Source organism: Strix aluco, chromosome 13, assembly GCF_031877795.1.
Source record: "Strix aluco isolate bStrAlu1 chromosome 13, bStrAlu1.hap1, whole genome shotgun sequence".
NCBI classification, from domain to species: Eukaryota; Metazoa; Chordata; class Aves; order Strigiformes; family Strigidae; genus Strix; species Strix aluco.
The window spans coordinates 7,849,603-7,915,525 of record NC_133943.1 but is presented as its reverse complement, the minus strand read 5'-3'; the positions used below and the strand labels follow the sequence as shown (position 1 = coordinate 7,915,525).

Sequence of the window (65,923 nt, the reverse complement as noted above, 5' to 3'; positions counted from 1 at the left end):
TGCAGAAGCAGCGCTGCCGAGGGGGGACGGGACTGAGTGAAGGGGCTGGACCCCAGCAGACAGCTCCCAGGTCCCTCCATCAAGGAGTTGGGAAAGCCCTTTGATAGTCAGGTCCTTGTGCCAGAGGAGAAGTTTTGGAGTGAGCCATGAGAAGGAGATGACCTTTCTCAGCACAGTATTACTTTGTCTCTATGGCCAAGTTCAGAGCGCAAAATGAAGCCACATTTTGGCCGTTCAGCCAAAAGCAGCAAGTGGTGGGCACCAAGGGGGACAGAGGCCGTGGGCACTGTGTGACAATTCAGGAGAACTCAGCTCCAGATCAGGCTGGGGGCTCTCTGGGGTGATTAGTGGCTTCAGAGCTCCAGGAAGGGTTGAGGATGGCATCGCAGGGGCTATGGTGTGGTGCCTGGCTCCGAGCTGCCGACTGCCAGGGGCATCCTCCTGGGAGGCACGGGGAGAGGTGAGGGTGCAGCACTCACAACACAAACATCTGCACCTTTCTGTGGCAGGGGTTTGCCAGCATTGCTGTCAGCTAAAGAGCAGTTTTGGTCTCTCTCCCATCAAAGAGAGATCCCTCCAGCAACGCTTGCAGCAAGCGGAGCCAGAGGGACACGTATTTTCAGCAGCTGCTGAGATGAGGAGTCTGCAGGATGCTCCCATCGTCTGCCGTGGTGAACCCGCCGGCTCCAAATGTCACCTGTGAGCTGGAGAGAGCAGCGGCTCCTTTGGCAGGCTGAGCCCATCCTCCCACCCTTAATTGTAGTGTTATAAACACGAAATCTCAGCAGGGCTGCCAAGGAAAAAGCTCCAAATCACAACTACCTGCCATTATAGTAAGATGGCCAAGCAAACAGCTTCTTGCATCAGTGCTGCCTTTTAAATATTCTCAGCTGGGGGCTGATGCAGCTTCTTTGGGTTTGTCTTTCAAGAGAGAAAACTAAACCATTTTTATCTTAAATAGCAAAATCTTGGTCACTGCCTAGCTTTACCACTTGCTTGTCAACTCAAACACCTTTGGCATGATGAATGCTTCAGCCAGGGAGTGAGAAAAGTGCTTATTTTCTGTGGGAAGGGTGGGCGGGTGCCTGGTTCCCATCCCAGCTCCCCACGTAGCCCTTCCCAGCGTGTGCTGGTGTGCACATCGCTCTCATCAGCTCGGCAGCGGCACAGTGGCGAGGTTCCCCGAACACTTTAGTGCATAATAGGACTGGTTCAATAATCCCATTACAGTCTGTCTTCAGGATGCCAGGACTAATTGGCAGACGCTGGGACCTTCATCCCCAGCTGGAATTTTATTGCTCATCACAATTAACTGTGATGCTAAAGTCTCTCGGCTGCACATGTGCCATTAGCTCAGTCTGGAGCTGTGTCCTCGCTGGGCACTTTCAGGGCCCCACTGCCCCCTGTCCCCAGCCTCTGGCAGGGAAAGTACATGGTTATTGCTGCAGCTTATTTGCCTTTACTTCATGCCGTTTGCAGCTTAATAGGATTTATTTTGCGCATGTCCAGTTGGAGCTGCTTGCTGCATGAAACGCTGGCTGGAAGCCACCGTGCTGGTGGCACTGGGGAAGCTGAGGACAGCCCCAGCCTGGCACTTGGCCATGGTGGTGGGATGGGGACGAGTGGCCTGAGCTGGCACTGCAGGTCTGAGGGGCCAGAGGAGGGGCTGTCATTAAGCTGAGCCTTTGCTGGTCTGGTCACATCTCTCTATCGCAACTCTTGGCTTCACCAAACTGCCCCTTCCCAACAGAGCTCTTGACACGTGCTTCACTTTGAATGCGGGCAGAGGCTCAGCTCACTCCAGTGCAATGGGTACATTTGTTTAAGTGTGAGCTTTGTTGGGGTTTTTTTTCTGATCTAAAGCTGTTAAACAGCAATTGCGGCTCATCCTGGTGGCTTGTTTTCAGCTGCTCTGGGATGTGCCATTTCCAGGGCCCCAGAGAGAGCAGAGGGCTGAGGACAGACTCTGATAATGCAGCTGGTGACAGTTTTATTTCCATTTAAGCAATTGAGACTTCAGAGACTCTGTTCCCACTGTGGCACTTTGTAGTGATGAGGAATAAACTCTTTACCTCTGCATTCATGTTTCCCATCCTCATATGTGACTTAGATCCCAGCACTGCAGACAGAGGCTTTGAAAGCATACAAACCTCCTCCCACAGCGCACCCTTCAGCCAGAGACTTATTACCAGAAGATACTGCAAATGCCAAAATTTTGCAAGGCTCCAGAAAGTGATTAGACAAATTCTAGGAAGAAAAAAATCCATCAAGAGCTATTAAGCACTGAGACAAGCTCTGGGACCCAGATGGGTGGATGCCAGGGAGGTGTCCCTCAAGTCTGCCTGATCCCTCCTGCTCTCTCCATCACACCTGCTCTTGGCCAGGACCAGTGCTGGGATTCTGAGCTGAAGGGGCCCTTGGTCTGTCCCAGACATGCTGATCTTGGGCCTCCTCCCCTCCCCTCCCCTCCCCTCCCCTCCCCTCCCCTCCCCTCCCCTCCCCTCCCCTCCCCTCCCCTCCCCTCCCCTCCCCTCCTCTCCCCTCCCCTCCCCTCCCCTCCCCTCCCCTCCCCTCCTCTCCTCTCCTCTCCTCTCCTCTCCTCTCCTCTCCTCTCCTCTCCTCTCCTCTCCTCTCCTCTCCTCTCCTCTCCTCTCCTCTCCTCTCCTCTCCTCTCCTCTCCTCTCCTCTCCTCTCCTCTCCTCTCCTCTCCTCTCCTCTTTCACAGGGGGTTATTGTAGGGTCTCCATGCTGTGCAGGGCTCTCTTTGCTATTAGCCTCTGGAGTTTTTAGAATGAAGAGCTGATATCTATCAGCATTGGAGCAGGATGGCAGGAGTATCTGGAGTGCTGCAAAGAAGCCTTTGGGATGAGGATCCATGATGTAGCCAAACATGGGAAAGCAAAGGGTGGCTCTTCAGAAAACAACTTGTTGAAAAGAGGAGCAAAGGGAGGCTGGAAGACGTTTGTTTTGGTTTTCACAGCTGAGACTGGCGTGTGGGATTGACAAAGCCTGAAAGCCCACAGGATGCAGCCAGGGAGAGCTGTGCCATCGGGCTGCACCAGCTGCACCAGTGGCTGGCTGGGGCTGGGCTTCAGCTGCCGCCAGAGAAATCTCACCACAGGAACGACGGCTTTTGTGTTAAAGGTGGGCTATAGAAGCAGGTATCCACCAAGCAGCAACCTAAAGTACATTTCAGTCCTCTCTTCACTGCTTTTTAGGTTGGATAAAATCCTGGTTTAGTCCTTTTCTCCCAGCTCTAGCTGTTAGTCAAAATAAAACCCTCCCCTGAATTAATTCTTTCTGGCTCCAGGTCATGTTCTCCTGGTTTCAAGCCCATCACCCTGCCCCGCTGGCACCTTGCAACCCAGCGAGATGCTGTGCCCAAACCCACGCCTGGGAGCACGCCATGGCCTGGTAGAGGCAGCGTGCCTGACCCCCTTTGGTAGCCAGCTCCTACAGCTCCCCTCTGTCTGCATCCACCCCCGGGCTGCCCACCAGCACACACGCCTGTATTACTTTTATCCAAATTAACTGTGCCAGCCTCGCTCTCCCACTCCTGTGTCCGTCATCTTTTGGAGGATGAGATCCCGGCTGTGCAGATGCCCGTCTGGATCATCGCCTCCTCCCTGTCCAGCTGGGTGATGCTGCTGGCTTTGAGCTGCCTGCCCCTGCCTGCATCCGGGGAGGGGACCTGGGAATGGGGAGAGGCGAGTCCTCTGCTCCTGCCTCCTTGGTTGGTTTTGAGCTTTGATTCCAGCACAGAGCTGTGCGTTGGGGCAGTATTTCATGCTTGCCGATGTCGGCTGATAAACCTTTGATTTTCACTTCTGGGAATAATAGCACAGTAATGAATTATATTCACAAGAATAACTGTAATAGTCATAAAACTGCAAATAGAAGAAAACTGTAAATCAGTCACCCCCTTGTAATGTGCTTACTTCATCTGAATCACCCTCCCTGGGCAGATTATCAATTTTATTTGGCTTTTCCATCCTAAACTTTTATTAAGTGGGGTGCCTCATGCGTAAAGATACTGAGCACAAGCCATATGTTCCAGGGATTTATCTGTTTATTTTGCCTTCTTTCCCTCCCTCTCCCCTCCTGCTCACAGCTCTCGGGACCTGCAGGCAGCTGACTTCGGACCATAAAAACACATGTCCCCGGTGTCACTTTACCTTTATTATGCAAAAAAATTAAGCTGCCAGGCTTCCTCTGTGCTGTGCAGAATTAGCCAGACCCTGCACCACATTTAGACTTCCATAGAATGAAAACAGAAAGCATTAGCATAGCTCCAGGGTAATCAAGGGGCCACATCCTGGACCCCAGCATGTCCTGGGCTGCAGCACAAAGATGTTGCTGCTCCCAGTCGATGGCACAATGCTCAGCCCAAGCCCCGTGGGTAAACTGGGGCATCCCCCGGGTATGGGGAGGGGTGCAAGGGCAACTGGGGCAGCATCGAGGGAAGGACGGTGACAATTTACTGCTGCACTGCTGAGACTGAGCACAGAGAAGGTGGTTTTGAAGGCAGAGCCACAGCACCAATTGCTACTGGGTGTCTCTGCCATGCTGCTTGCCATGCTTTCTCCTGGCCATGGAGGGAGGCAGCAGCAAAGATATTCTGGGCGCAAGCATCTTCTGTTGCTGGGTACAGCATGGTAACTTATAGCAAAGTCCCCGTCTTTTCTCTTTTTATTGGAGAATCATATAAAAAAAAGCCCTTTCTGCTTCTCTCACAGCTGCCTGCCCGTGCCCTTTTCCATGTTTCCTATCAGAAATCCCCTGGCTGCAGTTGTGTTCAAGGGGTGCAAGGCTGGCATGAGAACAACGCTGAATCAACACTGATGCGAAAGGCGTCAGAGCAGCCAAATGAGCTGGGGAAAGGTGCAAATTACAGTCAGCAAAATGCAGCTGTTTGGTTCGGTGACCTTTTCGAAGGTGAGGAGCAAGCTGGAGTGGAGTTTGCTTCAGCTGGACGTGAACTTGCCAGGGCCTGCATGGTATTTCATGGCTTTTGGAAACACTGGCTGCAATTTTCCATCATAACGCAGCAGGGAAAAAGGGAAAAACCACAGACTGTGTGATTTACGAGATGCTGCTCTTGGATATTTCCATCTGTGATCTGAAATTATCAAGTAATGTAGAAATCCCGAATTGTTGCTCCAACTACTCCCATTGAGTGTGCTTTCGCCATGATTTTTCATGCAACTCCAGCTTCTCCTTCCCTGTGCCCAGCAGCCTCCAGCGCTGAATCTGGCTGTGGCTGCCTCCTGCCCAGCAGCACGTTGGTTTTGTGCCTCATGATGGTCAGTGAATTTGCAAGAGGCAATGTAAGAAAGTGTTCAGGTGATTTTTGTGCCCATACAGCTCGTCTTTGAGTCCGAAATTCCGATTTCTTGAGTTAATGAACATAATTTTGTCTAGTTAATCACAGCTAATAAAGCTGAGCCCATCTGCACCCATTGAGGACTCTTGGCCAGTCTCTTTACAGCTTAGCAGGACCTAAAACACATCTGTTGAGCGAAGGATGTGCTGGAGATGAACCTTTTCTGCTCTGGCAAGTAGCTCCTTCCAAGTCTCAGGCTGTTTTCCTGAGCAACAGGGTCTTGGCAAGCGCTTTGGCTGTGCATGTGTGTGTTAGTGCAGGCACCATCCTTGTTGATTCGTCCTCCTGGCATTGTGCACATGGACATCGCCTGGGTTTTCATTAGTGTGGGCTCAGGGGTGACTAGAGAGGGGTCAGAGGGCTTTGTCCAGCTCCCCCATTCCTCCTTGCATTGCTTCTGCTGAGGGCCTGGGCCAGTCTTGTGACGTAGTTTTCCCAGTCTCTCTGGAGGAGATCACAGTTTGAACCTGGAGATGTCCCAGCTCACCCGCCTCCTCCGTCTGCCACTGGATTCAGTCGGGCTTTTCCAGAGCTCCCATTTGGCCTCATCTAAGGAAAACCAGAGCCTGCCAGGCGTGCACCGCCAGGAAGGCTCGAGCCCCGCTGTGCAGCTCAAACTGTTACTGGATTCAGCTGGAAAACAGACTGAAAAAACCCGAACTGCAGAGGTGACTGAGCTGGGGTGTGGGTGGAGGACAGGCTGAGAGCACAGTTATTGCTGTGACTCATGCAGGTGCTTCACCCAGCACCCAACACACAGCATTATCCCACACCTATGCGATCAAAGAGGCTTCCTGGGGAGAATGAACAGTCACTGCAGCAGGGAGAAGGGATACAGCGAGGCTGGAGTGGGAAAGGCTGGAGACACTGCAGCATCTGCTGAAAGTTCAGCCCAAGAGATGCTCCCCAGAGGGGGTCTTGCTTGCAGGTTCCGGGTGATGAGTTGGCATGGGCTCTCCTGTCCTCTATTACCAGAGGTCCCAGAGATTGGAGGAGCCCAGCACAACCAGCACAGGAGCAGAAAAGCCCTTGTGGGATCCCTGTGGGGTGTGTGAGCTGCCCTTGGTCCTCCAAGGAGGGCTGCAGGAGTGCGTTGCTGCTTGTGCTGCCTGGCAGCTCTGTGAGGCGGAGCAGAGCTGTGTTTGGAAGCGGGCGGGGGGAACCTTGTAGGAATTGGATTTTAAAGGCAAGTCCAAAGTTCAAAAGTAGCTGCAATTTGAACAGAAATCTGCTCTTTGCAGCCAATTAGCAAGGCTGTGAAAGCAGCAGGAGCGTCTCATGTTTTGACAGTGTTAAAAAGGCATGGAAACTAAACAGTGCTGGTTGAACACACCACCCATGCGAGCTGCTGCTCCGGCATCAGCAACCCAGTGCTGAGCCAATCTGCTGGTGGCCCCTGCAGCATGGCAGGTCCCGGGGACCAACAAGGTTCCAGTCTGCCCTGCCCTGCCTGCTGGGGTGGTGCCGGCAGGAGAAAACAACACATTTTTGGTTAACTCCAACCAGAGCAGTTTTGTATGAAAGGGTCTGTGTTTATAACTCATGGTTCCCTCCTTTTTACTTCTTGGGTTGAAGGTTTTCTTGGGTGGAAGGGTCTGGTTTCGGCTGTCTCTGCTGCAGGGGGACCAGCGTAATGGGGATGCTCTGGCTGCCTGGCTCTGCTCCCACGAACAGATGAGTTTGCTGCTGTTTCACTCTCCCAGCAGAGTAAATCAATGGGTCTGGCTCCAAATTAATTTAGCAGACCTGGTCTTCAGAGACTCAGACAGATCTGGCACAACGTCCAGAGTGCAGATGAGGGAGGGCAGAGGGTGAGGGGGACCCTTCCTGAGAGGGGATTTCCTGTGTGCAGGGTGAGGGATGCTCCATTGTCCTGAGGATGCAAGAAATGGGTCCTCAGGTGATTTCTCCAGGGCCTGCAAAACACTGAGGCTCCTAGAGAGACAGATTTTTCTTCTCTCTTGACTAACGAACAGTAAAAGACTCCATGTTTGGTGTCTGGAGCTCACGCACACGCAGAGTCCCTCTGGGACCTGCTCCTATCAAGAGCCTCTTGGTGCAATTCCCTCATGATTTCCTTGTCAAAAGAGGCTGATCTGATAATATGGTGCAGGTGTGGCCATTGGTATGGGGCTCCAGAGGCCCCTTGTCCCAACTAAGGCAAGAGGAGGGTCTCCAGACACGTGTCAGATGTGACATGGACAGAAGCAAGCAGGATCATACCCTTCTTCATTTTGATACCTGAGGAGAGTGGAGACCTCCTCCCTGGGTCACCTCCAGACCTTCCCACCCCACTGATGAGACGTGTGTCCCCTTCCTGGGATAATTCCTGGACAGCAGCCAATAACCAAGCCAGCAGCTTTGGGGATGGCACTGAACAGGCCCCTCCAGTCCCAGGCAGAGCCGGCATGGAGCCCCGCAGCCTCCACACCAGCCAACGCAGCCCTTGCTCCGGCCGCTGTGATTGTGTCTCTGCTCCCCACTCCACGATCAAATTAATGAGGAGCAGCAGCACAGGCAGATCGCGAGCAAACAGAGAGGGGGTGGCGGAAGAAGCTGGGGGGGTGGCGGGGGGGATGTTCTCCGTGACTCACTGCCCCACTCCCCGCTCGGGGAGAGGGTTTTCTGGTTTGGAGGTGAATGCTGGAAAGCAGCTCCCTCCTTCCCTCCCTCCCTCTCTCCCTCCTTCCCTCCCTCCCTCTCCCCCCCAAGCCAAAAAAAGCTGTCACAGCTTGATTTAGGGCTGGATAATGAGGCAATTGTGAGGAGGATGGGTACAGCGGGAGCCTGTGCTTGCCAAATCGTTCAGCTTAATTGATCAAATATCTTTATGCATCGTTTATTCCTTTAAGGCGACCGTAAGCCTCTTCCTCTTCTGCACTGAAATGAAAAGAGCAATGCTGGAAACCGCCCAGGCTGAACCCTGGTGCAACAGAGAGTGGTGGGTGGCTGCCGAGAACCTCCTCGGCCACCAAGGACTTGCCTGGCTGCCTGCGCTGCCCATGCTGCCTGTGCCAAGTGGAGGGTGGACGAGTGGATCCAGCCTCTCCAGGGCCCCCCAAGGCATGCAGCAGGCAGGAGCACAACTGCAGGCAGCATCCACCTGGCAGGGCTTGTCCTGAAGGCCTGGCCAGAGTGTGGGTGCAGCCATGTGTGCCACCCAGGCTGCTACCACCCTTCCCTGGAGCTGGCTGTGTCCCCGAGTGCGGGGTGGCGTGCCATGCAAGGGCTGTCCCTGTCATTCACAGTGCAAAGAGAAACACCTACCGAGCCAAGATGGAGACATAAGTAATTGCTAGGAAATGTTTCCCCCATGCAATTAAGTCGCTGTAATCACTAAATCCCTCAGTCAGAGCTGGATCTGTTAATTTACAAAGAAAGAAGGAGAAACCAAATCTATTCCTTGTTGGCTTTTATCTCCTGTCCTCCTGCCGCAAGATGCCAGTGGCAGGGAATTGCTCTCAGTGCGGGCAGGACCGGGGGGCACATGGCTCTCACTCCAGCCTCCTCCCTTGGACATTGCTGCTCCCAGGTGCCAGCTTGAGCCCCCTGAGCCTCCCATGTCCCCTACACCCCCTTCTTGCCTGGATTCAGGCTGGCTGCCGCAGTGCCCTTGTCCACCCAGGCTTTAACACACTGTATTGGCCACCATGCAGAAAAGCTGCTGCTGAATGGGCTGTTGGACCCCGGGTGCGTTGTGGTGAGGGGCTGCGGGTCATCAGCAGCGGGTCAGGGCAGGCAGGAGCAGGCAGGCAGGAGCAGCCCCATCCCTCCTGCCTGCAGCATAGTCCCTGGGCTGCAGCTCGGTGCCTGCGAGCGCCCGACTGCTTCCTCCATCCTCAAAACAAGAGCTGCCTCTAGCGGTACCGGAGACGCCTCGGGGCTTGTGCGGGGCTCCAGGCAAGATGCTCCTTCCCGGCCCTGCCTTGGGGCCTGCTGCCTGGCTGTGATGGGCACCCACCACCCAACAACCGGCTGGGGCTGCACAAGAGGGTCCCCACAGCTTCCCATCCCATCCACCACCAGCATCCCCCTTCTCTGTCCGCGTTGCCCTGGTCCCCGGCATGGTACTGCCCCTCCTGCCACTGCCACTGTCAGCCCAAATCCTGGCTCTGAGCTCACCTGCGTGTTCTTGCTGTTTGGATTCAGCCTGGCACATGAAAACCTTGACTTGGGCCCCTTTTCAGCTAAACAAACCAAAAGCATTGGGCTGCCGAGATGAGAGCAGCAGCCCAGCACTTTGCTGTGTCTCTTCAAGGACAGTTTGATGGGAAGCAAAGCGCGGGTGCTCACAGGCAAGGAGAGATCAGCAGGGGTGGCTGGCAAATGATAAGACATGTGGACCAGATGTGTGCTTCTTTCCAGGGGTGGCTTCACTGGTGCACAGAGAAATGTCAGGGACTGAAGAGAATCAGAGAATCGGTCTGCCCCATTAGCCCCATGCTGGTACATCCTCGGGGTCATGCTCAGCCCTCAGCACTGTCCCCTTCACACCCTGACTGTGTCCTGCCCTGCCTCTAAGGTCACCTCTCCATGCTGGGACATGGTCTGGATGAGAGCTAAGAGATGGGGTAGTTGATGGGTACCACATATCCAAAGATGCTATTTTGGACTCTTCCAACTGCTAAATTCTGTTTTCTGTTATTCAACCCCTCTCCATGACAAACCTTCACCAAATGTCCCCTCACTTCACTAAGAGAACTAGCAGATGGAAAACCTCATGATCCTTCTGGAGCTCCCTCCTGGAGCTCCAAAGCCAAGGCAAGGTGAGGTGCACCAGCATCCATGGGAAGCAGAGGTCTCTTCTCTCCCAGATGCAGCTGGTCCTCTGCACTTTCCCCTTTGTGCAGAGCGAGTCGAGTAACAGAAGATTTCCTCGATCACGCACCCAGGGATGCTCCTCTATACTCCTGTGCTCCAGGGATGAGCAACTAGACTGTGAAGCTTCAGAAGAAGGCTGGAAACCCTGGAGACATCTGAAATGAAGTGCAGGAAGGAAGACAATCAGATGGAGGTGGATTGACAGCCAGGGCTGAGACTCCCAGGCCAGACTCACAGGAGAAAGACGACTGGCCTGTGCTCCTTGCTGCCAGGAGGACACTGTGGTTGAGGCATGTCAGGAAGAACTGCCGTTCTTTATGACCACTAATGGTATTTGCAGTTCTGCATTTAAAGATGATGATAAAGGTAATCAAACTGTCAGGAGCAGAGACAGATGGGGAGCTTGCTGGAGCCAGTGAGGGATTCCCTGCTTTCAGTTAACAGCTGTGATTTATATTTAATTCACACCTACGGACTCAGAGCAAGGAGCAGGGCAGCAGTGCTTTACAAAAACACTGGAAGGAGGAGTACAACAGACCCTGAATTTATCTGCGCTTGAACTTCTAGACCTGTTTATACCTTCTTTAGACATCACCATGAAATATTGCAGGGGTTATAAACTCTTCCCAGAAAATATTCTGATGAACAGAATTCCCTGATAACAACCAGTAGCTTAACTTCCTGCAGCCGGATGTGTCCCGACAACCAGCGACCCCCCCTTTCCCTGCCTCTTCTGCCTGCACAAGGTTCTGACAAGATCCTGACAGCAGGCACTGAAGTCTTTATGATCTATCCGAGCTATGAAGTACATGGTTCTTTCAGAAGTACAGGCTGCAACAGCAGCTGCAGAGATGAAGGAAGGGGAGGGAGGTGCAAGGACTCCCCATCTGCACAGCCATTGACCTTGACCTGCCAGCAAAGTCCATAGCTCAGATCTTTGATGGCTGTGGATCCCTAGCTGTATATCGGACACCTAACTTGCTATTCTCCAAGCTCTCACTTTGTCATGATTCTGGTGTCCCTCCTTTCTTCTGTCTTCAGATGTTGTCTCTTTTCTCATCTTACCCTTGTACAGTGTCATGTCGCCAGCCGGCAGCCTTACTTCCTTTGTAACAGAAAGTCATTCACCATGGTGCTGTGTCTGCGCTGATACCGTATCCATGCAACCTGTGTTTCAAGGATCGTGTTTGCTTTATTTCTGTGGATTAAAAAAACCCCAACAGTAAGAAAACAGCTTTACTAAGAAGAGTTCTAGCAGTTAATTAGTTTCAACATTGGAAGGGCCACTGCCCAGAAGCTAAAAATCATCATGTTTGAATGGTGAATTAAGTCAGCCAAGCAATAAATCTGAGCAACAAAACAGTCCCTTTAGCTCAGAGGAGTTCTCTTTCCTCAAAACACTGATAAATGGCTTTTTTCTGAGAGCACACAAGGTCATCAAATTAATAAAGCATTTCAAGTAATGTATGGAAGTGAAGTGACACCCTGCTGCAAGAGATTTGCTGTTAAAGCCAACTCTCTATAACAGAGTGTGATGCATATAGGATTTCCAGTTAAACCCATCCTCTAATTTAGGACAGTTGTCCAAACTCCTTCATGTCTGTTCTGGTCCACTGTCCTCCTCCCTAGTCATTACTTAGGAGAACTGAGCTTGAGAAAAACTCACAGAAGAACAAAAAGAAAGAAAAATGAAAACTTTGGAGTCTCTCATTGACCAGGCAAGATACTCAGAGTATTTACCATGAAGGAAAGTGAAGAAAAGGCACCAAGGAGGGAAAGTAAGTGAAATGCTGAAAAGCTCTTGAGATAATGGTGGGACATGCTTGTATTCTTTGCAGTGGCTGCTTTCCATGCCCTACTACATACATGTACTAAGCTATCGGAAGAACACTGCACCCAAAATACTGGATTTACTCATTTGATGTGAATGGGGGAAAGGACCGTTGCCTGCCAGCACTAATGTCAGGGACATTTGCATTACCCAGCACAGTTGGACAGCAGTAAGGTCCAAAGCCCAAGAAGCAACACTCAGACATCCAGGCAATAAATAAACAAAAGGGGTTCAACTTTCAGTTAAATTCTGCAGGCTTAGCCTGGCACAGAATGACCTCTTCAGACCTGGCAGGCACATAAAGCCAAGTATGGCCCTGCTTTATGTCACCACCTGGATTCCTCTCCTGAGTGTTTGGGGTGGCCCTGATTTGGGCTGAGACGTAGCAGCAGTAGGCATGGATAGGATGAGATGGGTGATGAATTTAGAGATGCTTGAGGGCAGATATTAGGGAAAGCTTTCCAGTAGTCAGGATAGTTTAGCAGGTGAACAGATTGCCTGGGAGATGCGACATCTCTGCCAGTGGCTGTTTGTAAGATGGGACAGACACTGTGCCTGACAGCATGTCCTGGGTGGCCTCTCATGCTTGCTTCTAACCCAGAGCTGTTCTCAGTGCCCTGATCTTTAGAAGAAGAGAAAGTAGCACAGGACACAAGTTTCACTTTCAGCTCTTGCAGACGGCCTGTAGCAGGCCTTACACCAGCCACAGAGAAGGAAAGGCAAGGGGAGCTCCAGCTATCTCCAACTTCTTTACTGGAAGTTTGTGTGATGACAGCCTCTGCCTTAAATCTGAATACGTCCCCTCACTTTCCACTGAAATGGCTTTCTGCAAGCTCGTATTATTCTTGGAACAATTTAATATGAAATACATATTTAATAATATGGTGGCACAAAGAGGCACTGAACAGGATAAACATAAAAAGAGCTAGCAACAGCCTCTGCAATATCGTATCCACTGGGTACCCTGCATGAAATCCCAGCCCAGGTTTCATTTGCCTTCGAGTCCAAGCTTCCCGAGACAATCTCCGGTACATTTGCACGCCGCAGCGCTCTGCCCTCTGAGGGCTATCACAACGCAGTGCTCAGGATGACAGCGGCGCTGCCTTCGGCACACGCCCGTGCTGCGGGCAGCTGATCTCCAAGGGGATGGATGTGCTCATCGCTCTTCCCGCGTCTGACAACGGCTGTCGTCCAGACCCAGCAGCACACACGCCGCGGTGACTCCAGCCTCTTCGCAGGCTCATCGACATGCAGCAGAAACCCCAGATACCATATGGAATGTGGAGGCAGATGGATGGACATATGTATAATCTGTGTGCATCTCTGCTGATGTAAACGTCCCAGCGCAGGCATTAACACTCAAGTATATGGTTTGCATTTGGGGCGCGAGAGAATTTTTCTCCCATAAAATAAATAAAACGTGTTCTGAGCATCTTGGGATGAAGCCATTCTAATCCTTTTATTCTTTCCAAAGGAAAATGATTCCATATTCAGGGCACTGTGCAAACAATTAATTAGCCTAATGAAAATGAAAGGCCTAATTGCTCAGTATTATTATGATCATTGGCAGTCAGGCGTGACCAAAGAATAGGCACTGTCTTACCAGGGATAAAGCACAACTTCCCAGCTTTTGGGGCTTTTTTCATATTTGAACATCTAGCAAAACAATTTTTTTTGTTTGACTGATGGTGTAATTCTCCCTTCCACATGCAAAAAAGCTGGCAGTGTTTGGAGACATCTGAATGAGCTGCTATAAAATAAAAAAATGAAGAGGAGAGAGACCCAGCTGGTATGAAATGACCTGGCTGAATGGAAGTCGATAAAGCTGTAACTCGCCTGAGGTAAATGACATGGTGGTGTCTCCACTGCAAGTCTCCTGCAGGAGACTTGACTCACAAGATGAGAGTGCTGCAACATTAAGAAAAATTGTATTTTTTAAGGATCACACCTAAAATTAAAGTACAATCATCCTTAATGCAGCTCCCTTTTCAATGATCTGTTGTTATCCAAATGGAAAAGTGCTTTAAATTCATGCAGATTGATTTGTCACTGTGGATAGGATCATGCAGAGTCAGGTTACAGGAACTTTAAGAAAGTGAACCGTTATCATTCATGCATATCTCGTAACATGGAGATAGAAAGCAGATGTTGACTGAACATTGACCTAGCCTGAGGAGTATGGGTCCAATAATTCTTCCTTTAAGCAGCTGATTCTCATGGGAAAATCCCCAAGATTCAACTTTAATTCTACTATCTGCCTTGTGCAGAGACTGGCAACCAAAGACTATTCTTTAAAAACAACGTGGGTGAAGTCTGCTCTCATTCACACTTGCACAACCCCACTGACTGTATTATAGAGGGTTTCTCAGCAAGCTGCATTTTTGGTGTTTGGCATGGGGGTGGCTTGCAGTTTAAACTTAACTAGGGGCACTTTCACCCTGTGCTCCAGGCTGGCACCCAGAGCTGCAGGACATGCCTGTATAGAAGACATCCATTATGATGCAGGATCAGATGCTCACCTGGGAAATACAGCTTCCCCGTGTGACCGGTGGTGGTAAGTAAGAGCCTCGCTCAGGGGCTTGGGATCATCCCCTGGTAAGAGTTTAATACTCTGAATTGACTGCAAAGGGAGCAGGAACCCAAGTGTGGTCACCAGAATAAGGTGGGATGGCCCGCTCCTTCCCACTCGCAGTATGCTTAGCACAGCACTCCAGGGGACGTTATTCCCTCCTTGTGTAATTTAATAAACTGCTGGCTAGCAAAGAGCAAGGTGAAAGCCAGACCTACATCTCCTCCAGCTCTTAGGGATGCAGAGTGAAAGCAGCCCACATCCTTCCCTTGGCGCAGGAGTGGAAATTTATTTTTGCCACCTCAGCAACTCTCAAGAAAAACAGCAACGCTGACTTGGTCACTCAAAGGCTTTAGATATTCCACATTTGTTGCCTTTTAGGAGATAAGTTGTGTCATAATATACTGAGTTTTGAGAAGGATTTAAAAAAAAAGAGGTGATTACAATATAGAACAGTACAACCCTGTGAAAAAGGTAAGAACAGAAAATACAGGTTCATGGCTGATGGTCGCTGCACTTCACGATCACCCTTTTAGCTTGCAAAAGTGAAATTATGGGCCTTGCTGAAACCATTTCAGGTCTGTCACCATTTGTTTATGCAGCTGGTAAGAATTATTACAGATGCTACTGGGGACTTTGAGACATAAAAAAATGACAGACCCAAAGATACCACAGCAGGAACGGTCTATCAGATAACTGAATATCCCAGCAACCTTTGTCAGGCTGGCTAACAACACTCTGCTTAGTTGAATACAGCTGCCATGTAACCTCGGACAGACAGGCATTCATGATCCCTACTTGATAAAAAAGAAAACCCTAACAAAACGAGGCTTTTGTTTTTAATTTATTTTGCAAATCTACCAATTCATTTTATGAAAGTATGAAATCCTATGTGGTTACATTAAACAGTTACATTACAATCCAGGTAATACAAATAACCACTACAAAGTTAGTTTCAGGTACTCTTGGATAACAAGTAGATTTAACGTTATTTAAAATAAAAATAGGTCACAAAGAAGAGAAAAATAGCCTTGTGATTGTCAAAGAATTTAGTTTAAAGCAAGGAACCCACTGTAGACTCTCCTTGTCCTACAAAAAGTTAAGACAGGAACACTGACGTTCACATCATCTTTCAATGTTAATGCTCAATTAGACGCATCAAACAAATTTAAGTGCACACATCTACTCAGGATAACAAGAGTAATTCACAAGTTGTTTGGAAACCAGTGTCAGATTTCATTCTCTGGAAATTACATTTACAGTGTAACATCACCAACATCCTTGCTTTCAGATGCATAAAAATCCTGTAATATCATTTGTAAAACACACTAGAGCTTCAAATCTGTTCTAATTGAATTCAGTGGGAGAAGGATCAGTTCCTACATTTAATAAGTACTCTTGATTTACCAAAATCCTTACAAAACAGCCTCCTTCCCAGGAATGAAATTAATTTAGTGAACAAAATACTGCAATAATTCAGCAAAACTCTTAGCTTCACTATCCAGCAATTGACACTGCAACTGCATTTCTGAGGACCTTTATGCATTTCTCTCCACCAGCAAGAGGACACACAAAGACACCAAGTAACTGTACTTAGTAAGAACTTGGAGCTATGTAAATAAAGTATAAAAATCAAATAACAGATTGAATGAATCTAAAAACTGTTCTCCCGACACCCATCTGACACACCTCTAGTGTCATTCTGCTGCCTGTAAGCTGCCACTTCTGATGAGACATCTGTCAGTCACGACTGCATAACTGCTTCTTAGGAAGCAACTAAATGGGCTTTGATTTTGTAGCTGCATCTCCACATCGTGTATGTAGTTTGGGGCAAAATGTCCAAGATGCTACAGCCACATACAATGCAACAGTTTCACAGAGTAAGGAGAGCTGTTTATGGGGGAAAAAAGGCAGGTCAGGTACAATCCTGATGACCTGTGGCACAAAGGAGATTAAACCAGTTCATTCTCTCGTAGCCTTCACCTCTTTTAACTAGGATATCCAAAACGATGCGACCCCTCAAATCTCCACGTGTGCAACAAACCTGCAGACCTCCTTGTAGTACAGAAGTGAAGCCAGCAGCATTTTGGCAGGGCTTCTAAGAGAACCAGACATTTATCCACAAGAGTATCTTTTAACACTGATCACCTCAAAAAACTTAAAGAAACCAGACAGGTTACACAAAACTATACAAACTGTTCACCTGGACCTAAAGTGCCATCAAACTATGGAAGCAAAAAAGAAGTTACTGTTGAGGGCAGTAGCTATGGTAAGTGTCTACAGAAGGCTTTATTCCCCATTTGCTACAGTCTTGGAAATGGTACCAAGCTGGTGGGAATGCTATTATAACCAAGGTTAGCAATTTTCTTCTTTCCTGACAAACACCACTCTTACCCAACACGCCAAAGCCAATTAGGCTGCACTCACTGGTGGCTGACTGCAGAACTTTCCCTAGAAGGTAGTTTAAAATGGTAAGAGATGCTTCATATATTTAATTTGTTCAGACCCTTTGTTATGAGCACCCATTGCAACAGACAGCCCCACCCTGTTATTACCACTGAGCCTGCTTGTTTCCATCTCTACTCATGTAAACGTAATGTCAAATCCTCTTAAGAATCCTGAGCAGCCATCCAGAATCACTTGTTCAACTGACATTTCTGTAATAATAAGGAAAGAAAAAAGAGTTGTGGGAAATTAAATGGTGCTCCTGTTGCCAAGTTGTTAAAATTATATGGCAATATGCTTCCAGTAGTTGTAAGAAATTAATTTGTGGAGTGCTTACAAGCCTTACATCTACTAAATCTCAACAGGATATAAAATGCTATTTAAGTGATACAACTTACAAATGTTAAGGAGAAAAAAAAAATCAGCACCAAAGAGTGAAAGAAGAAACTAGATTCTTGTCTGCACTCTGATTCCTTGAGGCTGGATCTCTACAGCTGAGGAAGCCGTGCAGGAGATCCTTGGTGAAGTACTTATGTGTGTACGTATGTCAGCACCTGCGCCTCTGCCTTCTGCCGCCCCCTTTGGCGGATGAAGCAGGGCACCGTCACTGAGTTACTCCACTCCTGTAAACAGTGTCTGGCAAACAGCTCAGCCAGCCCCTCCGCTAACCACTCTCTCTTCAACTGCGTTCTGAAAGTACTAGCCAGAGCAAAGTGTCACTACTTTTCACCTCCTTTATTATAATGTTGTTCAGAAAGAAGTGCTCGAGACACCTGATCTATAGATGAATTAATTTTTAAATTATACCACTACACACTACTGTCATTCTTTTCTCACAACAATGTCAAATACAATATAAAACTTTGGATTTTCTATAGGGAGTGAAATCAGCAAAGTCCAAAGAAAGACAGTGCTGGCAGTGCTGTTACTGCTCCATTGTGTAAGACAGAACCAGGGTAAGGCGCTTTGGCAATCAGCACCAAGTTTAAGAGACAAGCTTTGTAACAACAATTCGCTCTCCACACCCTAGAGTATGCACAAGTTTTCTGCAGATGCATGGAAAACTGAGACCCTCTGGTTGTTCTCTAAGCTGCTTTGAAACTACAACAAATTCATTTAATCCAGCAGCAGATCCTGGTACTATTCTTTTCCTAAGTACAGTACATTTTGATAGCAACATAGAAGCACACGACACAAAACATTTGTTCAAGCTCACCGTGGTTCTGATGGGCTACACGCACCAAAAGGCAATTCAAAAAGAGCACACAACTCAATTCATCAGGACAACAACACTGACTCAAAGGAATTCCGGCTCCACTTTGTGAAGGAAGAAAGAATTCACAAAGGAAAAGATCTTATTGCAAGTTGTACTGCTCAGCTTGGCCACTTCTAATAGAGGTCAGAAGTATCAGAAGCTACCAAGGAGCCAAGGACAAAGAATTCCTGTTTTGTAATTGTTTAAAGTATAGCAAACTTGCTCTAAAAAGAAAAGCCATTGCACAATATTCCAAATGGCTTTCTCTAACAGACTTGAAACCATTAGATCAACACTGACAGAAAATACAGATTTCAGTAGCAGTTCTGGCACCTTGCAATTTGGAAAACTCTTGTGCATACAGGACTGAGGCAGCTTGTTTGCAGATCCCTTTCTGGCAGTATCGTAGGGTCAGCTGTGCTTCCGTCACAACAGCACATCGCTGGACTCAGCAGGCGCCTTCCTCAGAAGGCACAAATTGGCAGCTGTCGTGAGAAACAGTGTCAATGCTCTGCACTTCTGACTGGGGGTGAATGGACACCTGAACAGCTATCTCTTGACCTTGCTCATTCATGGACCCATCGTCTGAATCCCCGGCTGGAGAATCGCTGCGCTTGATCTCTGGGTTGATGGGGTATATTGCAGCTTGGGTACCGCAGCCTTGGGTCTGTTTTTCCTCCTCACCAACTTCATCGGGATCGTCAACTCGCACAGCCTCAAAGATCTCCTCCATGAACGCCCTGCAGTTAAGGATCAGAGGTGGAAGGGGAATGCTTCTGGCAAGCTCTTCAATGTACCGAGCAAACTCCATGGTCTTAAACTGAGTAACTTTGGCCAACTCTAGCGTTTTGGCAGATGTAATGATAGGGATACGCTTGGCTATCTCAAAAGCCTTCTGAAGCTTCTCAGCCCCTTCCGTCCTGAAGAACTCATTGATAGCCTTCTCTGTTTTGCGGAGGTGACTGCTCATCATGCACAGACGGGTTATGTTTAAAATGAGGGTGATAGCAAAGGCAACGAGGCACACAATCATGTAGTAGATACTCATGTCTCCTGAGGTGAAGATAACCCTCAGGGTGACTGTGTAATATAAGGTGTCATTATGATTAACACCTGCACATGTGTATCGCCCTCGGTCAGCAAAGTTGACCTTTGTGATGTTAAGGGAATTATCAGCAATCCTCCACCGGCCACCTGGAGATTCAAAAGAAATAAACTCAGGAAATGAAACAAAAATCACTAGGTAAACTAGATATGTGCTGTTTGCTCCATGAACCGGAGACAGAGCTTGGAAGTAAGCAGTCCATTTCTAGCATAACACAAACAGTACACCAAGGATTGAAATTTCCTTTTCATGCTTGTGATACAGAAAGCCATAGCCCAGTTACCAATCCTACTGTTCAACCGTAAATTATTCCGCATGCCTGCTACTCTGTTATTTCTCCTTTCTCTCATCTGCACTCCCCTGTGTGCTTTTGGACCACTAGCTCTTTCTGACAGGGAACTTAAGTCTTAACTAGTGCTTCTCACCCACTGTAGAACACTATGTTGAAAGACTGTCCTCTATAAAGTCTAATTTTCCATATGTTCGGAGTCAAAAGTCAAGTGACCCATGAAAAAGATCACAGTCTGTAAATGGCTCCGCTGGCAAAAGAACCCAGGATTTTCTTGAGACACAGTTTTCTGCTGAGCATGCAGTGCTGATATACAAAACCCATGTAAAAATAAATCAATAAAAGAACCTAGCCTTATACAGTATTTCCTATACATTTATAACTTAGAGGGAAAACTGTTTTCATAACTCATTCTTCTAATTACTCTACCTTGAACTAATCTCCAGGTGGCATTATAACTACAATGAGGTTACAGAATACTTAAAGCAGAAACATGGACTCTGAAAAGATCCTATCAATTAGCTTGATGACCTTCATTAATACTAATAAAGAAAAACATATGCATCTCTAAAAGACATTATTTTTTGAAAATTAAAAACTACAGGGACAGAACCGTAAGAGCCAATGGCTAGGAAAATACATTCTCCCTCTGTACGAAAGGGTTAAATAGCATGTATTTCATTGTTGGCCATTACAAACTGCAGTAGTTTCCACAGTCTCACTGGTGTGTAAACCACAAAATAAATGTAAAAAGTTACCCCATGCTTTAAAAAATCCTGTAACAAAATTAAAGCACTGACTGCCAGCTGGGAAAGGTCACAAGTTATAGAGAACTGTGTTTAATTCATGTGTTTGGAAAAATATAAACCTCAGCAATAGTAAATAAAAACATCAGTTAGCATCTGGTAAGATGCAGATTCATTTCTTCTGTATTGAATACTGTGATGCCTCTTGAACGAAATGATTCTGTGAGGCAGCACAGCAGGATGGATGGGCTAGGACAGAACTCAAGTATAATTCACATGCCAGAGGGCAAAGGCCTTTGTCTTGCTCTCTCCTTATCTCCCAACTGTAAGGAGGATAGGAAGAGAAAAGGATAATAAAGTCCCAGAGGTTTTCAGATACTGTATAAAAGGGGAATACTGAAGGATAGAAAATAGCAGAAAAGCTCACCTTCATCCTTCTGTTCAAGCAGGTGTCCTCTGGAGTTATACCAAAGAATATATTCATACCGGGTGATGTTCAGTTTACATTCAATTAAAATACTGGTCCCCTCTTTGGCTATGATATCATGGTGTGCTGGAGAACTTACTAAAGCTTGAGACACTGTATGAAGTGATGCATTGAAAGACCTAAAAGCAACTGTCCCGTTAAAAGCTACATTTTCCAGTGTAAATCCAATTGAAAGATCAGCACTAACAGTCAAAATTAACAGGCAATAGCTGAGCTTCATGGAAAGCTAGAGAAAATTCTTTTTTCATCTAATTTGGAGAAATGAGGTCATATGATATTAAGCTGTCTGTATTGCTCTGAGATAGGAGAGGAGCCTCTTGATTTGTTCAGTGATAGAAAATGTCTTGGATCCAAATGCACTTTCAAGACCATTGATATTAGAAGCAGACACTGGAAATCCAACTGAAAAAAAAAAATTAAGTTTATTAATGATAGCAAGCTTACGGAGTATTCAAATTTCATTTCCAGTAAACAGATTTTGATTAGCATAATATAAACTGTCAGCTGAGAGGTTCCAAATCAGAGCTTTGCTCAGAACACAGTAATGAAACGAGGGTAAGAAGGCATTAGCACAACCTTCAGTCCTCTAGATGTTCATCTTCCCATCCAAATAAATAATCTCATGAACAATAATCATTAAGGTGAAAAAGGTTTTAAAAAAAGAACAAATTGTTCAGACTACTCAAAATGCATAACTATCTTTAGGGTCAGAAAGTGGATTCTGCATTTGTTAACAGAGAAAAAGTGCTTTCTTAATAGAGGAAGAAAGGCAAGAAAGAGGAAATAATTTCTGCCTGCCTCCCTCCCCACCAATATCAAAGTGCTTTTAAGCCCTGGTCTTCTAAAGCCAGTCTTTCATTTAGCATCTAGAAAAAACCAAAGCACACATACATCTGATTTTTAGCATTTTAGAGGCACAATCAATGTTAGATGTCCGAACACTGCATAATATGCTTATGATTTGTGTCGGGAAAACCCTCCTGGTAGTTATCTACAGCCACAGAGAGGAAGTCTCTTTCTGAGTATCAGGACACTGATGTCTAAACATACTTCCTTTTTTGCAATCTCTCCTGCTGCTGCTGTATTTTCTAACTCTTGCCTCTTTTTTTCTTGTTTGTTTTACAATAAGCCCCTGTTGAAGATCTTTTACTTTATGTGGCTACAACTTGGTGGTCATATCTTGTTTACCCAAATGCTGCCTCATATTTCACAGCAATTTGAAAAATTATTTTGTCTAGGGACAGAATTCACACTCTTCAAATTAACATGCACAGAATATATTTTAAGACATTAGGATAGAGACTTTAATTTTATGTTCTTTGCACACAAGGATTTTCCTTTTTTAAAAGCCAGAATAAAACAAACTTGTAACAAAATGAGATGACACTGATAAGAGAAAATCTGTAATCAATTTTCCCGGAATCCTGATTCAAGAAAATTTCTAATCCAATATCCATTCCCTGAAGTTATGATTCCATCTAGACTGCTCCAGAGCCCTAAAAAACAATTTACAAAGTACAGAAGCCACAAACCAAAATGTTATCTTAAAGAATATCTCACTTCATCCCATTGACTGTGTGACTCCAAATTTATCATCTTTTCTTCCACCAGTAACAAATGCTAGAGGAGTTGAATTTCATAAATATCACAATACAAAGCAAAACATTTTCTTAATAAATAATGCAGATGTTTCTCATCCTTCCAGAATCACTAGTTAACATTGCCTAAAGCAGACAGAAATCCCATCACTTCAGAAAAATAATTTACTATAAATAAATACAGGTGATTTGTACTAATTGTCTTTTCAGCAGAGAAAAATTAAGCATATTCAAGAACAGGAAAATTTGCTGATAACACACTACCCAGACTAGAAATTTTTTTTGTAGTTAAAGGTAATTTGTTGAAGATCAAACCAGATTCCAGACTTGACATCTGATGAGAAACATATTATCTGATCCATTTCTGTTGCGACTATTGCCAAAACCAGTTTCTAACAAAGAAGGCAAAAAGACAGCGGTGTCCAACTCTCCTTCAAGCTCAACTAACCAACTCATCCACTGAATCCTGCAAGAAACTGGAAAGCAGGCGCTTCACTTGTTTCTCTGTGAAGAGCAATCCCTTCATTTGCCCTCTTCTTTTTTTGACTGGCCCCACTGTTCTATCATGCCTCTTGTCTGTTCATTTAAGACGAAACTAGCGCTGAGGACTCCATGATACCATTGTGCTGAAGAAGCTACTTTACCACAGCTGAACAGTTAAAGACAGTACCAAGATCTCTTTCGTTGATGTTTTCCACCAGTTACACTTTAGGGAAAGCATTACTGAGTCCTGCTGCCTCTGGAGAAGAGCATCCCAGCCACATCAACTGCACAGGTGTGAAAAAAACCCAATACTAAGGTTGCTGCTGATCAACAACTATTATTCTGTCTGAAGAAGTGGTTTTAACCTTCCTTTTTTATACCCCTAGTATTTTCAGAGTGTTTCAGAGCCTTCAGAAGGCTGCTGACAACTACCTGCTTATTTTGGTAACCTCGCACAGATTTCTTAAAGGCGGGCTGTGGACTGTAGTAGTTTGTGGACCACTGACATTTGGGTTGCTGCAGCTGCCGTTACAGAGTTTGTCACAGCTTGCAGCAGCAAGTGAGGCGCTGTGGTTGCAGATCTTCAGCACACATCACTCCACGACCCAGCCGCCTTCAGTTAAAAATGTCACTGCACTTAATGGCTTTTGCATGCATTGGGACTTGACTTCACAGCAGCTGATGCAGTCACAACTGATGACAGCCCTGCAGTGAAGACAAACCCTCATCTTCAGCATCGAATCAAAGGCACAGAATAATTTACAGTCTTCTAAAACAAGAACCTCCCAACTGATGATGTTCTAGATTTATTAGAGAATAATACCAGTACCTCCTGTACTTTTTCTGTGTTATTGTCATTTTAAATTATTACAGTTGAATTGCTAGATTTCCAAGCGTCTGAAACTCCTCCTAAAATGACATTAGGAACCTCAATTATTTAGAAATACTCAGCAACATTTTCCCTCATAAGATAATTATTTTCTGTAATTGCATATGTTCTCCACTATATTTGCACTGAGCTTGCATAATGTATAAAACATTGGTGATGGGTCATTGAATTTTACTATTAAACTCTTCGAGGTCTGATTTATTAGAAATTGTTTGTCACATTTCGCTTTTGGAAAAGCCATTATTGCTAAGCAGACAATGATCTCTCACTGCGGAGTGCCGGGAAAAATAAAATGATTTGTGAAATCCATACTTCAACTATCACACTTATGCAAAACAGCTGCTGGAGCTGATAAAGGATCCAAAAGGATAAAGCATGAACAACGCCAACATCACAATTCTTCAAGAAAGCATTAAGCCCAAGCAAGATGAAATGTGCAAGAATAGAAACTGGCTATTTTACAACTGAACCTGAAGTTGAGCTCCATATATTTAACCTTTATTAAACCGTAAGTTGTAACAACAAATAGCAGTGGAAAGATAAAAATCCGTGATGCATATGCTTGTATGAGTCATCTTTGGCTCTTATCCTGAAAAAACGTATCTGTGTTTAACTTAGAGCACTCTAAGTAGTCCCACTGAGGTCAATGGAAGTACTGATAGTACTTAAAATTACACACATTTGTAAGGCACTGCAAAATTGGGGCCCAAGAGGTTGCAAGTTATATGGCTTTACATTCTTTGCTCATAACATCATTTCATACCTGGAGAAAAGTGAAGCAATAAACCGAGACACACCTGACAGGCCACAGACTGCTCTGACTGGCTGCCACTTCTGGCACACGACGTGGAAACATATTTTGGCATTTACAACACGCTGACTGGCACACTAAATAGATCTCCATGGATCACTTTTGCACAGAGCACACCTCCCTGCTCTCACTGTGACGTCTTGCAGAAATAAGGTTGCTGTGAGCACCCTGCAAGGCCCCTTTGCCCCTCTTTCAAATCTGGAAGCGGCACAAGGCAGAGCTCTGAAGACATTCACTCCTGCAAAGTTTGTGAAAACAGACAGTGGGGTTTTGACGAGAGCCACCACCATGTTCCCAGGGCGGGAGAGGCCGCATGGAGGGATCACCCTATGCCGGCACCACTGGAGGCTTCGCGGGGGAGCGGCTGCACCCACAACCCAAAAACCAACGTAAGGAGAAAATCCACAGGAGAGCACGGATGGCTGCCTTATGGGACGCGGTGTTTTGCGGTCCCGTGGCTGCCTGACACGTGTCATGGGTAACTCACGAAGGACACGGGATCGGCTGCACACAAAAACAAGCTTTTTTTTTTGCTCTGTCAGCTAAAAACGATCAGGCACAAACCTCCACAAAACAGAAGCCCTGTTCCCAGCAGCCCCGGCCCCACACGCGCCCACGTTCGCTCGTGGAAAAACCTCGCGCTGAAGCTGGGCTGCTGGAGGCCGCGGGAAACACGACGACCACCCACGCCCCCACGGCAGCCGAAGCAACCCAGGCCACGGCGGCATGACGTCACGCGGCATGACGTCACATGGGCCTGGCGTCACGCTAGGAAACCACCCCCCCACCCCCGGCAGCATTTCCGTGCCAAAACAGGGCGGTAAGACACGGGCCCCCGATTTGGTGGTCGCGGAGGGCCTGCGCGCTGCTGCGCCGTTTCCCCCGACTCCGCCACCGCCAGGTAGAACCTGGCGTCCCCGTAACGCAGTGAGGTAGCGGGACGCCGCTCTCACCGGGAGAAGAGAGAGACAGGGAGGGTGCCCGGCCCCGGCCCGCCGCGAACCTCCGCCGCCGCCGCCGGCCCCGCCGCCCGGACGCGCTCCCCCGCCCGCCCTTCCGGGCTAGGCCGCACTTCCGGGGTCAGCCGGCTGGTGCCGCTCTGCGCCTCGCCTCGATGGTCACGGTCCGCCCGGTGACGGGAGCGCTGCGCTGGTGGGGCGGCCCGGCCCGGCCCGGCCCGGCCCGGCGGGTGAGGCGGCACCGGGACCGGCACCGGGACTGGGGCGGCGGAGCGGGCCTTGGGAGGGCCGGGGGCACAAGGGGCTCGAAGGGGACTTCTGTGCGACGGGGAGTCCCCAGGGGAGGGGGGCTTTGGGGCACCTCGGGGTCCCCTTATGGGCAGGCGGTACCATGGGGGGGGTTGTGGGCGCCTGGGGGTCCCCTTGTGGGGCAGGAGTCCCATGGGGGGGCTTTAGGGAACCTAGGGGTCCCCTGTGGGTCAGGCAGCCCCATATGGAGGTTACGGGACCCTGGGGGGGGTGTCTTGGGGAAGTGGAGGCACAGGGAGGCCCCGCCAGGGCCGGGGAGCGCAGGGGGGTGCCCCGGGTGGGGACGGGCCCGGTGGGGTGACCCGGCTGCTGGAGGGAGCCGACTGTGGCAGGCCAGGCCTGGGGGTGCTGGGGTTGCTGCGGGATGCAGGGTCCCACTAGCCGCTGCGGGTGGGCCTGGGGAAATGGGGTGGGGGTCCCCAGCCCCTCCCCCAGAGCTGCCCTTTCCATAGTGCTCTCCTCCTCCTGCGCTTAAAGCCAACAAAATCCCATGGCTGGGAGTGGCTGCCCTGATTGCATCAGTGGCCATCTCTCCGGGGATGCAGCTTCATGCCGGGGGGCTGTGGGGTGCTCAGCGTGGTCCAGCCTGCTGCTGCTGCCTTCAGGTTACTGCCCTGGAGCTGCTGAAGTGCCGCCAGCAAAGCCAGGAAGAGAGAGAAACCTCTGCCCCGTGAGCAGGCCGCAGCTTGGCAGCCCCATTCGTGGTCATTGACATCCCTGATGTGCTGTCAGGGCCAGTCGCTGTGGCAGCTGGAGCACATTTCAGATTCTGGGTAGTTTTAATGCCCTGGTGAAGTTCAGTCCTAAGTACAGAAGCGAACCAGTCGCTGCCTCCCTACCTGCCCGGCATTCTGACAGCTATCCCTATCTGTATCTGACACCCTTCAAAGCAGCCACCCCAAGCAATTTTTTTTTTGATTTTTTTTGGGGTGAAGCAAGTCATGGATTAATTATCTGAAGACCTTTTGTATCTTTCATTTGCTTTTCAGAGTTAGCAACCTGTTTCTTTCCTGTGGAGAGGGTGTGTCGGTTAGATAAACCCACGTGTTTCTGTGGGACTTTAAACTTCCAAGTGTGACATTTCTTCCTGTCAGACGTAACTCAGTGTACACACTCTCTTAAAAACATAATCTGTTTGTGCGGGTATGCGTGGCAATATGAAGGGATTTCTGTCTTAGTTGTGTTTAATTATTTAAAACACAAATGTGATGCTTTTGAACTAATATCAAAGTGTACAAGGGAGTGATTATCTGCTTTGCTTTCTATGGATGTTGTAGTCATGTCTGAGAAAGACAGCTGTGAAAATCTGAAAGAAGAAACATCTGACGAAGGTGAAAATGAACAGAAAGCAGAGGAAGTTGGCTGTGCTGAGAGCGATGAAGAGAGAGAGCAAGAACTTAATCCTGTGCCTATGACTCGGAAAAGACCTGAGCCCAAATCCCCAAGCCAGCCTGCTGCCACAGAAAAGCCCGCAGCTGAAACCCTCAAGGTATGTTCCTGTGCTCGCTCTGAATAACGTGACTTCACGTTTCATGGCTTTGAGCGTAGAATAATTCTGAGCATAAGCCTCACTCCTGTTCTGAAAATTCATATTGCTGTTTATCTGAAAAGGCTGCACAAAAGTTATGCATTACAGACTGCTTGTGTTCCCCTCCTCACCATAATACCTGCATCACTCTTTCCTGCTTTTCTTCATTAAAGGTCTCAGATTCTCCTGCTGCAGTTCAGACAGGATGGGGGTACTGGGGAAGCTGGGGGAAATCTCTTCTGTCAACTGCATCTGCTACTGTAGCTACTGTAGGTAAGGCTTTTTCTGGTATTTGATAAATATTTTAACATTACTTCATGTCTCAGGCTAGTGCTTTTGAGCTTGTTTCTAGAGAAGGGAATTTCTGTTATAGCAGCAATTATTGGAAAAATGTCAAGAGAGTTGTTCAAGTAATGGGAAAAACTTGTACCAAAAGGTACAGTGAGATTAAGGAGATATGCACAGCCAAAATTACTTTTCAAGTTTTTAAAGTGCTTGCATAATTTTCAGCTGGTATTTTAAACTGGCATTCAGCTGGTATTTGCAACTTGATTTAAAAGCTGAGATGAAACTTGAGTTCGTTACATTTGTAAGCAGGCTGGATAGCAGTAGGTTTTAGTGCTGGGAAAACTGTTTTGAACAGGAGGAATCCAGAATGATAAAAACCAATATGCAGCCCTAATCCTGTTTCTGTTCTGATTTCTGTTGTATCTCATGGCTAAAGTAATACTGCTGTCTTCTCTAGGTCAAGGTATTTCAAATGTCATAGAAAAAGCAGAAACAACCCTTGGGATCCCCAGTCCTAGTGAAATCTCTTCAGAGACTAGAGATGCTGCAAGAGGTCAGTTTTTACTGCATAAGAACAACACTGAAACGTTTCTCATAACATAATTAGCCCCAAAATAACATCGCCTTACTCTGCATCTTGCATATTGAGGTAGAGATCTCTGTGATAAAATAATACTCTATTGCTGACTTCTGTTAGCTCTGAAAAGTAAGCAGGTAAATAATCTTAATTCTAGCCCTGCTCCTGTCTGACACTTGGTGTTTGTCGACTTTCTCCACTCTGCAGCTGACAGTGAGGAAGTTAATTTTCTGCCTTCTGATGCAGGAAGCGAGAATCCTGGTGCTAGCAGCACAGATGCAGTTGATGATGGCAGTTCCTTTCCTATTGCTGGGGCTCTTGGAGTTTTATCAACCATCTCTACTGCTGTCCAAAGCACAGTGAGTGAGTTGGGAACGCAGGAGAAAATGGGGTTTTGCCTTTCATCTGAAATGTTGTAAGAAGGGACTTTTAGTTTTGATTTGTGGGATGAATGTTGAGAAACTGTTTCAACCTTCAGACAACCTTTATCCTGTGCCTTGCTTCTAACTGGCACTCAATGTGTAAGTTGTCTTGAATTTTGATAGTTCTGTACTAAATGTTGATATATAACAAAAAAACCTAATGGTGGCCTGTGTGGTGTGTGCATTCCTGTGCATGTCACCTCTGTACTCTGTTATCTCTGCTCCCTTCCTTTAGAGTATTCAGGTAAATGCAGGGTCAGACTCATTCCTGGAATATTTCCACTGATTTCCACAGAACTCTCTAGAGATGAAATCCATTCTCCTTTTCAAAAATTTCTGTGAAACTAGCCCAAATTGCTTGGAAATCAGCTTGTTCCTGTGACCGTGAGAAACGCACTTCAAAGGAACCCATTATCCTTAGAAACTGTGCTTTTGTGATCTGCTGTCTTGTCAATTTGCCCATGAATCTGAAAGAGCCGCAGATGGAAAGCTTGCTTCTGCTTTTAAGGCTTGAACAAGAGTTAGCAACCAAACCCCACAGGTCTCGTGTTTTCTGATTGGAAGGATGAGAACTAAATACTTTAATGTGCTGAGAACCAGCTTGTTCACAAAATAAAAACTTATTTCCCATCAGATTGCTGCAGCTGTCTGAGTGCTGTATTAAACTGCTGGATAATAGTGTGTTGTGGCTCCTTCCATGTCCTTGTGCTCTCTTTGTGGCAATTAGGGTTGAATTTTAGGGTGACAAGGACCAATTTGGCTTTTATGTGAGTGTCTGGAATATCATTGCTGGTATAAATCTCCCAATTCAGTTTCCTCAATTGTATAGTCTTCTGCAAGTTTTATGTGCTGTCTATCCAAATCTGATTCCTAGGGAAAAAGCGTTATTAGTGGAGGTCTGGATGCCTTGGAATTCATCGGGAAAAAGACAATGGATGTAATAGCTGAGGGAGACCCTGGATTCAAAAAAACAAAGGGCCTAATGAACAGAAACTCTACATTATCTCAGGTATGGCAGTTCTGTATCAGCTCATCATTGGTTTCTCTCATTTCTTCTCCCTTCTTTTGTGGTCCTGTCGTTAAGCAACCATTTTTACTGTTGAACCAAAAGCCTTCTCCTCCCGTATTCTGTATCTGCTGGCACTGACCTGGGTCCTCTGCTTTTTCTTTTTCAGGTCTTACGAGAGGCAAAGGAGAAAGAAGAGCAGCAGACAGCTACTGAGGTTACCATGGCTACGGAGAAGAAAGCCCATTATGGGTTACTGTTTGATGAGTTTCAGGGTCTTTCACATCTGGAGGCCTTAGAGATGCTTTCCAGAGAGAGTGAATCAAAGGTAATGGCCTTGAGCAATTTGCCTTCTATTTTGAGTTCAGCTGAGCAGGAAAAAAAAGATTAGAAATATATGTATATACATGTAAAATCACGTGCTCAGAACTTGCTATAAAATGATTGATCACACGACTTCACTTTGATCCCTGCATTGTGATCTGGTGTTTACCCTGGGAGCATTATATCCCATCCTCAACTCCTAAAGCCATTCTCTTTACCCAACTAGCCTCAGTTCCTGCATGTCTTCAACAACTTCAAGTTATTCTCTCCTCATATCCACTTGTTTGCTGCCTTGGTCTGGAGAAGAGGAGAGTATTATAAGCACAGTAGAGATTGTCCTCTCTGTCTTGGGGCGGAGAGGAGGGCAGATCAGCATGCAATTTCAGAAGTCGTTAACTTTTTATTATGAAAGAAATTTGAACAACTCCTTAAGAATCCATTATTACCTAATGGGGCTTCACAAATAGGTCTTTTTCCCTTCCCTCCTTCCTGTAGGAAAATATCAGTATCTCATTAACATCAGTCTGTGATATTTTCACATTCAATATAAACCAGTGCTGCATTGTCCATACTGTTTCTTTCTCTTGTTGTATTTATGATTCTTTCTTTGTCTGTGTTGCTCCTAATTAGGTGAAATCTGTTCTTAATGCCCTCTCTGGAGAAGAGTTGAACACAGTGAAGGAGGAAATGGAACAACTCAAAGAAGCATTTTCTTTACCTGAATTCTTTGAAGAAGAAGAGGAAGAAAAGAAGGGTAAGAGAGCCTCAGGTTCTGTGAGGAGAAGCTGGTTCTCAGTGAAATTCTCAGTGTGGATCCAACCAGCCCTGATCACTAGCAATGGGCATGATGCCAAAGTTAGGTTATTCTTTAGCTGGATGCTTAATCTTAAAGCTGTCTGTGGCCAGGAGCATGACAGGTAGCAATACCCTCCATCTCTGGAAAGCTGCCGTGCATTAATTTGTAGCAGGAATGATTTCTTGACAGAGCAGGATTAGAGTTGCTTGGCTCCTGGGCAGTTCATACAACTGACCTTGAGCCAAGATGCAAATTCAGGGAGATGCTGGGTTTCCCTGACCATGAGGGAAAGACTGCATAGAGTTGTCCAACCTGTGGAAAAACAAAAAGCCTTTTTATTTATTTTTTTAAATGAGAGTTAGCCACACAGATCGAAAGACTCAAAGGTGCCTCCATACACAAGAGCCATTGATTCTTGAGGATTATGCAGATTTAAATGTAAATTTCTTGCATTGCTTTTACCTAAATGGCTCATCAGGGAGGGCTTACACACCTGCACTTGCTATCATTTAGCATTTAATGTGTCTTTTATATTTGCATATGATGGATCTCACAGCCTTCCCCCTGCTGTTAACATCTGCCCTGCCGTATATAATAGAACCATAAGCTTGAAGTGATATTTCAGACTCTCCAAGGTGATGCGCAAGTTAGTGCATTGTAAAATGCTGCCTGGAAAAAAAAAAAAGGAATTACCTTAACCATAAAACCAGATTTGAGAAAGCAAAAGCTAACCTCTGGCACTGGCGTCTCTACCTTTTCAGAACTTACCTTAGAAATTGAATTTAAAAAGACCAGGTTTGATGCATTCTTGCCTGAGGTGATGATTCAGAGAGAAATAAAGGAAAGGGTTGGCAGACTTGTGCAGAACTAGTTGTGCATCGAAGTGCTGCTTATTCCTGTATCTGTCCTTTGTGTGAATTCTTTAACATTTCCTGTCCTTTAGGAGATGAGGAGTTCACAAAAGAAGTAACAGAGTTGTTTTCAGAACTGCGAATCTCCTCAAAGCCAGACAAACTGATCATGGTGAGTTATTTCCCATCTTCTAAAGGCTGGAGAGATTCCTCACAGGAACTGGTTCGCAGTCCTGCTTTGCTTGTGAAAATATCAAATGTGTGAAAACAAGCTGAGTGTTAGGTCCTTTGACAACGGTAGGCAAAAGAGATGGGCCTATTCCTTTGACTTTATGGGGCAAAATCATGTTCTGTAGTGTCTTTGGCTCTGAATCAGTAGACACTGGTGTGTCTTTGCCCTGTCACTGAGCAGTTATAAGTGGTGGCAAAGATAACTGGGAGCAGTAAGCCTTTGGCCACCAGAGTGAAATCATCCTGCAGTCATGAACTGAAGCCTTCCTCCTGGTACAAAGCAGCTGGTGTTACTATGTTCAGAGGTTGGTTTGAGGTAGAACTGCCTTTTTTGCCTTCATTTCACTACCCTTCAGATCCACCAAGTGGCAGCAGCATTCTGCAGACGTGTTTTTAAAGCACCTCTGCTAGTCGTGGTCTTGTTGGTGAATTCTAGCACCCGGTGCTAGAGAAATGATTGCCTCAACTTACAGTGCAATCAACCTTCTACAAAGTCCTGAAGGCACTAGGATCACTTGTCCTGGGTCTCCTCGCTAGCTCAGGAGTTGTAGCTGTTTTCGTCCTCTAGAGAGATCCAATACTCCATGTTTTGTGGTGTACAGGGGGGCTTCATTGCAGTCATTCAATACTGTGGCACATCTTCATACAGGTGAGGACATCTGCTCATGAATGGATAGCACGATTCAGCAGTAGTCTTCCTAAAGAAGAAGAAGAGAGTGAAGAAAACCAACAAGTAGAATCCAGAGATGGTGACCATGATGCTAAAAAATCAGTGGAGGTAACTGAGAAGGAAGAGAATATCTGATCTCAGAGTGTTCACCTGGCTGCCAAGTTACAGTTGTGATTCCCAGAGTTTATGGGTTTCTATTTCTGTGCAGATTCTGATGTCTGAAAGGGCAATGTAGTGATAGTGCATTGTGTGATTCACTTGTTTTAAATAATAAAAGCTGCCAGTTTTTGTATGGTATGGGGAATCTTTTTAACTCTTGCAGGATATTCATGCGTTTGCCATAAGAAGTCTGGCTGAACTGACAGCGTGCGCCATTGAAATGTTTCACAAAACAGCAGCTTTGTTTCTACATGGTCAGAAACAAGAGGTGGTGACAGCCACAGACAGAGCCAAGTCCCTTTCACAGTAAGTTAATATCTTAGTAAATGTGTAGCATATAATTACTTACATACTGATTAAACTGTCTAATAATTCTTTCCAAATCTATGAGATGCAGGGCTCTTCAATTCTGCATATGTGACATCACTATCTTCCAGCAGAATTCAGCTCTCTTTCTTTTTTCAGCTTAAAGACATTTCTTGATAAGAAAGAGGAAACCCTACTTGAAAGCTTTTGTATAGCCAAGAAGAATGTTTGCACTAAGCTTGTGCTAGTTAGCAGATAGACCTTTAAAATGAGACAAAGCAGTTGTATGAAAGTGATTCTTAATTACCTCTTTGTTAATCATTTAGTATGTTAGGTACATGATATTGTAAAATTACTGTAACTAATTAGTAGATTGGCCTTACAATAATGCATAAAATGAGATTTTTTTTTTTCTTTTATGTTGGGAGATACTTGGCAAGTGCATGAAATATGCAGCACTTTCTAATTCAGAAAATGGCACTTGTCAGTAAAAAAAGGCAGGTTAGTACTGTTCCTTCTCGAATGGATGTGTCTGTCCTCTGAATGCTGTTTCAGATCTTCAGCTTTAACTCTTTATTTCTCCATCTTTCCCCCTCCTAATTTATTTGGGGAACTTCTGGATCTTCATACACTGTTTATATGCTCTATATCAATTTTGGTTTACTTAGCTTTATATGCATGGAAACAAGGTATTTGTGTTTTAGAGGAATGCTAAAAGAAAGTTATTCTTGTAGACTGTATTTACTACATGGTTTTCCCACTTTTCTTCCACAGAATGACGATTGTGCTGTGTAAAGAACTCTCAGCTTTCTCTAAAGAGTTTACTACGTGCTTAACAACTGCAGGGGTAAGAGTTACACCGTGGTTCTTAGGAATGAGATCTGGTTAGTTGATTACAGCCTTGGGATCTTCACCACGAAGTGGTTTTTGTGTTTGCACATTTATATATGCAGTTTTTTGCCCTGTGACCTGATCTAGGTCAGTGTTCCCCACATTGTAGTGGCTGAATGTGTGCTGAGCTTTGGGATGCCTCCTGCTGCATTCCACCTGGCACTGAGTCGGAGCGGGGGGAATTGCTGCTGACAGTACTAAGGAGACAGAAATAAATAAGCTTTGTGATCCCATTGTGGATTTTCAAATCACTTAGGTGTTATTGAAGATAATATCGTTATCTCTAAATTCTTCAGTTGTCTACAGTTCATTTGAAGATGCTATGTGTGTACTCCTATACGACTTGTGTTGGGCATACATGGGTTATTTTGTTCTTATTTGCATGCTACAAGGCAGGTGCTCTGCAGCTTGTGACTTAGCTTTCTTATAGTCAAGGGAGCAATGGTGATTTTAAACTTAGTGAGGGTTTAGCTTTATCTTGCTTGAAGAACTGTGATCAAATTTTCAATCAGGGTAATGTATGTCTGATCTCTGCAGGTCAAAGAGAAAGCAGATGTGCTTAATCCCTTAATCACTGGAGTGTTTTTGGAGGTCAGTTATGCTAAAGTTAAAACTTTTAAGCTAATACTTAAAAAGTAGATATGCTATTTTTTTCCACTTCAGTATCCTTATACGTGCCAAGTTCTCTAACCCATGGCCTAAGATTCTGCTTACCTATCTAATAACTTAAATGTTTTAATAAATGTCTGTAGATTTGCACAAGAGATGAGTTACTTAATGAAGAGTGAGCCTTATGTGGTCCCAGCTGACAGTTATGATGGGTCAGAAGATACATATTAAATTTATCAGTCTGGATTGCTAGAATTTAAATGTCCAAAGTCAAACCTTAGACAAGCTTGGAAATTAGCATGCAAGAGTCCCAACACTTCCTAGCTGTTAAATTGGTTCTCAGTGCTTGTAAGCTTCTGAGGTGTGGTAGGAAATGGGTGTTTCCAGTTGGTGTGTTCTTCCTTCCTGCCGCAGCATGCTTATGCTTCACATTGAAATAAATTCTTCTTGTTTGTTATTGAAAACAGTATCCTGCATTTGGATTGCACCTGATCTTGTTTGGCAGTTTTTAAGCCACTTGCTTTTTTGCCTAGTGGCATAAAGCCCCTCAAAAACTTAAATTGATTTCTAGAATGAAACCTTAAAAACGCGACAAGCACTAGGCTTCTGTTTCTTGTGTGCATTAATCAATGCTGTTTGAAATTAGTATGTGGTTAGTAAAGCTGATTGGTATCACAATTATTCATGTGTGTATTTTGGTTTTTGTTTTCATAGGCTTCAAACAGTGCTTCATATATCCAAGATGCCTTCCAGCTCTTGCTGCCTGTACTGCAGATCTCTCTCATTGAGGCTAGAACAGAACTATCGCAGTAATAAAAATCCCTCTAATTAAGAACTTTTTGACCTTCCCACTTCGTAGTTTCCATGCTGGAGAATGATGTAATAGCCCTTATTAAAGGGAAAAAGATTAACTCTGATCACTGCTGCTGCAAGAACGGTGATTAAATGCAGTCTGGCAATGACAGCTCTTACAGCACATTGAGAGATGTGATTAGCATAGTCCAGGCTGGTGGACAACGTGACAGACTTAAAGTGCAGATTGCTTCCCTGTTTTCGTGGACTGTCTGTGTCTTTTCACTGAAATCCCTCTGCTGTATGTGTTAACAAGCTCTTTGGAGAAGCTCTCTGGCCTGTGAAGACAATGCTGGAGAAAAGCAGCTGGCTAGTTAAAGAGTTAGCTAAAATCGTGGTGTGATTTTTAAGTCTGAGAGGCATAATTAGATTCCTGATAGCTCTGCGTTGGTGTTGAAGTGAATATTGGATAGGAGGTGCAAGAAAAGGCAAATATTTATGTTTATGAACCTTGCAGTTCCTAGTCTGGAAAGAATAGAGCAGAGAGGATTCTTTATCAAGCTGCTGTTGCTGAAGAGAAGCCCCAGCTTCCTGAAGATGTCTGTTAATGACTCAGGGATGTGGGATGGGGACTCTCACTAGGGTGCTGTTTCTCATTCTCTTGCAGAGTGCTTGCTTCAGCACGAGCTGGGAAAACGCTGATCTGGCCCTAAGAATGTGGGTACTTTGTTTTATAGCAATAAATGAGAACTGGCTAAAAGGGATTGATTTGTGTTTGGGCAATTTAATGAAAGAATTTAGCAGGAGGATTCCCCTTCTTCAATGCAGCCTGACATGTCAGCTGCAGACTGTTCACAAACTCAGATACTGCTTTTCTCCTGTTTGTGTGTAAAAACACTGTAATAAAATGCTCCTTCTTCTTGGAAGGTATATTAAAGCAGGGGGAGAGGAAGCAATTTGGTTCTGTTAGCGGGAGTCCTAATTTGTCTCAGAAGCTGCTCTGCATATGGTGTCTGTTTCTTTGTGCTGTGAAAGTTCCCTGCTTTGTTCCTTTTTTGCAATTTCTAGCTTTTGAGCTTGCCCATTGGGAGGGAGCAGCCTCTGTTGGATTCACAAGAGCAGAAATGCACAGCTAAAATGGAACTTCAAGAAGTCCAGAATAGCTAACCAGAGGTGACCGAGTGTCACACCTGCCTCTGTACTTGCTCATTGGTAACAATGATGCTCAAATCCCATTTTGAAAATCCTCTGGGTTTTAGCAGGTCTTGCACATTTCTGCTGTACTGAAGGCTTAACATTCCTCTGCTCTATTTGTGCAGTAGAGAAGTGTTTTTATTATTAAAATACCTTTTGGCTAATGCTCCTCTCATTTTATATATATGGAGAAAGCCTTGCCTTAATCGTGGTTAGACTGATCAGATCTCTAAAGGGAGAGTCTTTTTTTGCATCTTAAAGAAAACTAGACTTGAAAGGAGTGTGTCTGGGGTAAAAAAATCTGCACTACAATAAACTTATTTTTTTCTTCTTTTGGTTGATAGCATTATTAAAGAAAGGATTTGTTTTGACAACTGTTTCAGTTAAAAGCTATCAAGATAGCAGTGGGTACAAATGAAATGAGAAGAATGAACTGGTTTTTTTTCTTCTCAGCCCTGACTGGTTTGTGGGCCAGGGCTGGGTGCTGCTCTGGGGCTGGGACAGCTGGGGCTTTTCTCATGGCAGGATGTTTGTCTCATGGGTTCTGAACCCAGGCTGGGGAGTGAGAGCTCCCACAGCTGAGCTCTCGATTCCTGCATCAGTGCAAAATGGCAGCTTTGCTTCTGCTGCAAAGCCAAAATTTACAGAAATGTCAGAAAAGAAATAAAGATAACGGGGTTTTATGAAGCAGCAATTGCTTTTCTTGCAGATAAATTCTACTGACCTGCAGTGCTTTAGTGTAATTTAATAATTAAGGAAATGAGGTGATTTTTTTTTTTTGAAGATGCAGACAGTAATTCTTTCAGTCATATGCCCACCTGGGTTTTGTTACAGCAGCCAGTAATCAAACATGCACCAGCTTCACTTGTGTACCAGTGCAAGGGCTGCAATAGATAGCCAACAAAAACAGTTCTGCAGTTGCTGAAATCTTTCTACCCAAAGGATTCATCAGAATTCAGCATCTGACTGTCTGGAGGTCTTAGCACTCGGCCTTGCCTTGTGCGTGAACCTAATGAGAGCTGGCAGTAATTTGAGCACTTCTGGTAGTGTTTGGGGAGGTGAGAGGCGGCTGAGAATAGATAAGAGTTAGCTAAGATGCTGGCAGTGACTTGGAAAAGGAAGAAAAAAAAAAAAGGCTTCCACAATTGTTTTCTTTCCTTGGGAGAGATTCTGTAACTTGCAGCTGTAAAAGCTGCTTCCTGGCAGCTGCCATGGAAAGGTTTAAAACATAAAAAAGGCTCGGTCCTCCTGGTGGGCTTTGGGACTTGCCCAGCCCTTGCCCAACCAGCTTCCCAGGGACTCATTTTTCATTATTAAAACATGCACATTCAGTAGCAGCAAAACCTCTGACACAGGTGGGATGAGCAGTTGTCCTCGTTTGGAAGAAGCAGCAGCTCTGTGGCCACTGGTGGCCTGGAGCAAGGGGATAGCTGTCCCAGGTCACCTGCAGCACAAATTAAATGGCCTGACTCAGAGGCAGGAAGGGGAGAAATGGCAGGAGGAGGAGGAGAGCTCTTGCATTTCCTTCCCAGGTGTGCACACTGGATCCTAAATAAACAGCGGTCTACAATGATGTGATTTAAGCAGAGAGATTGGTCTTCTGTAGCCAAAGGCTCCTTGGCACAGAAACGGAGGACATAAGTGCCCAGTACTGTGCTAATTAATGCTTTCTGGGAGTTTCACTAGTCCCTCGCAGCTCTGTGCTTTGCCAGCAGCTTGGAGGTGGCCACGTGCTGGTGCTTTGGCTGCTGGCTGGCACGTTGCTTTCCTTCCATCAAGGGCAGCTTTGTGCTGGCTGCAGGGTGAGAGCAGAGCCCAGGTTTGTGGGCTGGGGTCTAGAAGTGCCCGTGGCTGCAACTCTCTGCTGTCCTGTGGGGTGGCGGCGGCCACCCCCGTGTAAGGTGCTGGTGGCTGCAGTCTGGCCCGATGGCCCAGGTGCTCCCTGAGAGCCACTTCCCTAGGGGGATGCTCTGTGTCCCCGTGTCCTGGGGGTGATGGCAGGGCTGTCCCCTGAGCTGCTCTAACTGGAGGATGCTGCAGGCTTAGGTCCCTTGCATCAGAGTACTGAGAGCCCGGCTGGGGCTGGCAGGGAGCGAGCAATGAGGTCACCAGTTAAAAATAAGGTCGAGCGCAGTGTTTGTGGGGGAGGCTCCTCCTAAGGCGGCAGGAGCTGCTCAGAGCAGTGGGGTTGGATGCCAGCTGCTCCCAACACCAAACAGCCTCCCTGGATCCGGCCCAGAGCCCCGCACTGTGCTCCCTGTGCGTGTCTCCACCGAGCTCCTGCACTGCACCCCGAGTTCCCTGGCTGCGTCACACCGGGACAGGCGCGATTGCTGCTGTCGTTTGCCTCAAGACCGAGTGCTCAGGGAGTGCCCTGAATGATTTGTTCATGAGCTGAAGCATCTCTGCCAGAAAGCACCACTGCTATGGATTGTAAAACTGGCAGCAATGGGGACTCTGCCCCCGGCTTTGCTGAGCTGCTCCAGGGTTTATCCACCCTTGCTGTTAAAACTCATCCCTTATTTCTGATGTAAACCTGCCAAGGGGACTCTTGCTCTGCATTTGGGGCTGGTGCAGGCTCTGGTGGAGGAGGCCTGGGGCAGACATGGCCAGGTTTTTGGGACGAGTCACTTCTGTACAGCTGCTTGCTCCCTGCATGAGTTACCCAGGGTTAGTCTCGCTCAGTGGGAGGGGGCTCTGTGCATGCTGCAATTACTGTAAATTAAAGTCAAATGACTGCAGGAGCAACTTTGTTGTAGAGTTGAAGGCTTTAAATGGGACAAATCTTGTGGGAGAAGTAATACCTTTTATTAGGTGGAGAAAACAAATTAGCTTTCAGGTACACAAGCCCTTCTTGACATTATTGTTACTGTTATTATCCCATATTGGTGCTATTAGAAATGAGGGCATTGCATTAGAGGGGAAGCACATTATGCAAGTGTTTAGACCTGCTGGTAACTGCTCTCTGCTGACAGGTATTTGCTTAATGATATGTTGGAGAGAAAGCCAGCAGCAAGGACAAGCATCAGAGGGAGCTGGGAGTGCTGAGCTCTGCCTGGCCTTGCCTGGACCTCCTGGAGCCACCTGACACCTCCCACCAAGAGGAGAGCAAGGACCTCCTCTCACCATGGTTTTAAGGACACCCCCAAATCCCCTTTTCTCCACTTCCAGCAGGTCACTTTCTGACCATAGCACATTCCCACCTTGAGTCCCCAGTGCCCTCCCTGGTCGCAGGGCTGGTCCCTGCGGATGTCTGCAGCCTCCAGAGCTGTCCTGGCTTGCTTGCAAAGGGTCCTCCTGCTCCTGCCCATGCCGGAGGCAATGCCTCTTCCAGGTATGCTTGGGACTGGTCATGTTCCTGGTGTCATGTGCTGTCCGTGGCGGGTGGCAGAGCCAGTTTTTCTGCTCTGAAAGTGGGACTGGGGAGGAGACTGAAACACTCAAATACCCAGATCCCTGGTAGCTGCCAGCCAGGCATCGAGGAGGCCACTTGCCTTTTTCAGCTCCAGGTAAGGTGCTTTCCTGTCTCCCTTGTGTCATCAAGGAGATTTTAGACTTGCATATCAATTTTACAGGCTGGAGAAGCAGAGCGGGAGAGCAGGGTGAAGCCGAGGGTGCAGCAGGAGCATCCTTAGGACGGCTCATGCTCCGTGCGGTCTTGGGGATGGCAATGGGGCATCATGCCTGAACCTCGCAGGAGGGACTTCAGTGCCCTGGGTGAGATGGGAGCGGGCACAGATACTGCGACCTGTAAGCCCCTTGTGCCTGGGGGGGTAAGGCCATCCAGGCTCCTGCATCTGGTGGGATATGAACGCGCAGGTTTGCTTTGTTAGCCAGAGGTCTGATCCGCATGCACCTTGTGCTTTGCTCAGCCATGGAGGACAATCGCAGCTTGTCAGTCGGGACCATAGAGCTGGTCGCTGGGTTTTGTTGGTTTGTCTGCCCGGGCTTTAGGGAACCAGCTCATCTGGGGCAGGAAAAGCTCCCTGCCCAAAACGCTGAGTGGCCGAGGCTCCGAAGGAACAGGCAAAACTGGATCTGCTGGTCTGGGATAGGAAAAAGCTGAGTGTTGGCAGCCCTCATCTGAGCTACCACCCATGGCAGGGCCTGCGCAGGGTGCTGGGTGGCACACCCGCCCCCCCAGACAGGAGTGTGGTAGCACCCCAAGGTGGGGGAGCCCACCTCATCTCTTGGAAATCAGCTGGGTGGGTTTCCAGGGACAGGATTAGCCATGTGGTGGAGGATTAAGGGGTTGTAACCCCCTATGGTGGCATTTCTTATCGAGCGTTGGGGCAGCACTATCCCTTCCCAGCCCCAGCTGCTGGGCTTTGGTCTGGTTGCACATCTTGGAGTGCAAAGCTTGAGGTTCACCTCTGTGTACCTTGTGCCTTTCCTACCTGCTCACTCCTGGCACCGAAGGCACAAGGCAGGGGCATCCCCTGCGGATTTGGGGCTGGGCACGCACCGTGGGAGCTGCAGAGCAGCTTTGGTGAACAGGACCTGAGGTCAGGGCATCAGCTACACCTTCTCCTGCACCTTCCCAGGGGCTGCCTTTTCTTTTGTTAACGTTTGATTATTTTTAATGATTTTAGATTAAAATGTAATTATTTTCAATTAGTAGTTGCACTTCTTAATTACAGACATTAATTAGATTACTGTTCATTATTAATTAGATTGTAACTTTGCTCTGATTACACCTTTTATCAGCCACTTCCCACACTCCTGCCCACTCCATCCAACCTGTCTCTCCCTCGATGCCGCCCCAAACCCCACAGCTTCCCGCTGCCCTGCAGCATCCCGGGGCTTTAAAAACCTGTCTAGAAAATGCAGATCAATGTTATCAGCTCAGAGGCTTCGACCAGCTCTTTTAAAAACCCAAATACCAACCAGATGATGTCATTTTGTGTCTAAAAAAACATTAAAAGAAAGCATTAATATTCTGCCTCCCTCCATCAGTGGTTGGAAGAGAAACTGTTTCCTAATTACTGGCTGTGGCAGAGGAACAACCCTGCTCTGCCCTGCGAGCAGGAGGGACCCGATCCCTCGCCCCTGCTGCCTTCCCACTACCCCGTTTTGCTGTTTGTGTATGAGAGGGAGGGTTCACCTGCCTGGACTATTTCACGGACTTTATTTGGTTCTGCTATTTTTAAAGCAAGCTGTCTTCTTTTCTTTTCCTCTGTCACCTTTCAGGCACCTAATCAATGCTCGGAGTTTCCTTGCTGTTGGTCTCAGCTTCTTTTCTGCTCCTGCTGTCTCCATCTCCCTCGCTGCCATTGCCCTGTCCCTGGGGGAGGTCTCCTTTTTGCCAGGGCTCCCTGGGAGCCCCAGCGTCTGCTCTGTATTGATTCATCCCCATTTAATCTGAAATATTTCTGTAATTTGCACCTGCTTGTGGGGGGTTAAGGCATCTCCCTGCCCATTTTCCCTGAGCTTTCTCTGTCTACCTCTGTCATTCTCCCCTTGCTGCTTCCTGGGCAGAGGGCAGTGGGTGCTGCATGGGTGGGCACAAGGTCTGGTCCTTTATTTTTTTGTGGATGCCACAGACTGCTTTACCCCTTTGCCTGCTCTTTTGGGGGGTAGGAAGTGCCCCCTTCTCCCATGGAGAAGAGAAAGATGGATAGTGGCGTCCAGAGAGGTGTTTTCATCCCCAAAAATCTCACCTTGCTCCACTCTCCAGTTGTGCCTTCAGGTCCTCTCTGTGCTGTAGGTGTGACAGTCTCCTGCCGCAGAGCTCTTTGGCTTCGGTGAAATGTCGACAATCCTGAAATGTGAGTGTTTGGTATGAACCCAGGGGGACCTGCTGGGTTTGTGTGTGCTGGATGCTGCACGCTGAAACTTCCCTCTGTGCCCTGTTGTAGGGTTTGGACGGGAAGATAAGGAGAGAGAGGAGAAGGAAACGGACAAGGAAGAAGAGAAGGAAGGAGAAGAGAAGGAAAAGACTGAGGGAGAAAAAGAGAAGGACAAGAAGAAGAGGAAGAAGGAGGAAGAGGAAAAGGTAGGGGAATGATGAAAATTTCTGCAAATCAACTGCTGAACCATTTGCGAGGGTTTCCAGCCCCAAAGTCCCCAGAGTGGTGCTCAGGGTGAGCCCAGCACTTCCCAAACCATCTGATGCTGGGGTCCATGCTGGGCACCCCCTGGACCAGCTGTGCCACTGGCTGTGCAGTGTCTGTGGAGCACTCTGAGCATCCGCTGCCCAGCATGCAGTGGGACGGAGCCAGCTCCTGCACGGAGGATCGGTGTCCCGGGCGGAGGCAGGCAGCGATGGAGTAGGGCCACCTCTGCAGGGGAGCATGGTGCAGCGGGGACGGGAATGATGCAGAGCTCCCAGCTTGCTGCCGAAACCAGTGGAGCAGGATGCTTGGCACAGGCAGGCGTGGGAGGCAGCCAGGGTTTGTAGGGTGTTAGAAAGCACCGGCCCCAACTGATTTACATCCTGGCTCTGAAGGGAGGGTGTGTTTGACCCATGGCAACCCCATGCCTCTGGTGGATGGAGCTATGCTGTGCACAGCCTAGAAATCCCACTGTGTGCATGGCTTTTCCACTGAGAGACAGCTCTCTCTTTGCTCCCAATATTCCTAGTTAGTTCTCCCTCCTTTTCCTCCTATTTCAGCCCAAATGAGATGCTGTTGTGGACTATTATGCTTTCTGCACTGCACACTCCCCTGAACCCTTGCTCTTGACCCTGGAGGTCTCTGCGGGGCTGTTGGCACATGTGGTTCCACAGCAGCACCTTTGGTGCAAAGCCTGGCTCAAGATACCCACAAGACCAGACATCTGGTGACTAGAGGCTCTAGCTTGAACAGAAAATGGGGTGCCAGGGACCCCAGTGATGCTTGTCCTTCTCTGTTGACCCCTGCAGGGAGACGGGGAAGAGGACAGGAGGAGCAGCAGAGGCTCTGATGGCGACTTGGAGGAGGTAACCACACCACCAGCTCCGTGCTGGGGCATGGCTGCCCCACTGCACATCAGCCCTGGGGTTTTGCACCTACAAACCCCTGTGTGGGTGCTGGCTACGGCTGCTTTCAAACACCTAGAGGTACCGGGGGATGGGACACAAAGCACCCAGCACTCCCCTCATGCGCTGTCCCTCTTCTTTTTGTTCCTGTCCCAGGACCACGGCAGTGACAAGGATGAGAAGGAAGACAAAGATTAGTCTTTCTGTGCTGGAGCAGCAGTACGCACCCTGGGATGCAAACGGCAGCTTGTGCCAGGGGGGACCTTGGTACTTTTAGCTAAATAAAGGTGTTTGTGGGCTCCAAAGAGAAATGCTACTTATTCATTCATCCAGTCATGTGCTATCTGTCCCTCCTGAGAAGGAAACAGCCAAGGAAAGGAATAGGTGGGGAGCTGGTATCTGGGTGAACAAGTTCTGTTCGAGACCATGGAAGAGTCTGGAGAGAAACCCAGGGGCTTTGGCTGTCTGGCTCTGCGTAGTCCCCCAAAATTAGATAGTAGTAATCTCCACCCTCTCCTCTCCGCACTGCCTGAGCAGGGACAGACGGGCTGTGCAAAAGGCGGCTCCAGACGCCTGGGGCTGTGCTGAGCTGTTACAACTGACTGGGATTTCGAATTTATCAAAAACATACGAAAATCAGTCACAGGAGGAAAAAAAAACCCAAAAACCTACATTAAAACCGTGGCTTTCTGCAGTGCTGCTCCCAGCGCAGGGGGGCTGGAACCGGGAGCAGCGCCAGGAAAAGCGGGGAAAAAACTGAGAAAAATGAGCTGGCATCGCCATCTACCGGGGATGGGGCTTGTGGCAGCGGGTTCCCGGCTTTCATAACCGCTCGGCTGTGTTGTGTAAAGTTCTGAAAAGTTTTGTAAGGCTCCAGTGGCGCAGCCGGGCGTCCCGGGCTGCTGGGGGTCCAACCCGGCAGCGAGAAGGGAGCGCGGAGGATTGTGCCCTTAAAAACAGTGCCAGCACCCCCCCGCACACCCACCCCTGCTGCGGGGGGTATTAGCCCAAGCCCAGAAGTCTCACCATCAATAAAAACTTCACAAGCTCTCCCCACTGCATCGCTGACTTGATTTGGTTTTTTTAAGGTGTCTATTTTTAAGGGTATTTTCCTGAGTAGTGTAGATTTCAGACAAACTCAAGTTTAAGAGTCAACACCGTGGAAGGTTTTACTTGAAACCACAGAACGTGGCTTTAGATGTTGTTTTCATGGAACAAATGCAGCTGGCTCTTGTATAATCACAACAAACAGCAGGAAAGATGCTGAGGAATGTTGTCCTAATTATCTATCCCAAAGATTAAAGGGAAAACACAAAGGCCGGAAAAACAAACAACCCCAAAAGCTAAACTGCATTTCAATGCGCTGGTTTGGCTTCAGCAGACTCAGCCTTTCCCTAAGTGCCTTATTGCTCTGTGAACAAGGATGACTTAATGTAAGGCCCTGTGTGGGGTTATTTTACATATTTTACTTTCCCCTATGTGCAAGTATGTGGGACTCTTGCACAAGACACAACCTACTTTCAAATAGTATATGGAGTTGTGGCATTTTACAGTCCCCTCAGGCCATGCTCCTGCAGGATGGGAATCTCTTGGAATAATTTCTCTGCATCTGGACATGAAAAGGAGAGGCCCTGCCTTTGATTTTTAAGTTAAAGGTTGGAAACTTTTCAAGAATGCTGTGCCAGACTATTTTCTAAGGACAAGCATGCCTGTAGATGCTCAGTTGGAGCTGAGAGGTGTTGCATCTCACTGAAGTGAGATTCTGCTTTTCAGATGTCTCACGTAACGAGCTAAAAGCCCTAAAATTGTCCTCTGCACCTTGTGCCCCAGCTCCCAAAGTGGGTGAAGCTTGCAAATGGCTGTCTGCAGCTGATCCCACCACCATGTCCTCACACTGCTCCAAATCTCAGCATCTTCATGTCCTCGGAGCCAGTGTTGGGTACACCCCGCACTGCTGGGCGGTTGCGAGTGCCAAGCCAGGAAAAGTCTTACTGTTTGCTCTTTGTGTTTTACAATCCCTGCTTCAGGCCACTGCGCTAAGCTCTGTGCAAATATAACATGTGCAGCCAGATCCCTGTGGCACAAGAGCAAAAAGCAAAACACACCCAAGGACTGGCTGTGTGAATGTCCAGGAATCTCCTCTGGCAGTTCTCTGTCCTGCCTTCGGCACCTCACCCTGCACGTAGCTCGCTCCTCTCTGCCCCTGTGTGCTGCCTTGATTTGAACTGGTCAAGTTTCCCCAGAAAGCTGCCAGGATGAAAACCATTTCAAATGACCTGGTGTCCCTAAGTCCTCATTGCATCTCAGCCCTGGCTTGAAGCCAGGTGACGTGAACGGGTGTATAGCATGAGCACTCACGCCAGCCACGTGGATTAGGGGTCTAAAAACACTTAGTGGAGGAGGCAAAAAGCAGGTGGAATATTTGGTTTTTGGGGATGCTGAGGACCCTCAGCTGCAGGGGGACAGTGGCTGTCCTGCGGGATATGGCTGTGGAGAGCTGGGTGTCTCTCAGCACAACCTTGGTGAGCCGGAATGGGTGCTTGCCCACAGACGTGACAACCAGCAGCTTCCCAAGCACTGCTGGGCATGAGGTCTGACTTAATCGGGGTGTTTAGCCACCTCATTTGCCTGAAGCATCTGCAAGGTTCGACTAGGGGCTTCTTGGAGCTGATGTGCCTTCAGCTGGCTGGGAGAGGAGCGTAGACAGAGCCATGCTGAACGCCCATCACGTCAGGCTCTGGAGGGGTGGAGTAGGAAAAGAAGACCAGCAAGAGAAACTGGCAGCCCATGGAGTTACTTAAGCTAGTCTTGTTTACAGACATTTACTCCTCTTTATATAATCACCTCAGCTGGCCCTCGGGGATCAGGAGGGATTGTGCTGCCCCTCCTCACAGCATCTGGGGGTACCTGCAGGGACCCCCCCATGGCACGCAGCCGTCTGGGGCCTTGGAGCAGCAGAGATGCCAAGAGACCTTAGGCATGGAGAAAGAATTGATTTCCATACCATTTCATGCAGAGATGCCCCCAAATGAAGGCATTTTTCTATAAATGCCAACAATTTCAGAACAGAAAGGTTAGACCTTTATTTTGCAATTAAATTTTTCATCTTGCATCTAGGGGCTTTATTACATAAAGTGTCCTATGAGGGAAACAAGTCTCTCTAAGGTAGAGATCAAAAAGAAATCTTTCCTCTGTTCCCAAGTGACCTTCTTCATGGAAAATTTCAAGCTGCTTTTTTCATTCCACTAAAAAATGGCAACAGTTAGAAATCCTGACTTTCCCAGAAAAGCTGATTCCTGCAGCTCTGCTTATGATCTGCTAATCTCTGCAGAGAGCCAAGCAGAGGTTTCCTATGAAACGACTCTTCTATTTTTGCGCTGAATAATCAGAAAAGCAAAACCCAAACAGAATTTGAGTCTTGCAAGTGAAGGGTGTTTTGGAAAGTCAAATCCCTGCTTTTGCTCCTGCTGCCTACAGAGCACTCACACTTGCTCCTCTGTGCTGCATCCTTTTACAACTTGTCCCTTCATTCTGAAAATCAAGACTTTTTGCTGTGTTAATTAGCAGCTGAAAGTTATAGCAGAGCTTTATTCACTGAACTGCTTGGGATTAATTTTCATAAAAATTACTTTAAGGATACAGAACTTCCACAGCACCCTTCTCTCCTCTGTGAACCCTTCTAGGACTCCCGCATTTGCTCTTTCAGAAGAGCAGAGTGGGCTCTTTACTCCACAAACCTCACTGCAATACATTCCTAAAATCCACAAAGAAACGGTGCCAGGCTACTTGTGAAGGAAAACCTGCAATTTGCTCGGGCAGATCCACCAGGACAGGTTTCTGGGTGACAGATCTGCCGAGTACTGACAACTTGACCTCTTTAAAAGCTGTGACGTCTGTGCGTTATGAAAGGGCACGCTGGCAGCGGGGGCGATGACTCACTTAACCAAACACAATTCACCTGCCGTCCAAAGTGCAGCGAGAGGTGGAGGTGAAACAGCCCGTGAAAAAAAAAGGCACAGCCAGAAATACTTATCTACTCCCCGAGCAGAAACCTCTGCCCAGGCCACCACCGCTGCAGCCAGCCAGGGAGCCCGCAAGTAGCTATTTATAACTGTGGTGGAGACACAGCCTTGCCCACCCTGCCTAAAATCCAGCCCAGTGTCTGTGTTTAGGGCTTCACATCAGCTGGCTGTGGGGAAGGGGGGCTGCAGGAAGACCCTGAACAGCCCCCTGCATTGCTCCCCAAGTCTTCAAGGTTCTTTGGTCTCCTCCATGGTCAGACACGGGTCTTAGCTGGAATTTGAGCCACTGGCTTTGCTAGAGATCTTTTGTCCTCACTGTGAAGGACACTGAATTATCAGGCTGGTGGTGGTGGAGATGCTGGAGCTGAAGGAATAAAGGCCAGGGCAGAGGATGAGGAAGCTACACACAAAAGCTCATCTGAAAAACATCTGTACAGGAACCAACACCAAGAGCAGAGAGAGCAGGAAAGATCTGCAACCTCCCAGGCAGTGCAGCCAGGTGAGCTCTCACCCAGCAGCTCTTGGCCACCAGGGAAGGGTTTGTTCATGGAGTGGGTACTCAGCTGCAGGACCTCACACTTGCCGTGCTTGCCCTGCACCCAGACAGCCCTGCTGGCACCAGCAGATTCTCTCCCAGTGGGCGCCCTGTGAAGGGGAGCTGGTCTCCCCTACCAATTAGCACCCTCCTGTGACCCATTAAGGCATGGGATGAGTGGGACAAGCTGGACCCCAGACCTGACCTGACCATGGCAGGATAGAGGCATCACTGCAGATCGGGGTCTGCCACGTGCAGAGCCCACCTGGTGCCACTTGCAGCCTCCTTTGGCAAAGCGAAAAGGCAGTGCTGGGTCCCTGCCAGCACTGCTGGCGTCTGTGTCAGGTGGGTGGCAGCTACACAGAAAAGTAAAAAAAAGGAAGAAATGAGGGAGGCGGCACGTACTTGCTTCTTGCTGGGGCAAGGAGCCAAGGTGAATGAGCGGGGCAGGGCAGCCTGGCAAGCCCCGAGTTGCAGTGATGGGCCACCACGGCGTCACCCCTGGCCACACGTCCCAAGTCAGGCATGTGGACACAGCAGCTTGCGAAGCTGTAACTTTTGTCTGACCCTGCAGTAACAACTGATTATAAATCAGCTCTCCCCGTGCAGAAGATGAAGTGGGTGATGTGACCTCCAGGTCCACTAGGATGCAGCTCCCTGTGGATACCAGCCCCCTTGGAAGTGGTGGTGCTTGCTGCAATGTAAAGGTGGAGTCATGTCCTCAGAGAGTGGGTTCCTTATGGCTTTTCCTCCTCAAATCCCTTGGTTATGTTATCCATGTCCTTATGCACCCTAGGATTAGATGGTGCTGAACAAGCTGTGCTGACTTTGGGCCCCTCCATGGGATCTTCTACAGATGAGGGATTACAGCTGCCCTTGAAACACCAATGAAACAATTGCAAAGCATCAAGGCAAGCATAAGGCACCCTGCACTGCAGACTTTGGTCTTGTCACCCATCCTAGGGTTTCCCGCTGGATAATGGGGACAATTCTGACCTTGCTTTCAGCTGTACTCCCTTCTCAGGGGTATGTGGCTTGTACATGACTGCCCATGGAAAAAGACATCTCCATGCATTTTATGTGGGATGTGCTTCTAAGACAGAGTGATAATGTTCTGCCAACCTTTTTGCCAAGATGTTTGGCCTGAGAGAAGTAAAATGAGCCAGATATGGATCTGGGCTCTCCCCCTGTGACTCTCCAGTTTCCAGGAGCTCAGGCATAATAAGCCCAGTTACATGAGCAATGAGATAGCGTTACATCGCAGCTCTGTGTCCCGCCAATCCATGTGATAGTCAACTCATTTCTCTAGGAATGATGATGCCTCAGGCGAAGCCTGTATGACTCAGAAGGGAAAATATTAAAGCTTTCTTTAAAGGAAAATATTAAAGTTTTCTTTAATCCTCCTTACTGTGAGACTCAGGGCCTCTCTGAGCTCTCAAGCAGCAGTTTCAGGACCCAAGAACAATACCATGTAATTTATATGATTGCTCCCTGCCCATCGCCTAGTCAGCACAGTGCAGACCTCGAATACCAAACATCAAGGAGCAGTGTGGCAAACTGCTTGCCTCTGTCCAAGAGAAAACCAGGCATGGAGCATCTCCCCTTATTGTCTACAGAGACCTGAAAGAAAAGGTGTTATAAAAGATGAGCCGTGACTGCAGATGAAGAGTGTCCCACACCACCTGCTTCCACTTCCTTTTGCTTCACTTCCCAGGACCAGGTTTGAACTGCATGTGGCAAATGGAGAAACCTGGTGGTTGAATAACATCCTGGATCTAGAAATATTGTGATGTAAAGAAAGCAAAAATTCCAGGAAGCTGGTGTGTTTGTTGACGGGCTGGGAGGGGTATGATGCAAATAACTCCCTACATGTTATTTGCACGTACTGAGGTGTAAAAATAATTCCTTACGCCAACCCTCAAGGCTTTCAGACAAGCCAGGATCCAGACGCAATGCTCCTGAAAGGGTGCTGTAAACCATGCGGGCACGAGTGGGTCCACCCAGATGCTGAGGCTGGATTTGGCCCTGGCTCTCTGCCTGATCACCCAGCACGCTGCACTGGCTCTTATACGTTGGTGCCACCCTCAGCCCTGTGTGGCCCTTGCTCAGCTGGGATGCCGACACTTTCCTCCTTCCACTGCTTTTGAAACAGAGAAACTTGTTTTACCTCTGTGCAACAGGACATTTGGATCTGATGCTGACAGCCTCATCTGCTCAGGAGGAGGTTGGTGGGCAGAGTGGGGATAGTTGTGTGTAAAAGGGGTCATGACATTCAGGGTGCATATTCCTGTTTAGCAAGTGCTTATGGTGCCTTTGAAGACACCCTAAGGAGCACACAGGTCTCTGCACAAGAAAAGGCACCACTGGGAAGGTGCTGTCACCTCTGAGCCACTCCTTAATCCCTGATGTGTCAAAATCAAACGTCAATGCGTGCAACAAATTTATGCACTAAAAATGAGCAAACATAGCTGGTGTGAAATCCCTAATCCTCATGTTGCACTGTCAACAGTCTGGGCCATGTTAATGAGGCTGTACTCAAGCTGAAGCACAAGCAGTGTGTGTGGCTGAGAGCCAGAGCAGGAGCTGGTTTCCCCTGCACCAACACCTGGAACTCCTCACCCTGCACGGACCCTGGGCTGCTTCCCACCTTTAAAGTGGAAAAAAAAAACCTTATAAAATAAATCCTATTGTGCTTTGCAACTAGTTCCTAAACACAGTGTGATCTGTTCTGTGTTATGCAAAACATGAAGTCCTCATCTGGCCAGCAGAACAGTGAGCATTAAGCATTTAAAGTTTTTTTTTAATTTTTTTTTTTTTTCAGTTATGTACTGAGTCAGCACAAACACACCAGTGACAAGTGAAAGCATTTGGAGTTCAGAACCAGCTCAGCTCTGGATGGAATGAAGAAAACAAATTGTTCTTGTGCTGGCGCTAATGAAGCCTGGTTTCCAATAGACTCACGTGTTGTGGTTGATTGATTTTTAACTGCATTATGCAAAGGCAGCGGCACGTCCTCGCTGCTTACGAGACGCCGCTGGAGAGCCCGCACACATGAGAACGGTTGTGGAGTGAATCAGAAGGTGAGGAAAAGAACAAGGCAGGTCCCCAGGAACAGCCTGGTGTCTCCCAGAGGAGCTGGCTGGGGTGAGGAAAGATGCTCCGCTCCTCACCTGACACTGGCTGCCCATGGGTGCTGCTCCCAGCTGAGCCACTCACACAGGTTATGGGAGCACTCTTCAAGCACATCACCGCAAAATTGGCCATAGTAGCTAACATCACCCTCATTTCATGGCTCCAAAGCCATGAACGTGTCCTTCTTGAGGGGTAATCTGGGCGTAAGACTGGTGAGGACTCCCTGGTGACAATCTTTGTTTTAGTTGTTTTAGTTTGGTGGAAAAACTAGTTATGGTGAGAACTAAATCATAAGAGGACAGTGTCTGGTGTGAATGAGCCTTGCCCATTCTGAGAAATGCCCCTGGGAGAACTGCTGGGGGCAGTGACATGACAGGTCCCTCTGGGAGGGCGACCAAAGACTGGTCTTGCAGATGGGGAACATGGAAAATGTCCCCTGCGGGGCAGAGTCCCTGACAGCCCCACAGTGCTCCCAGGGTGACCATTAATGCCACTCTCAAGGAGGTGTTTGGGGCTGTGCTGCTCAACAGGGCCTGAGATTTCTCCAGTCTGAAAGGATCACTTAAAAAGATAACGGAGCAAGCCTTCCAAGCCCACATAACATCCTTAGTTGATGAGCTTTTAAAACCACTCATGAGCTGTTTAATGTAATCACAGTAGATTTTGAAACAAAACCTGCTCCACAGCCCAAACCTCTGCCAGCCACTCCCTTGGTGGGGTATGGGTTTCACCAGTACTCATGTCCTGCTGGTGACCTCCCTCCCTGAGCACCCATTCCAGCACGTGCATGGGTTTGGTTTGTGTTTGGGGACACATAAAAGAGTCCTTGGGGAATGTGCATCATCCTTATATAAAAGTCTGATCTACTAAACTCCAGAGTTGCCAGATTTCAGCTGTTTTTCCCAGCACCTGCTATGCAAGAGCTGCCGACCCCTTGGTGTATGGCTGTGTGCTGGGGGGATGCATCTCCCTTGGGACACAGGGCCCACCCTGGGGGTCTGTGAGTGGGAAGGTGACCGTCCCCATACAGGGTCTGAACTTGTTCAATTCTGGATAAGTAGAGCATCTGAGGGAGATGCAGTTTCCCATCTACACTGGAGGAACACCCCTGTCCCCCAAAACATCCTGCCATGATGGCTCTGCATGGTGGGGTCTGCAAAGGGGTGCTTGGTGCACCTCAGCCCCGGCTGCTCTGGGGCATCACAACAGCCTGCACCCCAGCCCTGCTCTGGAGAGCCTCAGCTATCTCAGGTACCCCACACCCTGGGCTGCTCCCGAGCCCCCCAGCTATTGAGTGCCCCAGCCGCCCTGGAGCATCCCACCCTCCTGTCCCCATCCCAGAGACCCTGTGTCCCCCAGGCCTTGTGTCCCAGCCCTGCTCCGCAGCACCCCAATACCCCAGGCAGCCCACACCATGGGCTGTCTCCAAAGAGTCCTGGCCCCATCTTGGGGCACCCCAAAACATCCCCCAGCACTTTGCACCCTCGTCCTGCTTCAGAGCACCCCAGATCCCCCGGGGACCCTGCTCTCCAGCACCTCCCCGCCCCATGGCTTCACACTCGTGTGCCCCGACCTGTACCCCGCACCCCGGCTGCTCCGGACCCCCCCAACACCCCCGTGTCCCGGCTCCGGGGGCAGGGGGGGGGGTCGGCACCGGAGCGCCCCCAACACCCCGGGACCGCTGCTCACCAGCCCGTGCCCGAGCCCACGCTGGGGCACTTCCCCGCCCCGTTCCCGCATCCCTCTCGGGGTCGCCCCCGCCCCGAGCCCCCCGGTACCGCCGGCTCCGTTACGAAACGCGGCCGGGGCGGGGCGGGGCGGGGCGGCTGCGGCGGCCAATGGCGGCCCCGGCAGCTCCGCCACCGGCGCCCCCGCCGGTTCGGCCCGGGGGGGTCCTGCCCCGGCGGGCCGGGCCGGGCCGGGAGGATGGGCTGAGCGGGGCGGAGCGGGGCGATGCGCGGGGTCCCGGCGGCGGCCGGGCTGTGCGGGCACTGCTGGCCCTAAGGGCAGCTCCCCCTCGCCGGCTCCAACCACGGCGATGAGTCGCGGCCCCCCCAGCCCGTCCTCCTCACCCCGGGGGGGGAGCCCCGTCCGGCAGCCCCTCGACCCCGGGAGCGGGGGCTTGGACATGCTGCGCTGCCCCTCCTGCCTCCTCCTCCTCTGGGAGCCGGTGACCGTGTCCTGCGGTCACTCTTTCTGCAAGCCGTGCCTCGGGGGGGCCGTGCCCTCCCGCTGCCCCCTGTGCCAGGAGAGGCTGAAGCTGTTGGGCGTCGGGGTGGCGAAGTGCAACGTGGTGCTCTGCGGCCTCCTGGAGAAATGCGTGGAGCGGGAGAGCCGGCTGGCCTGGCTGGTGGCACACGTCCGGGACCGTGTCACCCGTGGGGACGCGCGGGAAGCGCTGAGGATGGCTCAGAAAGCGGTCGAGCTGGGTGAGCACCACCGGGCCCGAGGGGCTGGCGGGGCGGCTTGGGGGGTGCTGGGTGCGAGGGGCCAGCCCTGCAGCTGGCATGAGGGTGTGCAGGCTGGGCTGTTGGGTGCCAACGTGGGTCACTTTGTCCCAGCACTGAAGTGCCCTCTGGGCCTGCACAGTCCAGAGCTGGGAGCCCTGGGAAGCTGGAAGTGTTGGAAAGGCAGTGCTGGTGGGGATGGGCAGGGGGGATCCAGCTGCTGGGCATTTCTCCCATGTCCGCAGGTGTCCCGGGGTGATGGGACGGGGTGGGTGGCAGGGCAAGCCCCCGCTGCTCATCCTGGCTGCCAGGGCCACGGGCAGGGCAGGACACACAGCCTGCATCCCATCGGCCACATGCGTCTGGCCTTAGCAAGAGGCTGGGGAGGAAAGAGCAGCAAACAGCTTCTTGCATCTTGCCACCCGGCAATATTTCAGGGTCAGAGGAAGAGTTCTGCCCGGGGGGGTGGCCATTATGTAAAGTGGTTGGGACTTTTCCAGTCCCGGACAGACACGTCCTCACCCTCAGAGCCTGGTGAGGACACAGCCTTGGCCAGGCTCCTGGGCCAGCCCCATGGTGCGGGGCAGTGCCCCCCCCGCACCCCTCAGCCCCCTTTTGCAACTGGCTCTGGCGAGACGTTTGCCTGCAGGGTCAGGATCGGGCCCAGACGGGTTGATCTGCTTTAATGTGTAAGTGGATTTCTTGTAGAGTAATGCTTAAATAAAAGGGGTTATACAATGTGTCTGGAGCAGGGGGTTGGGACGGCAGAGGCATAAGGTACTTTCTCCACTGGCGTTTCTATGACAGCAGTCAGCTCTCCTCCCGCGGCGCAGACACTTATTCATCGCCTGCTGCGAAACAAGTGCCAGAGGTCCAGGGTATGCCTGGAACCAAGGGCTGAGCGGGCTGCCCGATCCTGGTGTTGGCACCAAAAGCAGGTGCCTTTATGCAACCTCCCGAGGCATCCATCTCGTACCCTGCACACCCGTCCTTCCGTGTAAATGCACGTGCACAGTTCTCTAGTACTGTTTTCCTTATTGCCAGGCTTTTGTCTGATTAGGGTGTGCAATTATATACCTCTTTTTAAAAAGCCTCTGTGAGTATAAAGAGGAAACATCGCAAGCTCTGTCCTCGGTCTTCCCTGCCTGCTCCGTTCCCTGAAGGACAGGGGAAGTCCGGCTTAGGGCAACGAGGAAATTTCAGTCAATCACAGCTGCAGCTTCCCTAAACCTGGAGGAAATTGCAGTCAATCACAGCTGCAGCTCCCCAAAACCTGGAGGAAATTTCAGTCAATCACAGCTGCAGCTCCCCTAAACCTGGAGGAAATTTCAGTCAATCACAGCTGCAGCTCCCCTAAACCTGCGCTTGCTGGTGCTGCTCAGGCTCAGCCACGTGGGTGGTGCTTTCGGGATGTGTTTTCCCACTCCTGCTGCCTGCAGCACACTTTCAGGCTGCACAACTTCTTATGGGATCCCCTTCGCTTTCAAACAGAACCACTGAGAAATGTTCGACCCACAAGAATGGGTTTTTTCGTGGTTCAGTGTCGCACTGTGGGCCAGTTTGCAGTGTGCTGCTCAGCCCAGCCTGTAGAGGAGCTCTCTTTGCTTGGAAGAAAATAAATTGTCAGATTTTTTTCTTTTGTATTTCTATGTGAACAGAAAAAAATGCACTGTAACGTGTAACACAGGAGGCCTCCCAACACGCCTAGAGACAGGAGGCTGGGGAGCACTATCAGTCACTCATCAGTCACTGGGGCCGCCAGCTGGCTTACGTCCCTGATGTCTAATGATATCATAGATCAAAAATAGCTGCAGCAGAACAGAAATGCAGAATTCAGAGCCCTGTTTTACACATTTTTTTTTTTTTTCCCCCACCAAATCAGTTGCTTTATTGCCAGGCTGTGCAAATGTTTGAATGGGTTTGCCCACATGGAAGATAAGCCTCTAGACTTTGTACCCATTTGTTCATCCCTACCTGTCATTAGGAGATGGAATATTTCATCTCTGGATGCATACTTGTGGGACAGGTTGCTGAGCAGCAAGTTCCCACGTTTTTCTAACTTGAGCCCTAAGGTGCCAGCTAACATTATAAATGAAAATAAGCTCTGAGGGATCAGGTGTTGTTCTGCTGCACAGCTCAGCGTGGCCAGTGCAGCCTTGGTGCAGGAGTGGCTGGGCCTGGGCTCTGCTGCTCCCCATGTTATGGTGGCACCAGGTAGAGAGCAAGATCTCCCAGTGCTACACAGTGAGCATGGGGCCAAGGAAGCAATAGCTGTGCCAGAGCTTCCTCCTCCATGATAAGATGTGGCGGATGCCTGGGCGGATCGGTGGGCGCCGGGCATGGTGACAGAGGAGGTGGGCAGGGGTGTGGGCAGATGCTGGCTGCCTGCACCCTGCTGTCATGGGGCTGCTAGTCCGGACCTGCAGTTCGCTGGCAGAGCTACATCAGTGTCATATTTGAACCGGGGCAGGAGGAAATACTGCTGGGGTTGGGAGCACGGGAGACATCATCAGCAACGATGTCTCCTGATGATCGCTGATCGGCTGCTGGCCAGGGCCCTGGACCTGGTTTGCCCTGGAGGGAGATGCCAGCCCTTCAGCAAGGTGATATTGCCCGCACCACTTTGCCACAGTAAATGCAGCACCACTGCCTGCGAATGGTGCCTAATTTATGACACGAGGTTGGCCTTAGAGCCAGCATCCTGCAGGGCCACCACATGTGCTACCCATGCTGGACCTACCATTGTCCCACGGGGAGCTCGGAGCCGGCGGGGACCTGTGTGACACTGGAGGCTTCCCCAGAGGGGCCAGGGAGCAGCGGGTCCCCAACCTCAGCACTTAGTGGCCCTTGGGCGATGCTCTGCACTGCGGGGGACACAGGATTGGGTGCACAGGCCCGTTGCCTTAGCTGGGAAACCAGCACAGCACTGGATGTAGGTCACCTCCGTGGCAAGCTGTGATATAATGGGGTGGGTCTGGGAATCTCTGCAATTCAAACCCACAAACATTACCACACCTGGTTACTCCATGAGTGTGGGCCTTTGGGGTGCTGCTTGCTCATACTCTTCGACATCTCCCACCCCAATTCCCCTGCTGGAAGTGCTTGTAGGAAGGAAGGTCTTAATGGTGTTTCCCTGATGCAGGAGAGAAGAGGATCTCTCTGCCTGTTATTTAGGAGCAGGGAGGAGCATGTGGGATGCCCAGCACTGTGACACTTGGGGTGTCATGGCCAGTAGTGCCTGTGGGAGCTGTGCCTCCCCCACCACTGAGATCCCATCAGTGACATCTCACTGACAAGGAACTGGATGCTTAGTTCCCTTTTTCCATTTTGGGAAGTCTCAGCGTTTTCTCAAACTTGGAAACCTTGACTCACATGGTGGGGGCAGATCCTTGCACCTCTGCCAGTTTTTCCTCTGTGCCAGGAGGGTGGTGGCAGCCAGGTTGGTCTGGGAGGCTCCCTGGTGTTTTGGGCATTCAGGTCTCTGTAGCTGCAGGCTTGTTTGGTAACGTGTTATTGTGGCTCTGCTGGGTGAATCACATTGCAGAGCCTTCCGTGGCAACAGCCCCTGGAGGGACTATGTGTATGGTACAGCCTTTTTGCTGCATCCCAAAAGGATGGATGAGAGCCCAGATCCCAGCATGGCAGAGCCCCAAGGCAGTGGTGTGGCCCCTTGGCTGAGGGCGTTCGTGGGAGATGGGGAAAAACAAAGGAAAAAGCCTCAAATAGTTTAAAGCTAGATGTTTAGGGGAGATAACTTCCTTGCAGAGACTTATGAGGCCAGTGTCTCCTTCCAAAGAGGAGCGCAGGAGCTGGCTGTGCTCAGCGCGAGGCAGCGGCGCAGGGGCTGTCCCACTGTGGTGGCATCTCCCTGGCGTCATCCAGTCCCACTACCTCGCCATGGACTCATCACATGAGTGACAACATTTCTCTTTCCAGACCCCGATGCCAGCTCCCTGCGGCTGTGCCGGGCAGAGGCGTTCGCAGCGCTGGGGCAGCACCCGCGAGCGCTGGAAGACCTGGACGCTGTGTGCAGGGCTGAGCCTGGAGAGCATGAGGTGAGCGGAGGGGAGGCCCCATCAGCCGACTGCGCTTGGAGCCAAATCTTACTGTACGGGAGCAGTTTCCCCCTTTCCTGAATTCTCCTAGCCACTGGATTCATCCTGCTCAGAAATACACTGGCCAGACCCATGAAGTTGCAAGCCCAGGCTGCCAGCGCTGCGTTGCACTAACAGGAGAGGTCCGGTGCCGTGTCCGCCCTTGCTTGCATGCAGGCAGGGAGGGCATGAAACTGTGCTGGTGCACAGGATCACAGGTGGGGCCTTGGGGAGGTGTTGGCCAGAGGCTGAGCTGCCCTTGGAGAAATCAGCCCTGGGAGCTCACTTGCCGATTTGTGAAGCACTCATTGACAATGGTTTCACAGCTTCAAAGGCAGAAGCCCTTGGCTCCCTCTTTAGGCCTCTGTAGGGTTTGTTTGCTTGGCTTTTGCAACTGCTGCATTTTGGGAGAGTCCTGTTTTACGGGCACCTGGCTGCGGGTGGACCTGTCTTTTTTAGACAAGTCTGAGCATGGGAGCAGCGATGTGTCCAGGTGCTTTGGCCTGGGATGGGAGCAGGCAGGACTGGAAGGAGATGCCCTCAGGGCTCTCACGGGAGCTGAAGGGGCATGTGCTCAGCTGGTCACTGTCTCATAGTCACCACAGGTTTTTCTGCTCTGCAGGGCTTCTTCAGGAAAGGGAAGGTGCTTCTGGAGATGGGGCAGAGAGCCGAAGCCCTGCTAGCATGGGAACACTGCCTGACACTCAGTCCTCATTTCCAACCTGCTCAGAGAGAGATGGAGAAGGTGAGTGGCCCGTACCGTGTCAGGGTCCTGTGCCCTCACATCACACAGGGAGATGCCCTTGTGCTCTGAAGGACTCGTGTCCATCACAGTCGTGCTGCTCTGGCCAGCAGTGGGATCAAGGGAAGTCGGGTCCTGGTCCAAGAGCTTTCCCATTGCTCTGGTGCAGGTTCACCCATGAGGAAAACTCCTCTTGCTCTGTTCATATCTTCAAGTCTCGGGTTTTGCAGGGCTTAGATGCTCACGTGGCACAAGGTGGGCTTCGAGACAATCAGTAGTCACCCAAGGCAAAGCAGCCAGCCAAAAGCTGTCACTGGAAAGCCAGTGTCTTTTCTGCAGATGATTTCAGGCCAGCATCCACCTTTGTACCAAAATCACCATCACCAGGGGTGCCTCCAGCAGTGTCCCCAGCCTGGGGACTTCATGCCATGAGTGGACACTTGCTCTTCAGGAGGGAAAGGGCGGGGAAATGGGGAATGACCTTGTACCCCTCACAGCTCACTCCCTTCCTGCTCTTTGTGGGTGATGGAGAACATGGCTCCCATGGCCCCCTTAAAATACACCATTTTGTTCACTGCCTTGTGCTGCTTTCTTCCTTACGTGTTGCTAAGGCATTTGTTTGACAAGATAGCTCAGCCAGCGCCGAAACAAGTAACCCCAATGTGTCCTGTGGCGAGCAGGAGGCTGCTTTGGGGAAAGGGGGAATCTGGCAGCCCATCCACCTCCCTGCTTCCTTCTCCCAGCACCCCCTGAGCCCCACTTTGTCCTTGCAGATCCTCAAGCAAGAGGATGCTCCTCAGCCACACATGGCTGCTGCATGCCCGGGTGATGCTCACCAGGGCTTGACTGGTCCCCAGGTCAGTGGAGGGAGCCCTGCTCTCCCATTGTCTTCAACACAAGCTCAGGTAAGAGAGTCTGCAACGATCTGAGTTTGCAATGGGACTTAATGTCCCTCTGGGACATCCCAAATTGGGTTTTCATATGATGGGAAAACAGATGTGATAAGGGGAAGCTGTGCAGGACCATAGCCACGTGCACGTGGTTGCGTGCTGGGAGGAGAAGCTGCAGGTAGTAGAGGGTGGAAGAGCAAAGACACTATCAGAGCTGATGCTGTGGGGACTGGGGAAACAGAGGAGGCTTCTTCTGTCTCCATTTCTCTCCCAGTTTTATTCTGCAGTACTTCTAGTAGGATTTTAGACTCTCATTGTGTTTAAAACACCCAAGTGACACTACATTCAGGGGAAAAAAAGTCAGTTTTAATGCTTTTTTCATGCAAAAACCACATTTGAGAACAGTTCAGACCATTAGCAGCTATTAAGGAAAACTTATCTTTTGCTCTTTGCCTTCTAAAGACAAATTTGGCAGGTTTGGAGAGGGAAATATGAGAAAATGGGCTCAGATACACCCAAATACAAGGCGGTACATCTGGACAGAGTAAACCCATGTTTTTGCCACCAGATGAGCAGGGATATGTGAAGGCCACGCTCTTCTGCTGTCCTGCAGATGCAAGATGTTAATATACAGCAACACACCAGCCAGCCTGCTGGTGCCATCAGGCTTAGTGGGACAAATAGGGCTGTGCATTCAAAGGGAAAAGAGATTTTGGGCTCAATTTCATCTTTGTTGTGCCTAGGATGAGGAGGGAGAGCTGGCAGATGGCAGAGGGGACACTGGGTCTGAGCACGGTCAGGGGACAGCCACCCTTTCCCAGCCGGGGCGATGGCACAAACCGGAGACTTCGTCAGAGAGGCAGGGCCAGTGGTTAGTAGGTGAGTGTCATCAACGGTACCAGAATCTCCTCTCATGCAAAATACTTGTTTAGAATCCATTTTGGCATTGAAAACAGTGTTTGCGCTGTGTGCCAGCTCAGCGAGCAGACATCCCAGGGGTGTGCAATGGGGCAGCTCTGGCCAGCACTTTTGCTGCTTCTCATGCATGTGAGGAGGATTGGATCTTCCTGTGTTGGGCTGGTGAACTTACACCAAACTTTTGGGTCTAGCTTGGTGAAAAGTTCTTGCTAAAGCCAGATATCACTTGTTCCCTGTGTGGAGTCAGGGAGAGGCTCCCTTTGGTTCCCATGGGTTTAGATTTAGATTAAATGCCCTTGTGAAGGACATGGCATGCTGTGCGTGGTGGAAGCGGCACCTCCACTGCCATTAACTTGCCATCAGTGTCCAGCCAGATGTCTGCCACGTACCTGCGTTTGCATAAAGCGGTGCTGATGTCTTGTGGCAGGTCTCCAGAGATCTCCATCTAGGAGCTTCTTAGGCCACTTCACCTCCCAGTGCCTCAGTTTCCCTGCCTGCAAAAGGAGGTAGGGAGATACCACCTTCCTCTGCCAAGACCTACTGATGTAAAAGCTATGGATGAACACGGATGGGTTAACAGAGGGGTTTATGTTGCATTTCCTAGTGGTTTTGGTTTTAACTTTCATACACTTTGTGTAGCAGTTAACTACTTACAACTCAGAATGAGGTCAGAAAGCAAAGATTAATATTCAGTATTGAAATGGGGGATTGTCTTCTCTTTTCTTCCCTTTTGCCACTAGATAACAAAGAGGAAACAGCAGCAGCAAAGTGTACCCAGCTGTGCCTCGAGGAGCTGCTGAGCATATCTGACTTGGAGTGCTCCCTCTGCATACGGTGAGTTCTCTGGCCAGAGAGCTTTTAGGATAAAGAATTAGCACCTGCTGGGTTTTCTTTCCTGGTGTGGATCTTTCTTCACATCTTAATAGCAAACTCAGTCCCCAGTACTGCTGAAATGCAGGTTTCAGTAGAGGTAAGAGATAAGAGGGGAAGACAGGGGCATGCTTTGCCCTGCCAGACTGTACGAGCTCAGATCACCTTGTCTCAGCATCATTAGGTCTGTTTTGCCTGGGACATCGGTGTGGAGGTGGGGATGTTCAGTGGGGTCAAAGACTGAAAGCGGTGGTTGCCCTTTGTAACTGCAGGCTGGAACAGGAAGGTGTTGCCCCAGGGAAACACCATCTGTCATGGGGGTATTGCAAACCCAGAGGGGAGCATTTCCGAGCTCTGTGCCTGCTGGAGGTGGGAAAGGGGACAGGATAGAGCCCACATCCAACTGCTGACTCAAGTCCAGGGAAGAGCTGGGTGCTGCCACAGGGCATGCTGTTATTTCTGGCATGTCCCAGGACCTCGAGCAGTTGTGCAAGCGGCTGCTGGCAGAGGGCTGGGTGTTGCACCACCGGATGTGCAAGACAGTCAAGGTCTCCTGTTCAGCAGCTTTTTCCAGGTCTGGGCATGGCATGGGGAAATAACACAGGGGAGAGAGAGAGCAAGCTTGTATCTGGTCTGAATTAGGTGAATTTAGGTCTCTTCTGAGAGCAGGGAAACATAATATTCAGGAAGAGTTGGGGCTCAATGCTGAGCAGGCTTTCCTGACACCTTCATTTCATTTCTGATCCTGAAGCTACCTGTGAGCAACCTGAGTGCTTGCTGCCAGCTCTGCTCGTGGAGAAGGGGAGAAGGAGGCCCTTTCCCGTGGCTGCCTTTTGGGCTACACACCACTGTGGGTGTCTGGGGAACCACAGCCCTGCCAGGACTGAGGGGTGCCGTGTGTGTACTGACGGGGTCTGCAGGGACCCCAAAGGGACAGGGAGCAGTGCTCAGACCTGGGACAGTTCTCATCTTACATCATTGTGCAAGTCCAACAGTCTGAGCCCAGACTTCTAATTAAAGGAATAAGCCAGTTAGGAAGCTTTTAATTTAATTAACAGGAGTTATGAGCAAACCTTAGACAATGCAGCTTTAGTGAAGGTGTGTTTCATAACTGTGGGCTGCCAGGGCTTGAAGACACAGTGTGAGATAGCTTTCCATGGTGTTGCATCCCTGCAGCATCTCTGTCTTCAGTGCAGAAGGCTGGTGAAGGCAGCAAATATCCCTTGAAATGGTAGGAGGGGACATGAGAAATGTCTTGTTCCTGCTGGAAGCAAAATCTCTTGCTCTCAGCAAGGTGATTCAGGGAAGATGCAGGTACAAGGCTGGGGGATAGCCAGAAGCTGCACCCACGGCTTTGCTCTCCCTGACCTGCTCAACCCTTGCAGCAGCAGTCTGGGCCTCTGCACATCCCTGAGTGCTTTGTGGGACCCCTGCACCGTGGGGCTGAGACCAGCGAGGGTTTCCAAACTGGGGTGCTGAGCCAGGCCTGGGGAATGATGGCTTTGATGGCACCCAGCCCTGTGAACAGAGGCTCTGTGATCTCTCTCTCTTCTGGGCTTACCTGTTCTCCTTCCCCTGTGTTGCTCTCTGCGGTCCATTGACTTTGGTCCCTCTGCAGGATGTTCTTCGAGCCGGTGACGACGCCGTGCGGGCACACCTTCTGCAAGGAGTGCCTCGAACGCTGCCTGGACCACCGCCCCAACTGCCCCCTCTGCAAACAGAGCCTGAGAGAGGTGGGGGCATGTGTGCTGTGGGAGGGAGCCTGAGGGAGAGCCGGGGACTGGCTCTGGCTGCCAGCAGCCTGCCCAGGGCTGGGGTGGGAAGGTGCAATGCTGTCATGTTAGCAGCTCCCTGGCATGGCAGAATCAGCTTTGCTCACGTGGGAATGACCAGACAGTTGATAATTAAGACCAAGATATTAATTTCCACAAGATGCCACAGTGATTTAGTGAGACTGTAAACAGGACTGAAAGGTGTAGAGAGACAGGGAAAGAAAGAAGTGGATGCTAATTACTTTAAAAAATGGAAATGGATGGAAAACCTGCTAGCCTGGAGATTTGATTTAATTTTTAATGAAAAGGGATTCAGATGAGACCATCAGGGAAATTAGGTTGTCATACAAGGACTGCATCACTGTCAGAGACAGGATGCTGCATTGGATGGGCCCTGGCTCTGAGCTGCATCTGGAGGTCTCGGTGGACCTGACATCCCATCCTGCTAGATGGCTTGACATCCCCCAATAGGTTTTATCTCTGACTTTCTCTGATCTAAAGTTATCCTCAGCTCCAATAAACGTGAGCGTGATTCAGAGCCTGGCAGGGCCTCAAGGTTCCCCCTCCTGCTCTTCATCAACCTATTTCTGGGTCTAATTTTTTAGTACCTGAAGGCTGGAAGCTACAGCCCCACTGTGTTGCTGCAGGACATCATGCTGGCCACCTTCCCTGCACAGCTGGCTGAGCGCCGGGAGCTGCACCAGGCGGAGATGGCAGAGCTGTCCAAGTAAGCAGCGACCTGCTCTGGTGTGTGTGTGTGTGTGTGTGTGTGTGTGCACAGGGGCTGTGAAGGGCTCTGAGGGGGCTGTCTACACCACATACCATCACTCTGGCTTGGGACTGCTCAGGTGATGTCTGTCCCACTTCTAGGACCACGTCACAGCAGTGCTGGGGGGGGCGCGGACGTACCCCATTGGGCACCTGGGGATGAGGGACCATCTCTGCAAGGAGCTGTTTTGTGGGCAGAGTCTGTCCTTGGGCTCTTGGTGAGCCAAGTGGAAACTTTGGTGTTGCTCTACACTGGAGCATCACTTCCTGGGGTAAAGGACAGATCTGGTTTGAGGAGCAGCCATGGCACAAGCCGATGCAGAGCCCTTGGGATGGGATTTACTCCAGAAGGTTTCATAGTGGTCTCCTCTCCTGTCCCTTAGCCTGACCAAGAACATCCCCATCTTCGTATGCACAATGTCCTTCCCAGGCATCGCCTGCCCTCTGCACGTCTTCGAGCCTCGCTACCGCCTCATGATCCGACGGTGCCAGGAGACCGGCACGAGGAGGTTCGGCATGTGTATATATGAGAACGGGAAGAGGTGAGCTCCTGAGCAAGGTGGCTTCTCTCTGCCCTGGCTGATTTGCCCCTCTCTGCCCCAGCCCCAAATGTCTAAAATCTTGAGTAGTTCGGAGAGAAGGAACCAGGTGCAATTTCCTATCCCACTGCACCCCACAGATAAAATCAGCAGGGAGGTGGTGTGTTCCCCACACAGCAGAGTGAAATGGGATCTCGCTGCCTCCCAGCATCATGACTGGCCAGACAATGAATGGGGCCAACACTGGAGCTGGCCAGAGCCAGTGGTGGCTGTTAAATACAACTGTCTGGGAACAGCTTCTGGCTCAGGACGCCTGTGAGCTGCATGGTTCCCTGGCTGTGACATCCAGCTCCTCTTAGTGAGCACTTGAAAACTGCTGTACTTCTCATACTTTGTCCTTAACAAGCTGTGAGAGGACATTGGGTTAAATGGGCTTGTTTGGTGCAGTATGGCCATCCTTATGTTCCTGGTGGCACCTCCAGATCTCAGATGGGCTCAGTTCCAGGCTCCTAACCCAAGTACTCTGTTAAATACCTCTATTTACATGACATATCCTCCCTGTGCTCCAGTCCTGTTCAAGTGAAATGAGATAAATAACATTTTCTGGGCTTTGGGAGGATGACTCTGCAAGGGATGGTGTCTTCAGGACCACTGCACATCAGGGCAATATGACAACCTAAGTCATTCTGGTATATGGCAAATCCAAGGGAGTGCAGGCAGTGTACTCACTATTCCCTGCCCTCTTAGCAGCAAGTGGTAACTCCACAGAGTTGAATGAATTTCTGAATTTGCCCCCTTCCAGCCAGCTTGTGCCTGGGCCTTTTCGTCCTCTGGAGCTGGTGCCTTCAGGAGAAGCAGCTCTCTCACCACTGGTATCCCAGCTCAGCCCCTTTTTTCTCCCCCGTCTCCCTCCAGTTTTGCTGACTACGGCTGCGTGCTGGAGATACGGCAGATCGAGCTGCTGGCAGACGGGAGGTCCTTGGTGGACACCATCGGCAGGCGGCGGTTCCGGGTGCTGAGCCGCGGACACAGGGATGGCTACCACACTGCCGACATCGAGTACCTGGAGGACAAGAAGGTGAGGGCAGGGCCAGGGCAAAAGCCCCTGCTGTGGTGGGACAGAGCCTCCCCACAGACACCTTCTACGTTCCTCTTCCGTCCATGCAGGTGGCCGGGGAGGAGCTGCAGGAGCTGCAGTGCCTGCATGAGAACACCTACCGCTTGGCTCAGCGGTTCTGTGAGCACGGAGACCTGGCCTCCAGGCACATTTTGATGCATCATGGACCTCTGCCGGAGAAGGAAGAGGACATCCAGGTAGTGCCCCAAGGGAAAGGATGCTTTAAATAGAGAAGGGTACCAAGAGAGCCTCTGAAGCAGCGCTGTTCCTGTGCTAGCCACCCTGCTTCTCTGCTCGGCTTACCCCTGAGATGAGCAAAACAAACTCTGTTTTTCACTCCTGTTACTAGTTACAGCATCTCTCACTCAGAGATGGTAGGGTTTGTTTGTTAAAACTATTTAATATTTTTTTACGGTTTTAAATTGTTCTTGGAAACTGAGCATTGAGTTTTAAAAGCTTTCCTGGAGTCTTCCTAAACAGGAACCAAAAAACTGA

The 65,923-nt window shown here is 49.1% G+C and overlaps 3 protein-coding genes across 8 annotated transcripts in view; 2 read left to right on the top strand and 1 right to left on the bottom strand.

Annotated features, from left to right (window-relative positions):
* Positions 1–15,435: 15,435 nt before the first annotated feature.
* Positions 15,436–25,751, bottom strand: MFAP3 (microfibril associated protein 3). Of its 2 annotated transcripts, none has more exons than XM_074838910.1 (3): positions 25,666–25,751; positions 20,872–21,333; positions 15,436–19,498 (listed from the first exon to the last, which is right to left on the bottom strand). In XM_074838910.1, exons 2-3 carry the CDS (start codon positions 21,149–21,151, stop codon positions 18,753–18,755), a joined length of 1,026 nt encoding a protein of 341 aa, XP_074695011.1. In that variant the 5' UTR covers positions 21,152–21,333; positions 25,666–25,751; the 3' UTR covers positions 15,436–18,752. The 2 variants fall into 2 exon arrangements, with proteins under 2 accessions (XP_074695011.1, XP_074695012.1); XM_074838911.1 differs by lacking the exon at positions 25,666–25,751 and adding an exon at positions 24,699–24,781.
* On the top strand, positions 25,332–36,955 carry FAM114A2 (family with sequence similarity 114 member A2). Of its 5 annotated transcripts, none has more exons than XM_074838906.1 (14): positions 25,332–25,613; positions 27,258–27,469; positions 27,682–27,781; positions 28,254–28,349; positions 28,620–28,732; positions 29,670–29,804; positions 29,971–30,129; positions 30,756–30,879; positions 31,865–31,944; positions 32,653–32,781; positions 32,996–33,138; positions 33,913–33,985; positions 34,567–34,620; positions 35,353–36,955. In XM_074838906.1, exons 1-14 carry the CDS (start codon positions 25,439–25,441, stop codon positions 35,449–35,451), a joined length of 1,692 nt encoding a protein of 563 aa, XP_074695007.1. In that variant the 5' UTR covers positions 25,332–25,438; the 3' UTR covers positions 35,452–36,955. The 5 variants fall into 5 exon arrangements, with proteins under 5 accessions (XP_074695007.1, XP_074695006.1, XP_074695008.1 ...); XM_074838905.1 differs by having other exon boundaries at positions 28,581–28,732; XM_074838907.1 differs by lacking the exon at positions 25,332–25,613 and adding an exon at positions 25,802–25,901 and having other exon boundaries at positions 28,581–28,732.
* Positions 36,956–53,154: 16,199 nt separating this feature from the next.
* Positions 53,155–65,923, top strand: part of LOC141929411 (LON peptidase N-terminal domain and RING finger protein 1-like) — a 15,963-nt gene continuing 3,194 nt past the window's right edge. The window contains exons 1-11 of the mRNA XM_074838808.1: positions 53,155–53,700; positions 57,655–57,773; positions 58,435–58,557; positions 59,328–59,459; positions 60,188–60,323; positions 61,103–61,196; positions 62,851–62,965; positions 63,610–63,731; positions 64,156–64,314; positions 65,227–65,389; positions 65,479–65,625. Coding sequence (XP_074694909.1) covers positions 53,310–53,700; positions 57,655–57,773; positions 58,435–58,557; positions 59,328–59,459; positions 60,188–60,323; positions 61,103–61,196; positions 62,851–62,965; positions 63,610–63,731; positions 64,156–64,314; positions 65,227–65,389; positions 65,479–65,625 — 1,701 coding nt within the window. The 5' untranslated portion in view covers positions 53,155–53,309. The remainder of the gene's footprint in view (positions 53,701–57,654; positions 57,774–58,434; positions 58,558–59,327; positions 59,460–60,187; positions 60,324–61,102; positions 61,197–62,850; positions 62,966–63,609; positions 63,732–64,155; positions 64,315–65,226; positions 65,390–65,478; positions 65,626–65,923) is intronic.

Excerpts from the sequence above, each read along its gene's own strand:
- MFAP3 (XM_074838910.1), bottom strand. The coding sequence starts at position 21,151 with ATGAAGCTCAGCTATTGCCTGTTAATTTTGACTGTTAGTGCTGATCTT. Across the intron at positions 19,499-20,871 it reads GCTTGAACAGAAGGATGAAG|GTGGCCGGTGGAGGATTGCT; the intron begins GTGAGCTTTTCT and ends TTGAATCTCCAG.
- FAM114A2 (XM_074838905.1), top strand. The coding sequence starts at position 25,439 with ATGACGTCACGCGGCATGACGTCACATGGGCCTGGCGTCACGCTAGGA. Across the intron at positions 27,782-28,253 it reads TGCTACTGTAGCTACTGTAG|GTCAAGGTATTTCAAATGTC; the intron begins GTAAGGCTTTTT and ends TGTCTTCTCTAG. Across the intron at positions 33,139-33,912 it reads AGAGCCAAGTCCCTTTCACA|AATGACGATTGTGCTGTGTA; the intron begins GTAAGTTAATAT and ends TTTCTTCCACAG.